Source organism: Oenanthe melanoleuca, chromosome 1A (assembly GCF_029582105.1).
Source record: "Oenanthe melanoleuca isolate GR-GAL-2019-014 chromosome 1A, OMel1.0, whole genome shotgun sequence".
Taxonomy (NCBI): domain Eukaryota; kingdom Metazoa; phylum Chordata; class Aves; order Passeriformes; family Muscicapidae; genus Oenanthe; species Oenanthe melanoleuca.
Window position 1 is genome coordinate 51,340,134 of NC_079334.1, and position 72,089 is coordinate 51,412,222.

The 72,089-nt window shown below is 38.3% G+C and overlaps 1 protein-coding gene across 1 annotated transcript; it reads left to right on the plus strand.

The window, feature by feature from the left end:
* The first annotated feature begins 6,447 nt into the window (after positions 1–6,447).
* Positions 6,448–48,942, plus strand: IL17REL (interleukin 17 receptor E like). Its single transcript, XM_056515935.1, has 17 exons — positions 6,448–6,549; positions 24,684–24,711; positions 29,938–30,087; positions 30,820–30,929; positions 32,317–32,431; positions 33,974–34,018; positions 34,880–35,019; positions 35,277–35,348; positions 37,540–37,594; positions 38,265–38,428; positions 40,686–40,733; positions 41,405–41,462; positions 41,792–41,937; positions 44,413–44,472; positions 45,499–45,556; positions 47,047–47,101; positions 48,033–48,942. The coding sequence occupies exons 1-17, from the start codon at positions 6,448–6,450 to the stop codon at positions 48,058–48,060; spliced, it is 1,434 nt and encodes a 477-aa protein (XP_056371910.1). The 3' UTR covers positions 48,061–48,942.
* The last annotated feature ends 23,147 nt before the right edge of the window (positions 48,943–72,089 follow it).

Here is a 72,089-nt window from a genome sequence, read left to right on the forward strand (position 1 = left end):
CCAGGGGATAGCTGGTGACAAGGTGGTGAGGTTATTTTTTCTCTGTTTTTATTATTTTATTGTTGGGTTTTGAGAGGTTATAAACTTTGAAGTCCATTTTTTTTTTAATCTGAAATAACTCAGATCATTTGTTCAGTGCATGCTGTAAAACTTTAATCTTTGCTTTTGAGAAGGGGAAGGAAAGAGAAAAAGTGTGTAGTATGTGGAGCCTTTCAGGTACACTAGCATGTTTCTTTTCATTTTGGGAAAGCTGACAGTTATTATGGGATTTAAATACATAGAGGGTACTCTTTCAAGTTTAGAGCAGTGCTTTTTAAGAGCATGTATACAGAGCCTTCCTGTCCAGCTAAAAAAATAGGGTGTGCTTTTAGTCCAGACTACTACATCAACAACCACAGGTTGCAGCTGCTGTTTCTTAAATATTGCAAGATTTCATGCCTGTACTAGTGAACATTTTCTGAATGTCACAAATAATTAATTGTATATCTGCTACAATCCTACCAGTTTTACAAGTGGGAAAAGTTAGGGTTTGATGGTACACTATTTTTTTGAAAGTTGCAAAGAAATAGTGACAGTTCTACCTAAAAATAAACATTTAACTTTCTAAATCTCATGCATGAAACTGGAAAAAGACTGTAGACAGTGCAGAAGTTCTTTATGAATCATTTAAAGTAAAAAGATACTAATATGCAGAACAGTGTGAAGGTAACTTAACTGTTTCCTTACTGGCTTGTTTTACTTTATTTGGTAAAACACTTTGCCTTTGTTTGACTGAATCTGTATCTTTGAGAGATTATGTCTCTTATTTCCTGTCAAGTGAAGAATGGCTTTGTTATCCAGGTTAGATATAAGTAGATATTACTTTTTTTTATTATTTGGGTGGGAAAAGAAATTAAGGGAAGTTGCACAGGTGATGGAATTTCCTTTCCACAAAATGCTTATATTAACAAAGCAGACAAAGGCACTTATACCTCCTTTAGAGTCAAATGGCTTGAGGCGTTCTCTTCTAAAGAGTGAGAGCCTTTGATTTTTTATTTCCCTGCTGTCAGGAGTAAGTATGAAGAAACTAAGGCTATATAATAGGATATATTTGCATTTCTCTTGGGGAACTAAAGTGTTTTAATAAGAAGTGAAGAAAAAAAGCATTCATTAAAAAAAAAACCAAAAAAACCTAAACAGGCTAAACAGGATGATTGAGTTAAAATTTGGATTGACCCTGAGTAATGGTTGAGATATATGACTGTATCTGAGGTTTTTTTAGTCAGAATAATTAAGGGTAAGGAATAGATGGGAATAAAAAAGAGGTTGTAATAGAGCTGCCAGCCATAGATTCTGCTTTCCAGTGAAGATGAACATCCCAGGGCTCCCTGCCTGGCCATGGCTCCCTTCCTGCTCTGTTCAGCACAGTGGAGACTGGACAATCTGCCAGGTGCAGGACTTCTCTCTGCATGCCTGGTAAGCTAGGAGACCCACCATGGATACCTCTCTGGAGGCTGAATTTTCTCATTCCCTGAATGAAGGAAAATCATGGAGGTAAGAGGCAGGCTTTTAAAATCATGATTAATGTGGGGCTAAATGCTGATATGGAAAGCATTTCTCAGGCAGAGAAAGTTTCAACTGTAAATCTCACTGTGTCATTGTTTTTGTAACTCAAAACAACACAACCCCCTTATATGCCCTTCTTTTCCAAAGGATTTTTTGCATTGATGTTTGACACACAGTAAATCTTGATAGCTTGAAGCTTTAATTGGGGTCTGCTGGTAGATGACTGTTTCCACAGCACAGCTAGAAAGGCTGTTAAAAGGACAAAAATCATATCCCTGTCTGAGGTCAGCCTGGTGAGGTGAATGTGTATGTGCCTTGTTAGAAAGGTTTCTGCTTGGAAATGGCCATTTCCTTCCTTGCTGGGTATCACAAGAATTAATGCCATGGCCTACTGCTTAACTTATACCAGGAGTTAGGTTCCTAGCTTAAAAAAAAATAGGCCTGGGTAAAATAAAGCAGACTGAAGCATCTCCTGAAAACAAAATTGTGTGCACATGGTGGATGGATGATTTGCTTTTAGTTGCAACCCCTCCACATGTGCTAATAATTTCAGTTTCTCTGATTTAAGTTTATAAAAGTATAGATTGTCTACAAAAATTTTGGAGAATTGTGAATGTGCTTGATTTTTTATTATTATTTTACTTTAGGCTGATTTTTTTGAACACTCAAGTTTTTAGCTCTCTTCTTTAATAATTTTATTAACAATTGCATGGAGGTCTAAAATTATTTTCTTTAATAATTTAAAAAGACATTTTCTTTATTTTATTTTTTTAATAATGCATGGGATTTTCATAAACCTAATTTGGAACTAGATTATCTTTAAAATTCCCTTCTAGCCCAAACCACTTTATGATTGTAGGATTCTAATCTCAGGAAAGTCCTCAGCATCTGTGGAGTGTGTGTAGGTAGTGAGCAGTGCACCTGAGGTCATTGCTGAATACTTGTGACTTGAAGGAAAGGGGCGGGGTGGGGGAGGAGAGTGAGAGCCCCTTGAGTCACACAGATGAAATGAGTACTGGCAGTGACTCAGTGATTGTTGAATACAGAAGCACTGGGCAGCTTTTGTTTCACCAGCCTGTCTTGTGTTTCTCTGGTGCCCTGCTGGTACCTCTGCTGTGTACCTGCCCTGGCTGCAGGCTCACTCTGGGCAGGAGATACAGGCATGATCCCAGAAAAGTGCAGTTCCCAAGCAGTTCTGAATCCCTTGTCAGTGTTGTAATGACAGTAGCACTCACACTGCTCCACTCCAGAACATGCCTGACATGACAAGAAGCTGTTAAGGTATAAACAGCAGTCGTGTGGTTGATGTGAGTTGTCCTGATGCAAGATGTCTGTTACCTGGACCGGGCAATACAACTGCACACAGAGTTAAAATAATAGCCAGGGGACTGTTATAATATGGTATGTGTGCCTGTGTTGGTGAAACTGGGAAGTTTGTAGTGATATGTCTCAGAATCCTCTTGCAAAATGTAGTGTGAATGTGGCTATTGTGCTCCAAAGACAGCTGGGACTTCTCCAGCATGGATATGACAGGGACATGCCTTCCAGCAAAGACATTGACGTTAATTTAACAAAGTCAAAAAATAATGTAGCCAAAGCAGAAATCTCTTTGGAGTTCTGTGCTCAAGCTCCAGCACATCAGGTCACAAAATCAATTTCTGGCTGCTTAGGTATGTCTGGTAATACATCTGTCCTAACTTTCATTTTCAAATGTTTCCTGTACACACTTGACCAGTGGTAGAATTATGTTCTCTTTTGAAGTGGGCCAAGTATGTATCCAAGCATGCAAAATTTGTGAAGACAGAGAGTAATTAAGAAAAACATTCTGAGCTGATGGTCCAGAGATCAAACTCGATCCAAGAGAAAATGGGGAAAGCAAAATACTGAATTTCTCTCTGTACTCTGCAGGTCTACCTGCATTTTAGTAAAAACACCTTGAACAACCAACCCACCATCCTGAAATGTGCAAGATTAGGACTCAAACCATCTTCAACAGTGAAATGTTTAGAAACTTGCTTTTCTGTGTTTTTGACCAGTGCTCTGAAAAAGATTTAGAGTGAAAAATATCTATATTACCAAAGTGCAAAACGAGGCGCTTCCTATTAAGGATTTTTTGAGAGGTTTTTTTCTGAAGATGGAGGGAACCTATGTAGAAACAGAACTGTATTTTTTGCTATCATTTGTTCTTCAGGGATTAAGTAATGAAAGCACGAAACTAAAGACAAATGTGTATTAAAATACAGGTAAGATATAGTAAGTAAAAAGAACTAAAAGAAATCTGTTAAAAAAAAATATTTTCAAGACTTAGAGTCCCATTTGAGCAGGGAGCCTAAGAGATACTGTCCTGTAAATTTCAAATGCATTAATGCTTCTACATAACTGATTGTTTTAAGAAAATATGGCATGGGTCAATTATAGTGCCCATCTTTTACTAAGAATCTTGATAGGGGTTCTGAAACCTGGTGTAATCTAAACAGTAGATCAACACAGTAATTCCAGGGTACAAATTATGCAGGAACAGTAAAGTAGCTAGTTTAGACATAATTTTGCAAAAAGGTTCATATGAAGCAAATGACAATAAGGTTGCTGTCTGTTGAACTTAATACCAGCTTCAGTCCACACAGAAACTGTCTTGACTGTTATGCTCCTGCAAAGAAAGAGTACAATGTTAGAGCTGTGCTATGATCAGCTTTATTCAGAATGTGACAGAGGTGCACTGAGAAATACCAGTACAGTAAGAGAATAAAATTTCATAAGGTGAATTACACCATTAATTTCTGTGGAAACTGGAGGTAAATGATACACTAAGGAGAGTCAAAATGGCCTTTGCTAGAGCATAAAACGTCCTTGAACTGCTCACTCCTGAATATTGTCTGCAGGAACCCCATCTTACAAAAGGGTATAGTAAAAATGAAGAGATATATTACTTATTGTAGAAAATGTAGGGGAGGTGTGCTGGAAAACAATACAGCTCTGACTGTTTTGGCAAAGGTGAGATGAAAATGGATATTCTGTATTTTTTAAAGCAACAAGGGGGAGCCCAAATGAACTATTTGGAAGCAGTTTTAAAATCCAAACAAAGCAAATAAAATAGTTTAATCGTACAACTCATTGCTCCAAGAAGTTTTGAAAGCTGAAAGGATAAATAGATGCAAAGAGTTGTTTTACAAATACATTTAAGAAAGTTCTAGAAGTGGCTATTAAAACCAGTGATGTGCACATGGCTTTTGGTTCAGTAAATCTGTAACATCTAGGTCATTGGAACTTGTCAGCATGCATGTTAAAATAATCCATGGAAGTAGGATATCTAACTTCTCTCTTATTTCTTCTAAGCATCTGTTGCTGATCCTCTTAGGCACAGGAGAATGGACTGAGCACATTTTTGACAAGTATTTTTGTGCATAGATGTGTAACATCCCACTCCTGTGAGTACTCAGGATTCATTGATGCCTGTGGTCAAAGTTTTTCTGGACCTATTTGATAATGGGCCAGAGGGCTTTGGTGGTATTTTGGTTGTCTCAATCCACTGGATTGCTGGATTGACCCTTCCTCAATAGCTCCTGGCTCCTTGTCATCACTGTGCTTTATGTGGTCACCTGAACAGGGAAGTGGGCCCAGAAAGACTGCCCTACCTCCATAGGGCCTCCCTTTCCAGCCACAACCTGTTCTAGCTTGCCTGCTTGAGTGGCCATCAGTGTTTGAGGCATAGCAATGCATTAACTCCTTAACGTCCAAGCTTCTATAAGATGACAACATTTAATGGTTGTTTTTTAACCAAAAATTTAAATTACATTTTGTTCAGTATGATAGTTGATGCTGCTTATCTAAAAAATAAAGTCTTCTTGGAAAACTGGCAAACTGGACTCACATGAAGTATCTAAAATACAAGTACAGTAGATACATTGGCAGAGTAGGCATTGTATTTTATGTATAAAGCCAGATCCAAGTGGATGCTGTTAGTTGTATATTCCCCACTGTAACTGATGTAAAGGTTTTGTGAGGGCACTGAGTAATTGGGTCCTGGCACTGTACTACTGAAAGATATCTCACTGGTGAGCAAGCACTCTCTGTGGAGGAAAACTCCCTATTCCCCTAAGGCATATCACATGTAGCCTCCATATGAACCAGAGCATGTTTTTGAAATACTTGTTCCTTACAAAGGGAAGTGGGACTATGTGAAACACAGCACCCAGAGAGGCATTCCTGGGCATTCTGTTATGCTAACAGGTATTGAGGTATTGTGACTCACTCCTACTCTGCTTTCAGAGTTGGTGGTGTTGAGCTATGAAAAAACATTTATATTTCTCAAAGCTAGAGATAGGCTATAGAACAATCTGCTTCTATTGATACAATTAGATAATAGTGGAAAAAAATGTCAAGGCTCAGATTTCTAGGCTGAAAGAATCTAGTATTCCTGCTGATGAAAAGAAGAAACTAGTCTTCCAAGACCACCCACCTCGGCAAGGCTGGTTTTCTTTTCATTGAAAGCACTAGAAAACCAGGAAAATAAGAATGCATTTTAATACCCATGAACTTGTCTGTTACATCACTCTAGAAACAAAATTCCCATTTATATATGGGAATATGCAGAAGAGAAATCTCTTTAAACTGATCTAATGCTGAAGTGATGAAATCCAGAGGGAAGAGGTTTTGACTGATTGTCAGAAATCACTGTTTCCTATTTTTCAGTTTGGAACATACGAAATGAGTTGAGCATGCTTTATATTTCCCAGAACTAGCAATTTTCTGTCTTTGGAAAGTTTTAGAGGGAGGAGCTCAGAGGTGCTGTGGGAGGGACTGAAATTCATATTAAAGTTTTCGCATGAGAGGGAGAATTGTCAGAGTAGAAGGTTTCTTCTGAGGTTTCATTTTTTGTATTTTTTTTTTTTTTTTTAATTTAGGATGATAAGTATTTATGTTCAGATTCTTCTAATAATTCTCTTTTGGAATACTGATTGTCAGATTATTCCCAGGATTGAAGAATGTGGGCTTTCATGTTCTCAGGTAATCTCTCACTTGTTCTAATTTGCTGTCTATTAATATAGTAATTATATGCTGCCAAAATAATTGTAGGAAAATCAAGAAAGCAAAAAGGGAAAAATGTTTCAGCTGTCCTGAACATTCACTTTATATTCCTGTCATTCTGAATTAAGTAACCAAAGTGGCAAAAATTACTCTGAAAGGGGGTAGGAAAATGCATCTTTACACTGTTTGCAACTGCTGCTGTTAGTTTAAAATCTGTCTTTTGTATTTGAAAAAAATAATTTTGTTCATATTCATTAATTTTCCACAGTTTTTACAACCACTGTGGTGCCAAAGAAATGTGAGAGGGAGAAATGAGAGGTTTCAGAAATTGCTAATTATGTCAGGAATATATGAAACACTGATTTTGCTGTGAATAAATGAATTAAGCATGAGAAAGAGTAAAACATGTTTTTCATTTCATTTCATTACTAAATGTAACTTATTAAACTTAATGACTTCTGTATGTGCATGAAAGGAGTGTAAACCATACCATCTCTTTAATAGCTTTGGATTTTGTATGATTCCAAATATCCCCGCAAAGGGGCAGTATGGAGACACTCTGCTCTTGGCATGCTGAAGTTGTAAGCACAGATAGAGTACAATGGAAGATAAATTAAAAAAAAAAGGGATTAAATAATAGACTCTCAGTCTTACTGGAGGAGAATAACCGTGAACTGGCTACAGGGAAGTGAAATTGATAGTATGAAAGAATTTGGCTGTCTGTAAAAACTTCTGCTTGAAGATGTCAATATTTAGGGCAAGCAGTGAGGCATTCTAAAGATTATTTAGATGTGGTGGTACTACCCAGATATTAAGTCCGTGTTAAAGCAATTTATTCTATATTTAATATGTGTATCCTAGAAAAGCAATAGGAATAAAGATGCTTGTAATATACTAGATAGAGCAAAAAAAGCCCTCTCTATATTTAAATATTCATGCAGTATAGTTAAAGTTCCTATATTCAAGTTCTGTAGTCTGTATCTTCTTAGATGTTTCCAGAATAATAAAATATAGCCATAAGAGATTAGTCTCTTGATGTACATGAATACTTTTCAAGAATTTTTATGTACTTATGTTCATGAATGCAAATACACATGTATTTTAAATAATTTATGTTCCTTGATCTGCTGCAATGAGAATTTAAAATAGAAATGATTTACCATTCTAATTTATACCTCCAAAGAGTATAGGACTATTAGATTCAGCATGTAAAAATCAATATCAACCTTTTTTGATGGGTTTCAGTCTAGGGCATAGGATTTACCTCTGGGGACCTTGAAGGGTATCTTTCTCTGTCAAACCATTGGTATGTATGTTTCAAAGGTTGATTCACTAATTGCCAGTAGACACAGCCCTGAGGTTTGGCAGACTGGATCCCTTTATTTACCTTCAAGAGTGTGTTTTCCAGTACTGAAGATTGATTAACAGAAAACATGTTCTATTTTTCTTATTTACAGGGAAAATACATTGTTTCCAGTGCAGCAGAATCAATCAATCAATCAATCAATCAATCAATCAATCAACCAACCAACCAACCAACCAATCATTTGTGATATTAGGGACAGGATTCAGTTCATGTTCTGTATGTGATGTTTCTGCTAGTTGTATTCAGTAGAGTCTTGAATGCATTAATGACTTTTTAAGACAAAAATGTTTTCTCAGAGGGAACAATAATGACCTCAACAGGCTAAATTACTGCCAGCATTGCATTTTCAATCTAGTGCAATGTACTTTAGCAGCATGAACTTTAGAATCTCCTGACTGGCTTGTTAGAGGAAACTTCTTCCTTTTCCTTTGAAAATAACTTCAATTTCTCTGCATAACTGACCATAATTTGTGGGCTCAATCCAGCTCATAAGTTATTCTAAAAGGGAGCAGTGAATCTTCCCCATGATGTGTAACTCAGTATTCTTCACAGGGGCACTAGTCAGGGGTTACAGTTTGCCTTTGTCTGTATGAAATATGTGTGTGCTCTCTTCTGCTGGAGCACACCAGATTACAAAGTAGAAACACAAATTGTTTCTAGCAATTTCCTTAATGTGCTAATGAAATATTGTAGATTTAAAACTATCAGCGATTTCTGCAGCTGCTGTTGTTACAAGTGAATATTGTAGAAAATAAGTTTTTCCAGAAGTTTGTACAGTAAATTTCTCTCTTGCATTCAAACTTGAGGCTGTGTGGTTCTTCCTAAGGCAATAGGGATATGAAAAGCAATTAATTTGAATTTTTCTTCATTTTTCAAACTATGGGTATTGTCAGAAGTTTTTTAGCAGGTTTCAGAAACTGAAACTGTTGAGTTTGACCAGTAGACTAGAGTTTAGTGTGGCTGTGTCCACTAGATATTTGTGAACAGTTTTGACCCCACTGGGTACTCCTTATCAGAGTAAAGCTCTGGCTGTACTTAGAAGGGAAATAGTGACATAACTATTTGGAGGCATATGACATGCAAAACGTCTGCATTGAATTTCTATCACAACTTTATGAATCATTCTTAGTTTACCATAGGTATTCAGCAAGATATCCTTACATTGCCTCGTGTAAGGCAATATTCAGGTTTCATTACTGTAACACAAACAGTGCATCTGTTCAGTACAGGAAAGGAACAAAAAGAGAACATTGGATATTTATCCCAGTATTATGTGAAATTTGAAACAGCATGAAAAATATACAGTTATGGGTTGAATGATGGCAAATAAACAACTAAGCTTTTATGTGTTATGCTTTATTTCTCCTTTATTTTAACAGCTTGGCTTTAGAGCTCATGTGATATTCTAGTATTCAAAGATTAAATGCTATGGACATGGTGTCCATGCCCCACCCAATAGGAAACACAGTTATCAAGCAAGTTTCCCCATAAAAGCATAGGGGAATCCCAGCCTGCAATTGAAACTGGGTTTGTGCCCTACTCATTTTACAATCCACATTGTTTGCAGGCTGTACACAAAGAAATGGGCTTATGCCAAATTTGATTCAACAGCTGGTAAAGATCAAGAGCACTACATTTAAAAAACACTCCCCAGAATACTATGAAATATTATTTGTATTGTCTGCCATTAAATGCAGTAATGTTTTCAAAGCCTATGGATAAAGAAGGAAACACTAAACTGAAGCTGGGATTTCCCTCTAATTGTAAAGGTTATTGGCAGCAAATCCTTGATATAACTGCTGTTTGTTCCTGCTATTCATAATCAAAATACGTGGTGTTTCCTTACTGGATATTTATACCATGGATCACTCCATTTTTGCTGAATACTACATACTACTGCAGAACCATTGATATAGTATGGCCCTTAGTCCACAAAGTCAACTGACATAAATTGGAATTCTTTGTTCATTATTAAGCAATCCATGTTTTAAAAGTGACCCCCAAGCTTCTAGAAAATGGACATGATAATATAGGTGGCATAATTCAGTTGTTATCTAAAATTTGAATGAAAATATGATTTTAGATGGGAAATGTCTAAAGAGACTTATCAGAGACCTGGCTTCCTCAGGGTGAGTGAGGGAGATAGAGCATGAAATCCCATAATACGAATACAATTTAACACAGAATGTTTTGGGTATGGATTGATATATCTGATGACTGAAGGAGATACATAAAAATATAAAACATATCCTTTACTAATATTTGCTGAGGTGCAGTACAATCCATGAGAGCATGCCCTAGACAGAAAGCCTGGGGTCTACTTCTCTGCCTGTCATCAAATTACTTGTGTGGCTCTCTTCAAGTAATTTAATTTTTCTGGTTTTCACAAGTACAAAAGAGTTCTGACCTTCCTGTGTGGTGTGTCTTAATTATATGTTTTCATTAACTGCTTTGAATATTATGAGTTAAGTGCTCATTAGATAAACAGTTAAGGTGCTCAATCATATTGAGTCATTGTATTAGAATGATATTAACCCATTTGCTTGTATATCCTTTCTTGTCTTCCCTGCTGATACTTAGAAGAGAAATTTAGCATTTTTGGGTGGCTTATCTCTTGGACTGCTTTTCATATTTGCTCTTTGGTTCAAAAATAGCTTGGCAACGATATAAGACAGCTTCCTGTTGTGTCCTATGCCACTGGTTGGTGCTGTCACATTTCCTCTCTCCCTGAGAAGGAAACAGCCAGTGACAGGTACAAACAGGGACTTATTACAGTCTCCTCAGTGTTACAGCATGTACCACCAACTCCTATAAGAGAGGTGGAGATGGAGAAAGCTCTGCAATTCAGAAATTGCAAAAAATGCAATGGTAGCTTTTGGGCTTTTTCCTTTCTTTCTTCCTCAGGAACTCTAGAAAAAGGTTGCAAGGAACCTCTCTGGAAAGATACTAACCACTGGAATAGCAGGCCCAGAATACAAGCAGTCATGAAAGTTGGGGACACAGACTTAATAGGTGTTGGAACTGGTCCTGATGGAGTGTCTTGGAACTGAAACACAAGGCAGTGCTAGAAGCTTCACCATGAGACATCAGCATCAGTTATGTGCAATCAGTACCCATGGCAGGAGACACATATTTAATAAACCCAAAGAGGTATATATAAGCAAGCTCAGCAGAAGATGGGAGCAGCTGGCCTTTATTATTGACAGTAAATTTTAGCTTACAAATCTTTCTCAGCCCTAATCTTAGGGATCTGACCTATCCTTATCTCCATTTGGACCCAAAACTAAGAGTGGGTATTGAGACTTGGAAGCAGGTGCTTTCCACAGCCATCTGACTGCTTTGCAGCTGGAAAACTACATGTAATTTGATCAAATCTGGGTGTGACAGGTTTTCTAGGAGTGGTAATAACTTTAATGAGACCACGTGGTGTGACCTAGCTGGAATTCATGCAGTAAGGTCTAGGAATAGTTTAACTTGTACTTTTGTGTAGCTGGCAGTGCTGTACCTGTTACATTGTCATGTCTGTTTATACTATTCCATTCTTCCACTCCTGCCAGAATGCCTGTGCATAGGAGAGAACCAGGGATGATCAAAAATGAGAAGGACCAAAAGAGGTCTGAAAGACTTCTTTCTAAGGATGGGTTTAGTTACTCTCCTGGCTTTTTGGCTCAGCATTGAAATGCTGGGCTTTGCTGATGGATGGATGGATGGATGGATGGATGGATGGATGGATGGATGGATGGATAAATTTGCACTAAGAAAGGAGTTTCCTCCTATCTCTGTCTAAAAGTAATTGGTTTCTGGGAGCCATAAGTTTCTGTGTGCTGTGTTGTGGCTTGGTGGTTGTTCAAACCAGAATCCCACATTTGAAGTTCTATGAGTTTTGTCACCATTATCCCTGCAAGGGATCCCTAGGTCTTATATCAGCCTTCTACAGATGTTCTCCTAGTAGTTTTCATACTGTCAGAAAAATATATGTCCTTATAATTTTTTTCCTGATTTTGTTAACATTAATTGGCTATTTTTTGATAACCAGAAAATTATGTGCCATCTTAAAAATATAAACCAGCAAGTATGCCCCAAACTGCTGTGTGTTGCTGAGGAAATTCCAGACCAACTCTGAACTATTTGTCTGGGAATGATCATGAAACCAGTAAATTCATGTATACTCAGTTGTGATATAGACATATCAAAGCACTACCCCTGCATTCACAACCATAGGAATTCACTGGGCCAGAGTTTTCTGAGGTCATGAATAAACTGGAACATCACAGTAACTAGTGATGCTGAGCACTGGGATAGGTTGCCTGTGGAGCTTATAGAGATCTGCACACACACTAAGAAAATATAGCCAAGATATGTCTAATCTAGTTCACAAATGTCCCAGATAAAGGTCATTCTTTCTGAGCAGAAATGTGGAGTAGATGAACATCTTGAGTTTTTTTCTAAGACAAGTATCTTTGCTTTCATTCATTCATCCTCTTCTCTTTTGTGGGATCTACAGATGGTCCTTCAAGTAAAATTTGACTTAATCCTTTGTAACAGTCAGCAGAGACAAAGAACTGTTTTGCTCTATGGCATGCACTGTCCTTCTGGCATGCAAAATATAGCATTTGCCATGAAAACTGTACAGGCCATGCAGTGTCATTCAGGAAGTGCCTATGCAAAAATGAAGAGAGTTTTAGTTTTAATTTGCAAATTACCTGTGGGTCTTCCTCTTGCAAGGAAATGTTTCAACATAGTTGCTTTGAATAAGTGTGGTAAATTTCAATAATTTCTGGAAAACTGTTTGTCTTGCTATTGCCTCTACTTGTCTGCATATTTTCAGAGAATATGAATCACATAAACAACACTGTACAGTGCTACATGTGCATTCAATGTCTTTTCTTGGAAAAACTTTGAGGAAATGGAATTTATTGCAGTTTTGATTTTTCACTGTATCTAGTTTTATTTTTTCCCTTCATCCCTACATATGCAAACTTCCTTCATCTTTTTCCCACTTCCTCATCCTCCTGACCTGCTGTTCTTTTTCCTATGACTGCAATGATTTTTCTCCTTTGCTCTTTGAATTTTGATATCTTTGTTGTAATTTTTCATAATTGCAGTTATCATTATAGTGTGATGCTTCATGCTTAGTTTTGATAAGTGATATCTGTTGTTTGGGATTTTGCCTCCCTCATTTTCAACATATAACATTTATATATGATACAATATTTAGAGCATGGTCAGATCTGTGTTACCATTCAGTCTGCCTTTGTAGCTTATTTTCTCTTCCACTTAGAGGTCAAAAATCATATACAGTTTTTAAGCAAATGTATGGCATAGGTGGTTTTTAGTAAGTGCAGTCATTAAAAATGAGGCATAGTGTGAAACACCATATAAAAGTAGTGTACACTAATGGGTTTATTTAGCTGATGTAAGATTTGTAGGATCCTACTTCTTTGGAAGCCCTTCTCTTGGACCTCTGCCTCTTTTAACTGCCTCTGCTAAGTTTAGCAACTACAGTACAAGGAGGATACATTATATAAAGGTAAGCTATCTGATTATTCCACAGTTTGTTCCCCCTTCCCCATGCCCCCACAAAATTATGATTAACAGTAAAAATTTTGAGAAATAGACATATGTAATGACATTTCAAATAATTAATTTGTATTGGATATGTTTTATTTCTCTTCAATTTTTTTTCAAATTTACATATAACTAGCCTCTATAAATTATCTCAAACTGCAAATATTTCAGCTACAATACACACTAGATATTTTCAGTCGGTTTCTCTACATGGTGAATTTTGAATTTTTAAAATTTCTCATGTACTCACACAGCTAGTTCTTTCAGGGAAAGGTGTTTTTGGCTTTTGTTGCTCATGTTAGCAGGCAAAGGCATGTATGTAGAGCTTCTGGTGTAGGGTTTCTGGTGCAGAATTCAGACTTTCAGACATCATGATAATGCAAATATGAATAGCCAGGAAATAGTCCCCTCTCAAAAATTTTCAAGAATTCAGCTGCAAAAACTTTAACGTACTAAGATTTCCTTCATTTAGTTGTGGCTAGAATGTTTCTGTAACTCAAGCAAGCACTGTTAGAGCAAATCAGGCATGTTTAGCATTGTCTTTAATAGAAGCATTTCCTTAACTGATACTGTGGCACCAGGCAGGAATGCAGAAACCTCCCAGGACGGTCATCCGAGACTACCATGGCTTCTACCATGTCCTGTGGGATCATTTGTATGGCCTTACATCCTTACACAGCAGAACAAGCTAAGGCTAGAATAAAACCAAAGTCAACACTAAAAATTACTTCTCATCTGGAAGAGTTATAATCAGGGGTAGTTCCAGGATTATTTAGATTTGAAATTATCGTCTGTTTAAGGAGAAAAGGGAGAAACATCATTTTAATTGAAGCTACAAAACCCAGAAACTTGTGCTCCTGCTTTGTAGGGACACTCAACCCTGAAATGTGGCCTCCAAAGTCTTGGAACTGTTATAAGAAATTTTTGCCAAGTGTGCTACGTTATTCTAAAGTTTAGTATGAGTCTGTGATCCATGATGGCAGGGTTAGCAAGTTCTTTTTTGTTTTTAAGTTCTGCATCTCCAACATTTCAGGGTACAACATTCATCCATTTTGTGATGCTGCTGTGTTCCTGTGGTTCAAGGTTATTAAATACAGATTCAGTGGAGATCATGAGAAAGCATTAGAGACTTGTCAAGGCAGTATGAGAAACCTGCATGCTCAGCATGGTGCTGCAGCAGGAAAGGCAAGGGAAAAAGTTAAGCACCTGGTTAGTCTGATCTCCACTCTCTAGAGCCCAAAAAACTGAGTTATGAGCCTGAGTTTGATGTTCTCTTTGTGGAGCAGCAGCTGAGAGCTATCTTCCAAAGTTTCAGTTTCTGGTTTGTTTTGTGCTGACTACTTAGAATAAAATATAAGTAGGAAACAGATCTCCCATGTGAATGTTGAAAGCATTCAATAAACTCAGCGTAAAAATTCCGCTGTGTCTTCCCTGTCCTTCTCTCAGACCAGCATTCTTCCATTTCCCCTCTGTATATTCTGACTGCTTTGACAGGAGGCCTGGGAAACCCTCTCATTTACCAGGCTGTGTGGCAAAAGGCAACTCACAACTGCTTCTGTTTAAAGAGGATGTTGAACTGGTGGTCCCTTGAGATAAGAACTTGAAAACTGGAGTATAAAAGCTGGAAAATCCCCATATTCTGCTTTCCTCTTCTAGTATTTACAGTTTGAAGGAGGCTTGAACTTTGTTTTAATCTGTTACTCTGAAATCTCCAGCCACCTGCTATGCTAGGTGATGTGGTTGTGTCTCACTGTGAGTGTCTGCTACCCCTGCCATGAGCTAGAGGTCATTCCAGTGTCATTCTAAACACCAAATTGCATGTATCCGGGGATATTTCAGATCAGAAAAGGAAGTGTCTAATAAGCTTAGGTGCCTCTAGTGTTGTGTGGCAATTCATATTATGGGTCATTGTGCTGTGCTGAGATTACCACAGTTTGCTTAAATTATATTTCAGGTACCTAAGCCCTCTTTTAGATTTGGCTGATTTAATCCTTTTGAAAATGACTGAAAACTTTGGCTTTATTTCACCACCCACTAATGCAAAATCCTCACAGAGAAATTGCCTTACTTGGGGATGATGTGACCCTTTTCTCACGGGCAAAGCTGATGCTTGCATAGCTGTGCTGGGTTTGTGAAGTTTTGGTAGCTCCTTCTGTAAGGAGCTGCCAGCCAGTTCCAAGACAGACCCACTGCTGGCAAAAGTCAAGACCATCAGTGATGATGGTATCCTCTGGGATAAGCTTTCTGTTGTGCCCTGATGGAGCAGATGGATGCCTTAAGGAGGTTGGGACCCTGTGGTGGAGCAGGCTCCTGGCAGGACCTGCGGCTGTGGAGAGAGGAGCCAGACTGGAGCAGGTTTGCTGGTAGGATTTGTGACCCTCTGGGGACCTGCACTGCAGCAGTCTGTTCCTGAAGGACTGCACCTTGTGGAAGGGATCCACTCTGGAAAAGTTCATAAAGAACAGCAGCCCATGGGAAGGAATCACTTTGGAGAAGTTCGTGGGGTTCTGTCTCCTGTGGGAGGTCCCCTTGCTGGAGCAGGGCAAGGATCAATAGTGTAAGGAGTCCTCTCCCTGAGGAGGAAGGAGCAGCAGACAATGATGATGTGATGTGTGATGAACTGACTGCAGCCCCCCTTCCTTGTTCCCCTGCACTGCTGAGGGGGAGGAAGTGAACAAATCAGGAGTGAAATAAAGAAGGGAGGGGTGGGAGGAAGGTGCTTTAAGGTTTGTTTTTTATTTTCTCGTTAACTTACTCTGATTTTAATTGGGAATAAATTAAACTAATTTCCCAAGCTGAGTCTATTTTGCCTGTGATGGCAACTGCTGGATGATCTCTCCCTGCTCTTATCTCAAAGCAGAAGCCTTTTGTTATATTTTTTATTCCCTATCCAGTGGTGGAGGGGAGTGACAGAATGTCTATGGTGGGCACCGGGCATGCAGCCAGGGGCAGCCCACCACAGTAGCCAAAAAAATTTACCCCCACTTGCATCAGATTCAAAGATCATTCAAATCAGTGGAATGTGTCCCTCCCAACCAGGGTCTTCCACAATTTCTGAATGTGAGCAGTGTGGCATTTTTCATTTATAAATTTCACAGTGTACAGCTCAGCACTGAGCTCTGCTCCTGGGACTGATTCTAGACATATATTAAAAGAACAGTTGCCTAGAGCAAAACAGTGAGGGCTTTGCTGTGTATGCCAGAGCACTGGAAAACCAGGCCTGCAGTATATCTCCTCCTTTTGCTGAGCAATAGTGTTAGGATGTATGAGAAGACACTAGCTGGAATAGAAAAGTATCTTCAGGCAAAAATAAAAATACATTGAAATAATTACTGTCTTCAGCAGCAGGAGGAGCAATTCTGTCCTGGAGAGTATCTTCTCACAATCTTCACTTGAATTATTACTTTTTTTCTTTTTTTTTCCCTGTTTCTCTGTAATTTCTTTTCTATGGGAATCTCACTGCCCACTGATTCCAGTCCCCTCTGAGACTGCTAGTCTCAGTTATCAGTGTTGCTGAGGGATCTTTTTTCTTGTAGCCCGTGCTACAAAGATCATTATAACATCCTAATCTCAAAGCACAGGATATCCATGGATGTCTGGAGTGCTTGTGGAATCTGTGTCCTCCAGTTTTTCAAGAAATGACCAAAATAACTGCTGACTTGATCTGGTGTTGGTGACAGTACTGCTTCTAGCAGGAGGCTGGACTTGGTGACCTTCAGAGACCCCTTCCAGACTACATTTCTTTGATTCCATTTTATCATCCCTAGTATGAGATCTCCAGTAAGTAACTGAAATATTTAATGCTGTCTCAGAGTGTCCCTGTCTCATTGTTATACTAGAAGTGCTGATTTGGTAGATTAGTTCTCCTTTCATGTAACTGAGTGGTCTGAAATTTTTGACACTCTGTGTATGGGATGGTGCTGATTTATACCAGCTGAGAGTATGGCAGTCAAAGTACATTTTAATTTTACTGTGTCTATTGTATGCTATTCTGTTTTGTTAACAACTTGTATTAATATTGTAGGAAACATGACATCAAAATGATTGACAAATTTTGTTTGGTTTTTTTTGTTTGGTTCTTTTAATTTGTAAAAGAAAGAAGTTAACGCATACTGTTGCTTCAAGCAAATTCTGCTTCTCATCCTGGAGCTGAAGCATACAATAGAACAGGCAGCTTTTATTTCAGGCAGTTATAGCTCCCTTTGGTCCAATAAATTTAAAAGCAAGTGGGTTATATGTAGGTCCTTTTTTGTTTCTCAACATTACTTTTAAATAAAATTAATTCGAAAAAATTAGAAGCAGGGAATATTCTTCCCAGTTGAGAGACCTCAAAGCAACATAGTTTTGTCTGGCTATTCACTTATATGATGAATGTATGTCACTGCCAAGAGTTCTGAGAAATTACTGGGCTTCTAAACTCTTCCAGTTCTGCTCTGTGAAAGGGATTCAGTCATGTAGGCACTGTAAGGAACAGAAGATATTACATGCCACATGCAGTACTGATAACATATGGAACAGTGCAGTTACAATATAGGAACAGGATTCCTCTGCATCAGTAGAGTGCAGGAGGAAATGCATACTGCCTGGAGGACAGCAATCTGTTATACCTGACTAGCAGCAGGTAAACAGGAGGGTGCCCCTGCACTCCTGAAGTGCTGCTAGGCTGTGATGGAGGTGTTGGCTTTGTGAGAAGGAGCTGGTTGAGGAAGACAGGGTCTGTACCAGGTGAAATGGAAGGTGGTGCAATGACAATTGATAACACTCTCTGCTTGAGATCCCTGTGAAATCTTACTGGAGAGTGTCCAGGAATCTTCAGCAAACACAATCATGCCTTCCCTGTTTGTTAATGGCTGTTTCACTGATGAGCTCAGAACATATCCACAGAGTGTTAACACAGACAGATGTTACCTGCTCTGCTGGACTCAAGCCAGCTCTCATCCAAAAAGTGCATGACCTCATTAGCACTGTACTGGGCTTGAGCTTGATATCCCACTTCTCAGTAGCAATTATTCTTTCAGATTCAATACTGCACGAATGTGATAGGATGTTTTTTATTCTGCTTGGAACACACAGGGACAAGACCTAGAGATGGATAGTGTGTAGACATGACTCAGATGTCTTGCTTTTAGCATTCTGTAAAACAATCTAGCAGCATCCAGGTGTTTTTATAGTTTAAAGTAGTCCAAAATAATGCTTGGCCATAAGTTTTTTTGCCTTTTTCTTTTCTGCATGGATAACAGTCCAAATGTTTCCATCTATAAAATCCTGGTAATCCCACTGCACGCTGCTCACATGTATCAGATCACCCACATTGTTAGTAAAAGCTGAAGAACAACCTCGTGATTTGCCAAAAATTGAAAACTATCATTAGTAAAATAGTTTTACCTTGGCAATGAGAATATTTATATGTTATGTCAAAACAAATACAGATGATCCTTTAGAGAAAAGGTCTTTTGAGGGCACTGTATCAGCAGTACTAACCACGAATTTTTAACAGTTCTAAATTTTCATATTAAGTGTATTAGTCATTGCAATTTCTCTGGTTCTTGGTAAATACAACCACAATTTTATTCACTTGCCAAGTGTGTTTTGGAGGTCTATTATTTTTCCTTTTCACTCATTTCTAATAACAAGCTTTCTTGTATAAATACTTGACCATTATATAGTTAAGTCTTCTTTCAGTGGGACAAGAATCATTATGTTATCATAATATGCTTTCTTTTACTGTAAAGAATTCTGTTTCCTTACATTTGCTGAGATAACTACAGCAGTGACCTTTCTAAGAACATAATGAGAAAAGTTCTGAGATTCCAGTTCCCACTACCATCAATGATGTGTAAATTGCAAAGGCATTACGGCCTTTACCTAGGAAAGGAAAGGTAAAACATACTCAGTTGTTTCCCTCCATGAAATAATCCCTAGGTAGTTTCTGGGGCTGAATGTCTCTGTGAAAGGAATTGCAGTGATTTGTTGATGGTCTGTGGAACTTTTGATACAGATAGAGTGCTGAATCCTCTCTGTTTCCATACAAAATTCTTTAAATGGTGGGGATGTATAAAATTTTGACTGTGGCTGTCCACTGCTCAAAGAACTTTTCCTTATGGAGGTGATTGAGGTCACATTGGCATGCCAGATTTTTTACTAGAGGCCATGAGAAATCATTGAGACTCTAATGGACCAGCATCTGTGGGCTCCTCCCTCTGCACTGAATGGGCAAAGAGCTGAAGAAAGGAAAGCTGCTGTTGGATTGTTTACACAGACATGGGTCAGTAGCTTCCCCTCTGTGGGAGAGGACATGGAATGGTTGTGTTTTCAGCTGAGACAAAGATTAGGATGACTTTACATGGCACAAAATAAACCCCAATGTTTTCACTGCTATGGATGGTTCTGGTCACTCCATTTGGACAGATACATTAAAGTAAAAGCTGCTGAGAAAGGTGTTTGTAAGAAGGAAGATCTGGTTTATTAGAGAGGAGTAAAAGAGCTTGGCTTTTACAGTCTCACAAAAAAAGCTAAGAAAAGGTGTATTACTGGTTACAGATAAATGAAAAGTAAATTCCAGTGTGGAAAGCATCTATTTAAGTGAAAAGATAATGAGCACAACCAGAAGTTAGTGGAAGCTAACCCTTATTGTATTCATGTAAGAAGTTAAAAGGTTTGCTGTTAGTAGACAACAGGTCTTCTGGAATAGCCTTGGCTCTCACAGCAGTGCACATGAAACCCTGACATTTTAAAATAATGCTTCAGCAGTTTTTGAAAGGGATTAGATTATATGGAACCTATGGTTATCAGATGACTTTACCCAGTGATCTGGCACATGCTTCCTATTTGTGTGCAGAATACGATGGATTTTTGCAGAGCATCTCCTCTCTATTGGAAATAAAAAAAAGAATGTTCAGACTAATCATCTTTATTTAGCCTTTTGGCTAAAATTTGAACAGCAGTGATTGCAAGCCCACCATTTCCCTGTTGTAAAAGTACATTGAATCCCATGCTTGCTTTAATGGTAGTTAAATAATAGAAATTGTTGGAATAGAGAGAAACATCAGAATATAGTCATGTTCTTTTCTCTCTGCTTCTCTGCCAACTGAACCTAAAGTAGAAATGTAGCTAACAGTGAGCATTGCTCAAAAGGGAGAAAAACTCTTCATTCTACATTCACTGAGTAATGTAGGTATCTTAATGAATGAATGTTAAATGTCTGACAGCCTGGTCCCAACTAAAGCATACATCTTAAGGCATTTTCAGTCTTCTTACTATTCCTTGCAGAGTTGTGGAAGAGCTGCCACCACCTCTTCTATGAACTAACAGGTGGACTGTGAACCCAAATTTTCCTCAGACTTTTTCCTGCCTGACAGAACATCCAGGGAAGAATTTTCACAATTCTGCACTTGATTTAGTGCCTGAAGATATGAGAGGAAATGGGAAGCAGATTTGATCTTGTTTCTTTTTCTTGGCAATTTTAATTCATGAAAACACTCTCTGTGCCTCCTAATCCAAGTCTTCCTCTACTGAGCTCACTCTCTTCTCTACAGTCATTAGAACAATGGGATATACAATTGTCTTAGATCAAGGAGAAGTTGCTGTGCTAGCTAAAAAGTTGGCACCACATCTTCTATTCAGAATGCTGCATGCTGGTGGTGTCTGTTCAGATAACCTCTAGCTACAGTTGAGTAATACCACAAATGGGGAAAACCCCAGAGAAATAGGAAAATCCCTAACTGTTTGTGCATTGTGTAAGTATATTTTGCTTAGGCTCTTTGCCAAAGAAGATATGAATCAAAGATTCTCCCTGTACAGGAGTAAAATGTGCTGTCATGTTCAGGATCTTATTTTTGCATGAAAGATGCCCTCGGCGTTTGTGAAAGGGGAAGAAAATTTCCATTCTGGTTTTGGTGTTATGTTTTTCTATTGCACTCATCACTGAAAATTCCTGAAAACAAAAGATATAGAAAGTGGGAGAGGAACTTGGTTAATCCGTTTGAGTTATTCTTTCAGACAAATGGTCTCCTTGGACTGTTTTGCAAAATGATTGTAAAAGAAAATACCACCCCCACCCACTTGGTATTGTACAATAAAAAGAAACACTTCTTAAAAAGAAATTGGGCTGTGAGCAGATGTTGCTGTAACTGGCAAGTGTTTGTGCAAATACTTGATAATTTATGTAAACCTTCCCAACAACTCCTCGCCCGTAACACAACTGAGTGCCCAAGAAGGACAAAACATCTCCCAACCAGAACAAAAGTCACAGAAGGATATTTCTTTCCTGTGAAAAAGACAAGAAAATGAATGTAAGAGTTCAGATAATAGGATTCCTCTATGCAATAGTGAAAACCAGTAATTAATTAGGATAGACTAAAAGGTATAAGAGGATTTCTTCATCATGCCACAGCCTGCAGAAGTGGGTGTTTTGGTTCCCCCCTGCAATATATGTAATTTAATTATTTTACATTCAGTTTTCATTTTTCAGGTGTCATAACAGGGGGATGACCTTCTCTAATTAAAAGGCTGAATGCTCTGATTTTTGTGAGATTTTTTTGTTGTTTAATTCAGAGTGATCTTGATTTTTTAATGTAACTTTTGCACTAAGGTTGTAACCAGAAAGAATGGTTAGAGAAGTTAAAGATGCTGTTCTAAGAAGTTTTGACTGGCAATTAGGAACTCTGTCAAGCCACCTAACCAAAATATTTTCAACAGTTTGGATACAAAATGGGAAGTTAAAAATATGGAAGTAATTTGCTGAATGATAAGCCTCATGAGAGATTAATTTCTTCCAGTAAATGACTGAGAAATTAGTTGATCCAGTGGTTGGGTTTTTCTCAACAAAAAAGTGAGGTCCCTAACTCACTCACTTGATTTTTCAGTCATTTTGTATATTTGGCTATTCTAGTTCCTAGGGCCATAGACAACCTCAAGTAAAGTGACTCAATTCAACTTTTCTTGCAGCACACTTCTGCAGGATTTAAGAAGAAATAATTTAAAATTAGGACTTTGAAACAGCAGTTAAAATCTGGTAGTTTTATATGAGCTGGCATGTTCCACTTCCATTGGCTTAGTGTCACACTGTGAATAATTCAGAAAACTGTAGTCTTCTTTTTACTGATGGGTGTGCACTGGGAGCATCTCCAAACTACCAGTGAAGCTTATTTTGGGGGGAAGGGGACAGACATAGTTAATAAATAACAAGTATTTCTTTGATACAGCAGAAATTAGGTCTTATCAGTTACCATTTTCAATTCTTCATGGGGATTTGAGGAAATTATAAAACCATTTAAATAGAAGTATCCCAGTTTTAGAACAGTTTTGTAAAGAAGTTTAGTATACTTTATAGAATCATAAAATGGTGTGGGCTGGAATGGAACTTTAAGATCATCTAGTGTCCTGCAGTGAGCAGGGATAGCTCCAACTGGATCAGGGCGCTCTAAGTCCCATCCACCCTGGCCTTGAACGTTTCCCCCACCCTCACTGTAAAACATTTTTTTTACTTATCTCTGATCTAAACCTACTCTCTTCTAATTTAAAACCATCACCCATTGTCTGCTTGCAACAGACACTAATTTGAGTGTCAATGAATTATTCTGTAGAAGCAGCCAAAACGATCTCTCTAACAATGTCATAAATAATTTTTCTAATCTTCAGTCTATGGCAGTAACCACATCTGTCTTATTACAAAATGTAGTTTAAAATATCATCTTTTATACATTTGCACTTTTTTTAACTCATAGTAGCAAATAGTAAAAGATGACAACTCATGTCCAAAACTGATTGCTAAAAAAAAAGTTCCAAAAGGACAGAAGAATGAGAACTGATACAGGTTAGACAGTGGTCACTGGTTTTCTAAAAGCCTCCTTTAGGAAGGAGCTAATTTAGCTCAAATGAGAAGCTGTCATGAAGGAGAGGACACACTTCTCAGGTACCCCAGGTAGCTGCCACAGGGGAGTGAATATGCTGCCATTTTCCCCCTGCAGCAATAATAATGTTTTGCTCTACAGCTTTGTGAGGAGAACAGGATTCCCAGTGGATGAAAGCCTCCTGGAAAACCAAGCAATAATTATTTTATGATGTGCTAATGGCTTGCCCAGGCTGTAGCCTCTGTGTTTCAATTCAAGAACTTCTAAATGTCCACCAGAAAACTTTTGCTGGGTCTAAAACTCATGGATTGTTGGCTTGTTGACAAGATCCTAAAATGTTTTAAAAGTCTGAAAGCTGCCATCCCATCTGAGAGCAGAGGAGACAAGGCAGTGCCTGCTACTCTTGTGGGTGTGATAAAAATATCTCTGTCAACAGGATGCTGCTTTTAAAGGAAAGAAAATGGGAACATATATTCTAAATGCAAAAGAATACTGGTACAAGGGTTATGCCAGAAACTTGAATGCCAGAACAGCAGCAAACAGAATTTGCTGGCTAAGGAACAGCCTTTCTTTAGAATGTCATGCTTAGCAGTCAAAGTAAGATTTGTTATTTTTGTACTCTACAAAATTTTAGTGTGTGGTTACATGTTTATTTTACTGGGAAAATAGATGTAGTCTGTCTGAAAGATGGCTGGAAGCTTGTTAAAAATCTCAGTGCCAGGTTCACTTTGCCTCTTAAAAAGACACTTTCCCTTGAACACAATAAGAACTGTGGCTGAGTAATTTAATTTTCAGTCTTCTAAGCCAGATGTCAGAAATAAGTCTTATTTCTAGACTTCATTTGCAATTGCCATTATGCTTCCTTTCTAGTGGGATCTTCTAAAAATCATATAATATTCAATAATGTTCTAGATATCTTCCATTATGAAATCATGGGTTTCTTTGCTGTGGTATGAACAAATCCATTGTAGAGTTTAATGAAGTAATGCATAAACTCTTGGTCAGTAGGAATGGCATTACCTGATAAAATTATGTCTTTATTTGCTGGACCTCTTATACTTGTTAGAACAATTGCACAACTCACTAGAAATATGTGAAAATGAGGATAATGCTGATATTGTGTCCCCATGCATATCAGGCTGTCATATGCAGGCCTGATGTGCTTTTCCACTGTATTGGAAAAACATTTTTTAACCTTAAAAATTATTTCTGTTGTGGACTATGAATATATTTACCTGTTTAAGGTATGTTTACTTATGTACAATGATTGAGCAATATTTATTTTTATTATTACCTCAGCTCTTAAAATATCTTGTTTCTGTTTCCAGGGAATTCACTGTAAAAGCAAACCTTCTGGTGAGTATACATAATTCACATTTTTACTATGTTTTTTTTAAAGATAATGTGTATTATTAAAGATATTAAATCTATTATCCTAGTGACATCAGATCACTGTCATGACAGGGTATTTACCACCAGTTCTTTTGTAAAAACCATTCGAAATTGGTAGGTTTTGATAAATAATTGTCATTAATAATGACAATTGCTTTATAATTTTCCTTACCATAGTGAAGGAAAGAGATTTTACTAAGTCATTTTACGTTTTTATTGCTTTTACTTATTACTGATATTGCATATAGTAATAATACAGGGGTTTGAATTACCTGAACCCTGAAGCCTCCATCGCTCACTCCTCCAGTGCACACAGCCATCTGCAGTGAAGTAAGAGGCAGCTGCCTCTCAAATAGTCCCCCCTGAGAGGACAGGCACAGTCTCTCCTGAGAGGACAGTCACAGTCCCTTCTGAGAGGACAGTCACAGTCCCTTCTGAGTGGACCATGCTAGCTGGAGGTTTAGCTCTGAGTCCTGCTGATGCCTTCCTGAATGCAGGTGGCGGTGAGTACATAGACAGGGAGAAGATGTGATGCTGAGCTCAGACATGTGAGATGCTGATGCTATGGCATGGGGCACGACCTGAATGTCAGCTGGCACGAGCTCCTTACTCAGAATGCATGGCATTTATAGAATTGTGCTGAGGTGAGAGAAAGAATATGTGTATGGAAGTGATGCAGTTAAAAGTCCCACCAGAAAAAAATCTCTAGTCTTCTGCTGGTCAGCCCAGGGAACATTTGGTGGCTGGTTCAAGGGTTGTGAATGAATCTTGTTTGGATTAGGCAGCTGAGCTAGTACTTGCACAAACTGTGTGGAAGGTAGAAGAAGAAACAGGGGTGTTGACCTGTGCTCTGCTAGCTGAAGCATGCCTTTACATCCTTGAGCAGTACAGGCTGAGAAAATCAAGCCCTTCTGCCTGTTCTCAAAGGGAAGGACACCTGTAATTCTGTTGTTTATGAGTTAAAATCTGCGCTGGGTGTTACACAAATGCAGATCTAGATTAGTGGACACTCACAGGTACCACGAGGTGGTGATTCATTCCATCCATTTTAGGACAAGGGGATTTGTATGCTGGGAGAGAGGCAAGAGGGGTTGTCATTCTTCATTGACTGCCAGAGTTGCACAGATCACAGCCTGGGAGTCATCTGGTCCAGCCCCTGATGCAGGGGCATGCAGATGATGTATGTCAGATAAACTAGATGTTTCACTCTTAACTGGAAGGGCACTGAAGGATTTGTATACTAAAGATCTGTATCTTTGAAGACAAAATGCATAAAGGTGGTTGTAGGTTTTTCAGTGCTGTCTGAAAAAATCTTAATCAGCTATCTTTAACATAAGAAACATGTAGGATGACTCAGCCTTAGAGGTGATGAAAAAGCATTTTTTGTCTTCATCCTAATTCACTTGTGAAACAGTGGGTGTATACTTCTTTGCATATCTCCTTTTCTATATTATTTTTAAAAATTATTTGTTATTTGAGGTAAAATTACCTTAAAAGACCTTAACTCTATAGCTGAGGACCTTTACAGTAGTAATTTCTTTTAGCTGCAACAAAAAGATATTTCCTAAAATTTGCAGCCACCACCTCAGTGGTATTTGGCAGTGTGGCTTTGACTCTGCCTTCCTCCTGCTCTTCTAGGCTGTTAGGTAGCACATAAGAACTACTGTAGTATTTGAAATTCACTGTAATATATCCATACATTGATATCAAAGTATTGATGGTTTAAAAAAATTACATTTTCAGAAAATATATTTGGCACAGTATATCACCATATTGTTCAATATCCCTGGAAGTTTGAAATGTTTTCTGAACACACAACCATGAAGCCCTTTAATTTACTGTGCATTGCAATCTATTGTGAGAGAGAGGCTGTCAGTCTGAAATTTAATCAATTTCTTAATTGCAGTAAGTACTTTCAAGTAGTGAATTTTGGTACTTATTAACTGAAGTGCACCATGTGGTTACTGTAGGAGAACATATCTACTTTGTTGATGAATTTTGTTGAATCATCCTAATGAACAGATGCAGCAGATACTATGGTAAATCATATGCAAATAGGTTTGAAATACTACTGTAATTTTTACTCATGGAATGATGTGCCAGTGAAGCAATTCTAGTAGGCTTTAGAGAAGCTCACAGATTTAGCACTGTCAGTATCCTTAAGTAGTTCAGATTCTTACAATACTTGTAGGGAAGGCATATCAGATAAAAAAACAGTAAGGATTTTCTACTGGGTGTTGTCCCAGTCTTGATATTAATAGGTTTTCTCTGCCTTTTTTTTTTTTTTCTTCATGCTCTTCTCCAATTTCATCTTCTTACCTGAGGCTTCTAATTATCCATCTATTCATTTCTATTGCGTATTCATTTCTCAGCTCTGGTTTCTATTATCTAACTGTACATAAGGTGTGATTTGCTGTCATGACAGTTCTAGGTTGATTGCTGCATCATCAGATTAAAAAAAATTATCTGCTGTGGTTGAGCTGATGGCAAAAGTACAAGGAAATGTCTACATACTGAATAATAAGCCTTGGTTTCTTTATGCCTGGGCTTATATGTGCCCATAATTAAGGAACCTTTTATTAAAGCAACAATCCCTCTCTCATGTAGGGCTAATTACAGGTATTATTCATAAACACAAAATTTAGGTAAGATTTACTCAACAGATGGTTTGTGTAGCAAAATGCATCTTTATGTCTTCTGGGGTATAGATAAAACTACTTGTGTGAAAAGGAAAATGGGGTGTATTCCAGAAGAAAATACCTTAAGGGGGGATTAAAAGATGATAAAGAAGGAATTTAGTGAAGAATTAGTCAGAAATGAGTCTCATACTGTGATGATTTATGCAATGAAAATTATTTTCTGTCAGGTCATCCTTGTATCATGTATTTACTGTAATCCAATTCTAGTATCCTCATGCATGATATGATCTATTTAAATTATTATTAATGAGTTTTGCAGCATGTTTTGCAATTCTCAAAATCTATCATAAAATTCATGGAAAAAAAATCCAAAGTGAAAGTGTAATTTAATTTTATTCAGTGCACTACATATTCTCAGTTTTAAAGTAGAAACTGTGATCAAGGAGAATAGTGTCTCTGCAGACACACAGGACAGCAGAGTGTGTATCTGTCTGATGCTGATCCAATGTCAGTAATGCACCCAGGTTGACTTAGAATTCTCACGAATTAGTTCCAACCCTGTGACATCTGAAGATATCATACCTCAGGCTGTAATAACCAAGGAGAAAATTCAACTAAGTCATGACAGTTTCCCCCTAAAAAATACAGTCAAATAATATGGTCAAATACACCCAAACAGAATGGTTTGTGAAGAACTGTCCACAATATCTATCTATCTATCTATCTATCTATCTATCTATCTATCTATCTATCTATCTATCTATCTATCTGTCTATCTGTCTATCTGTCTATCTATCTATCATCTATCTATCTATCTATCTATTTATTTATCTACATATGTCTACAGACATTGCCCTCCCCTTAAATAATTTCTGTGCTGACATAGGAATGAGCTAGTTTGTAAGCCTGGATCAAGAAATTTACACCAATAACCAAAACTTAAGCAGGAGCAGTTGCTCCCAGATACCCTTGGGTATCCACAACTGTATCTCACATGATGCAGTCAGGAAACTATCTTCTTGAGCAGAGACAGAACTCAAACTAATCATCACTTAACACATTATTAGTAATAGTTATCAAGTAGTTCTGCAACATGATAAACTTCCAGTTAATAGTGGGTGGATTAATTGAGGGTTGTACAATAACTTTCCATCCTGAGACACCTTCAGAATTTTTACACCACCCATTCTTGGAACATGGAATATAGTGTTCATATCCAGCTGCTTTGCACTGTACTTCTGAGGGTTGACTCATCTCTGTGAAAATGTTTATAAATTCTTCAAAAGTCAATGTACTCCAACTACTCTTAAAGCCTTATGTATATATTTTGAGTGATCTGTGTTTTTTCATCAGTTTGCATAAATTGTCTTCTCTAGTTGCCAGTATTTCTTTGGATAATCCAGAGTTGACCAACTGCCAGTTGAGGTAAAGTGTCCTTGTTTTCCCATGCTTTTCCACTTGGTTCATATCAGCATATCCTGTTGCCTCCAAAATAAGCTCAATGACACAAAACCAGGCTAACAGAGTGTGAAGGGTTTGTCTCTTCTGACTGTATGTACGTGGTATGTATCACACAGGACTTATTTCTCCTGATACCAGGTGTGAAGGCACTTAAGGCCTAACAGATTTAAGCAAAGCTGCCACATTTATGTCAGCCTGTCTTCACATCCTGCAGTATCTTTGACAATGGGATTCAGCTGCAACTGGACACTGGGAAAATGAGAAGCCCAAGGAACTCATTGGGGATTAAATCCACTGTACCAATATAAATTCATAAATAAAGAACTGGTTTCTGTGTAGGGCAGCCTGAGAAGTAGAAAGAGATGAAACATGCTAACTGATGAGATTTGAGGCCTTAAGACTATTTTTTCCTTTTATACTAGCTTACAGTTTTAGCTCTGCAAACCCATTTTCTAAGGCTTTGGAATACCTAAATTCACACAGGGGAATGAACAGAAGAAGACATAGTAGCTGTGTTCTGTGCCTACTGATGACTCTGTTCTGTAGCAGAAGGCCTGGATAATATTTATTCTGCTCTTGTTGTTCTGGTCTAAAGCAGAAGGAAATCCTGTAGGTGTAAGGTACTCTTCCAGGACTAGGAATGCAATGGTGCCCTCTTGTGTGAAAGTGAAATTTTAACAGCAATGGAGACCGTCAGAAAGTCCTAAAATTAAAGTACTATTATGAGAATGCTCACAGTATACAGGTAATGGTTTTGAAAATTTTATATAAACTCTTAGTTTAGCCATGATCTAGCAGATCTAATTAACTGAAAACAGTGTTAGTCTAGGTGTGTTCTGCTAATCTTAGTTGTTAGAGGTATGATTGATTCCTCTTGTGGGTTAATATTTTCCTAAGCCTAGAATTTATTCCAACCCCTTACACTGCCAGTGAAGCCAACTAGCTATGCTGACTGTGTGAAAGTCTTTGCTGGTCAGTGGTGACTTTCTTACTGATTTCAGGAGAGCTGGAACTTCCCCTGTAGTGCTTGCTCTCCCCCAGACATCCTGTGTGCAATGAGTTTTTTCTGTCCTTGTGTTTGCATTTGCAGGTGGCATTTTTAACAGCTTCTGCCATGATGCTCCTGCATCTTTATCTTCTATGGTACTGAAAAGCATGAAGATCTCAACAGTGATGAAATGTGTCCAAGGAAGCCCATGCACTCTTCATTTAAACATTAAAGGAACACTGAGTTTGGATGGTAGGAATCAGCTTTGCTACTGAGCCCTTTCTGTTCACTTTTTGTTTATGGCTGCTCAGCTAAAATTTGTTCCATATTTGGGTCCAAGCTCTTTTCATGTAATGTTATCAGAAAAATATTTTTGTGAAAGCATTTTACTGTAAGACAGGATGAAGTCGTGACCGTTCTCAAGTGTATGAGAACTGAGATAATGAATTTTTTCTTCCATTATACCACATGTAACTTGTCCTCTGCCAGTGCCCCAAGCACACAACTGCCCTTTTCTTTCTTGCTCTCACACCCATGCAGGCACACACACTAATTCTGTCTGCTCTGATAATCTGGACATGAGTGACTGCCCCTACAGAAGGAGAAACAGTTTATTCATCTGAACTTACAGTTCTGCACTAAAATAAAATGGAAGTACATGAATTTCCTGTGGATAGTCTCTTTTTTACTAATATCTTGCAATGCATGTGCTTCAAATGTTACCATTTAGATATTTCCTAGTTGCTTCACTCAGAGTTAATAGGTTTTTTTTTTAAATTTGCATAATTAAAACTTCATTTATAGCAATCTGTATTAAATCCTTGTTCCTACTTCCATGTGTGAGTTATATTTAATGTCCCTTTTTTAGTAGAGATAAAATACATGTGCCTTTCACTTATGATATGGTGTATTTTAATTTTTGTTTTTGATCTTCTTAAAGATGCTTAAATTATATTTTTGCAATCTGTTCCTAACTAATTTCAGAGAATGTCCGTGGGCTGGAAATATGTTCTTTTTCAATGGACACACAGCAATCTCAGTGCATAAATGTGAGATTCACTAGGAAAAAAAGCAAGATGCTTAATGGAAAGAAGGTAAACTCCCTTTTGGGGGGAGTAATTCTTCCTTTAAACGTTTACAAATCTTGGAAAAAAATAACTTTTGTATCTCATTTTTTTTCTTATTGACTTTGTGGAAAACTACAATGAAACATATGCTTCAGCATAGCCAAATGAAACTCCACAACAAAATTCCCTTTTACAACATATAAATTAAATTTCCACTTTCTTTGTACTTCTGCTTACCTTTTGACAAGGGAACCTGTCTCTGCAGAGCCTAATTTTCATATCAGTCTTGCTAGCTTTCTTTTTGTGCCCTCCAAATTGTGTGGAAGCTTTTCTGACTCCAGTGTCTAGGAAGAGCAATGCTAGATTTTAAGTGTATATTACTTCAGTCTAACCATGTTGATGGAATTTACACATCTAGAAGACAGACAGTGCCTAAGCACTTGTACCCCTCTGTTCTAACCCTTGTAAGGGCAGGATTTGTTAAGGGGAAGTGTTTGTTATTAAAATTTGCAACCGAGACAAAAAAGAACCACCCTTGACCAACTGTTTGAAAGGCATGATTTTTTTTTGCAGTTACTGGTGGATAATAGTTGCTAATCCTGTACACAATGTGTTGCTTCATGTGCTTTGTACACATTGCACTGATTGCACATGAGGAACACAATTCTCCCAAACTGCAGTTTCAGTTTGCAGTTGGTGTCACTTGGTGATGGAACACCCATCCCTATGGGCAATGCAGGGTCACCAGCCAGCAACCATCAGCTTTCAGAGTAAGGCAAGTTTGTAGGCAGGAGTCAACAAACATATTTAATGAAACTTTCCTAGTTTCAGTTCAGTGACTAAAATGGTGACATAAGACATCTTTTACCCTCCAAATGCCTTTTACCAAATAGGAGAGTATCCAACATGAAAACCTATATGGAATTTAATAGTTAACTGATAGCAGTGAGGGAATGACCTGCTATAACTGGACCTCAGCTTTTGTTTCTTAAATTACTTTCTGCCTCATAAACTGTTATTGTATTTAATACATTTCTTGAAGTTGCCATTAAATATTTAAACAGACTTTTTTTCCATTCTGCAATTCTCTGTGCTTGTAAAATGCCTATAGACTATGGCTTTTGATATTTTTATGCTTTTAGGATTATTTGATGTCTTGTAGATATTTGGATATCCAAAAGTGAAGGTGATTGCAATCCAGCAATCCTGGATTAGAAATAATAATAATCTTTGAAATCCTGTTATCAAGTTGTATCTGCTTCTTTTACATTCCTAATTCTATTGACTGCTTAATGCTGTTTTCATATGTAAATGTATCTGAACAAAGAATATTTATTTCTTAAATATCTTAACCAAAGGTTTTTCTGTATTTGGAAGTCATGTATGAACTCAGTTTTATAAATGTTTTAAACAGGTACAGGTAGAGTTCAATTGCATTGAAGTCAATGTAGCACAACACATCTATGTGACCATGAAAACTGTACCACATTACTGTGAAGTCAAGCTGAGCCAGCAATATTATGTTGAAGGTAGGAAAACATCTTAAATCAGATGCTTTTCAAGAAATATCTTGTAAAACAAAAAACCCAAACCAAACAACAACAAAAAAAACCCTCAAAGGAAAAAGCACGTCCATATCAGGTTCTGGGATACACTGACCTAAGTGATGGCAGATCACATATGCCAGGACCAGTCTTAGTTTACTTTTCAGTGACTTTTTTTTTTTTGTTAGCAAGTAAAGGTCTCAATTTGCTATAAAACCAATAGTTTATATATAAAAATATGTAGAAAACTGAATTTACACTGTGCACTTGTCTGTTGCCCTTGTGATTGGCACGTGCTCTTTCTCTGCCTGCACACTCAGCTCTGCCTGCTCTCTTTGCCCCAGATGGAGTTTCTGCTTCTCTGCATGGGTGGCCCAGGGGTGGCTTCAGAAGCTTAATAAGAAAGTCTATAGAAATTTATTTTTACTTTAATTAGCTAGCTGTTCTATAGCCTGTTTACATGTAACTGGAAAAGATTAGGTAGCATTTTTCCATGTTTTTGGGGTGAAGTGCCCACACATTTTTTACAAATTAGGCCATGTGCATACAAAAATAGATTCAGCACTGTGGTCCAACCATGATACAGTGTGGCCAAAGAAGGAAAAAGCAAAAAATGAAGTGAGACCCCTTGTTTGATGGGATTGTCCTTCCTTTCTCTAGAGCCCACGGATGGGTGGTTCTTGCTCTTGCCCATGGTACAGTGTCATCCCTGCTATATGGTTAGACACTTTGGTACAAGCAAGGCCTTTTTATGCTTAAAAAGCCTTTAATTTCCTTATAAATCCTGATTCACTATTGAAGTATATAAGTACTTTGTGAACAAAGAAGGAAGGAAACAAGGTTTTATGAAGCCCAGTATTAAGACACATTACCAGGGTGAGTGAACAAATGAAAATAGGAACTCTTTCTTGGTGAAAATGTGGGCAAATTAAAGTGCTTCTCCAATACTGTGTTATGCAAGGAGAAGTGAAAGTAACACGTGAAAAGTTGTTTTAATGTTCTTAAGAGTTAAGTTTTAGATATAAAAATATCAGATGTTCTGAAAGCGTTGCCTGGCTTCTAATTCTGGTAAGCTCTCTAGGAGCTACAGAGGGTGTTTCTTTCAAGGCTGGAGTCAGAACAGCAAAAACACAGAATTATTCATAACAGAGAAATGAGCCTGGTAAACAAAGGGAGTTGTTTGAGGAAAAATAACCAAAATTAATATTATTACTCAAATTAGTGTTAGGTTCTGGGTAAAGAAGTGTGGTGCTATATCTCAACTGCAGCCTTAACTGCTGCTGAGGTTTCCCAGTAGGAGCTCCAGATTGGGGAGATAGATCCTTAGGGCATATTGTGATATGATCTCTGTGTGTGGGAAGAGTACTTACCTTTTTTGCTGTTTATCTTAAAATGAATGTATTAATCCTTTAAAAAGAGGGATGAGAGAGGTTTCCTGTTGGGAATCTATTGGATAAGTTGGCAGTTTGTTTACACAGTTATATGAATAAAGCAGCACTGAGACAAACTCTGCCTTCTACTTTGCAGATTGCAGAAACAGTGATGTGGGAAAATATATTCCAGCTTGTTCAGGTGAGCTGATCTTCTATGCAACTTAGAGCTGTGAGGTATTTCCAGTGACCTATACAATGCTATGTTGTCATACTTAAATGAGCAGGGAAAAAAAAAATTATTATTTCCAACTACCACTACTTATAATTACCATGTAGTTGATAGGCAATGTTCTGGAAATGTATTTCTATGTATTTCTATTGAAATGGTACATGCTAATGTTCTGGAAATACATTTCTATTGGAAATGCTACATGGGAGGTAAAGGTTTTGATAGTCTATTTGATTTCTAAACTTTTGGAAGTAGATTTGTATTCTTTTAATCCACTTTGGATTGCTGGTTTTATGTTCTGTCTATTGACAGACCTCATAAATAGATTGAAATTAATTTGCAAAACTGCTATACTGCTTTTGGCATACCTGTGAATATATGTATAAAAATATTCCTTCCACATATTGCATTTGTCTATCATAGTTGCGCATATTCTCTATGTAAGAAAATTACAATCTTGGGATAATCAGCCCTTATAGGAGTATAGTGTGTATCTTTCAAGTATTTGTACATAAACTACATAAGATCCCCAGTACTAAGGTTGAGGTAAAATTGGTAGGTGTCTTGGCCTCTCAATATTACAAGTGCTAAGCTAAATAATGTTGAATGAAAATTATATCTCATAAAAAAGAACATGAGTACTATCAGGGTATAAAAGTAATAATAGTTTCAAATATTCTAGGTAAGAATCTATAGATGTTGAGTTTCAGCTCCATCAAGTTGTGAAATATATTCTGTACGTTTTATAAATAGACAAAATAGATATAATAAAGCTATAAAGAAACAGATACAGATGTAATAACTTCATGCTTGATTTTACTTTTTTTTCAGCTGGAAAGTTAGATTATAATTTAGACAGGGCAAGGAAAATTGTAACAGTGAATGTATCCAACTTTCCCCGAGATCAGGATTATTACGTTCGCCTGTGCCACAAATGGTTTACCTGTGAAGATGTTGGGGCATTTGCTGTGGTGAGTCTGTCTCTCTGTCTCTATCTATCTATCTATCTATCTATCTATCTATCTATCTATCTATCTATCTATCTATCTACTATATAATCTATATCTATCTATATCTTATATATATCTATATATAATCTATATATATACCTATATATATCTATATCTATAATATCTATATCTATCTATATAATCTATCTATATCTATCCTTTAGCTTTATTAAAAGTCATTTACTGTCCTGGAGTTATGACCCTCTTTTCCATTTCAGATAAAAGGAAAGGAATCTTTTAAGTCCGTTTCTCTGAAGTATTCTCAGCTACTCCCTTGTCTTTGCATTGAGGTAATACAGTCTGGAATTTGGTATATATTTGTGTTTCTGATTAAAGAAATTTTATCAGGCACTGTTCTAAGAAAGGAGGAAAAACCTGAAGAAAAGAGGTCTAGACCAAGTTTTTGACTGAGGCTATTTTTGAATATAGGATTTTGTAAATGTAAGGAAGAGACTTTTTAGGAAATGCTAATTAAAACACAGCAATCAGAAGAAAATGGGATAATATTTACAATCATTTATTGAATGTGTAATATTATTTTGACTGATTTTTTATAAAGCATGAAAAGACAGAAGACTTAATCTGACTGAATGTCAGCAGCATTTGATATAGTATTGCATGAGAAACTAAAAGAGGAATTGAGGAAACTGAGAATGAGAACAAGATTTGAGTAGTAGGTAAGACCTGGCTGCAGCAACTGCTCTTGAATGGGCCTGTGCTGGTAGGGAGGTGATTTAAGGACAACACTTAGAGTCATTCTCATATAAATGTTTTCATCAATGACATGGGCACAACATGTAAAAATGTGTAATGGGATTCGCTGGAACAGAGTTGGGATGTGCAATCAAAATGCAGGAGGATGAGGGTGATTGGAAGAGACCAGAGATTTTTGTATGTGACATAATTGAAGGATGATGATGGGTGAAGTACAAAGTACAAGTTCATGCACTTGCTCTAATACAAAGAATTCTTGATGTACAATGAGAGTCCCCATATTGAAATAACAGTGGAAGAAAAAAGATCTGGGTGAAATAGTTGATTACAGGGTTATTAACTAGCTTGCTTCCATGATGTAAAAATGAACAAGTCTAGTGATTTAGATTATTCCAAGCTAACAGGAAAATATGGGCAATGCCTACTTTGAAATACTGTAAGCAATTATTGTATCCATATTCAAGAAAGAATAATTCAAAAGGAAGATGTACATTAAACATTTGCAGTGTTTGGGGAATGAGGAGACTGTTTTACAAAGAAGATTCAAAGGCCATGTTTCCATTAGCCTCATATAACACATGCAAAGAGAAAATATGCTTGCTGTGTAAATACAGACCAGAAGGGTCATTTATAGGAAAAATAAGATATCTTTTAGAGAGAAGTCATTCTTGCAGTGAGAATGAAGGGGGATAAACTTAATTCCATGACTATTCAGGTTAGTAACAGATTTTTCTCATAACCTGAGAATTGAGATTTTGGAATGTCCTTCATACAAGGATTAAAAGGTCTCAAACAAATTAAAAATTATCTTGAAAACATAGAAAAATAATATGTGAACATAGTTTTCTCACTGAATTTTGGGATTGGATTTATGTTGCAGATTAAGATACCTAAATGCAGATATCCAAGTATAGATATCTACATTTGAATTAGGTGTCCAAACTCTTAAAGTCAATGGAGATCTAATTAATGCAGTCAGTTGCTCAACTGATAAGGTAGATGGCCCTTTTGGGATGTGCTGGACTGCACTGTAGATTCCACTGGCTGCACTTCATAAGGCTGCTGTGATAGTAATTTAGGCACTTTAGTCACACCTAGATATGTACATTATGGGACCTAAAATCACATACCTGAAGCTGAACCACAAAGTCTTGTCCAAGCCTAGGGAATTTTTTAATTCCTCTCTGAAAATATGAGGTCACTAGAAAAATTTTATTCCTCTCAGTGTGTACACAGAAAATTCTGCAATAAGATTGCTGAGCAAACAGATGGGAACTCCAAATAACAGAAACATTTGCACACGAATCTTAGTAACTAGGGCATAGCAGCAGCCATGCACATATACTTGAATACTGAGTTAAATGTTAGTCTTCAGATTTTAAGGATGGATTCTTCAGCATTGTAGAGGCCAGGAGATCTTATGTTATAATTATTGCATGTTTTGATTCCCCTAGAAAATAATGACACTATAAGAAACTCAATGAAAATCAAACTGGAAGACTTTCTAAATGCAAATGGACCAAATATGTGACTTAGAAATAGTAGGAGTATAGTGTTAGAAGGGATCACCTTAGTTCAATGCCCCTAATGATGAACAACAAAATGAAAAAATAGTGCAAAGCTTATTTTAAAAATTTACTTCCAAAGCTTTCTAAGAAACATGGCATCCTTATCTTTGGTGGGAAAAATTCCTGTCACATTCTACCCAAAATGCTAAAAACATGTGTGTCTGACAACCTCTAACTGATGTCCACTGTTTGGTTGTAGGGTTGGCTGGCACTTCCAGATGCACGGAGAATACAACTCTGCCCCTTTGAAAATGGCAAGTACTGCATGATTACTCTTTATAGGAGTGACTTTCAGCAGCTCCATTAGTATGTCACAATTTAAATTAATCTGCAATGAAAATCATGTATTGCAAAACTTCAAGGAAATAATCTTATTGGTTTGTTTAACTGTGGGAAGATGAAATAACTTACTTTCAGACCAAATAGCTCACCAAGTTTATGCCAACATAAACAGTAACTTTCTAGTCATTTCCCACATTTTCTTAAGTGACATGCAAACTGTCCAGAAGGAATAAAAGGTCAGCTTAGAAGTGGTGTGAGAAGAGGACTTCAAGGAGACATTTGAAGATGTCCAATATCCAACTTAAAGGAGGGAGCAAGGAGTTGAAAAAGGACAGTTAACGATATATGAGTTCCATCCTTAACAGGAAATTATTCACACAAATATTCTAGCAGTGTCAGAATTTGGTTTGAGATGATAGCTCCGAAAGAAACAGAAAAACAGAAAAAGAAATTGTCTTATTTACACACATATGAAAGGAAATCTTTTACCAGGCAAATAGAAAAAAGCATGGCCTAAAAAGTGTTTTATTGTGTTGTCCAAGACTTTGATTTAATGCACGTGTAGAGGTACCAGACTCATTAATTGTGTTGATTCCTGTCTGGATGTTTGGAATAATGTTTTTCCTCTCTCTTTGTGCACAGATACACAGGTGCTGTGGGACAATATTGTTTATAACCCATCGACACAAACCCTTGCTTGGGAGCCAGCCTGTCCTGTCCTTGCCACGGTTAACCTGTGCAGGTTCACCAGGTCAAATGACCATTGTGAAGATATTGAGAACTCTTTCAAAAATTCTCCTGAGAAAGTAAGAGCTGTGTGGATTAATTCTGTAAAACTGTAAGATTGAAAGGCATCACCAAAGGCATAATGTGAAGAGCTAGACTTTGGAATAAGTGTAGTTGCAAATTCCTCTCTTCTTCTCTGATACTTAAAACTAGTCACAGTCATAGTCTTTTCTTGCACATTAATCACATGATTTATTCAAAATAGTCACTGACTCGTTATAAAGAAATAAGAAGTGGAGATGACTGGGCAGCTTGTAATGTTTGCTAAATTCTTTGGGGTAAATAGGATCTGCTTTTTATTTATAGTTCATGTCAGATTCCCTTTAAAGTAAGGGAGACAGACACATTGAGGGGACAACCCTTCTCATCTGTAGATAGGCATAATAGGTTGGAGAGATTTCTGTCTGATGGTACCGCCTTCTTTTTACTGTCACAATAGTCTATTGTGATTAGATCAGATTTAGATATTTAACATTTAGACACCAAAAATATAAATCAGATGAAGATAAATACCTTTAAATATTTCTCGAGACATAACAGTTCTTTGGTAGGGCACATTTGTTTTGTAATGAAGATCTTTCTGAAGTGCCTTCCTCAGCCTAGTCCAATGTCTTGAAATGGTGGGTACTGAAATATTGTGTCCCTTAGTTCTTCCAGGTTGAGAAGGGTTTTCAAATGCATATGTCTTGAATGGCTTAACAGTTCAATCTGAAATCTGTTGATACTGAATGCTCTGGTTTGGAGGTTCATTAGAATTCGTTTCATCATGGAAAGTAAGTTTCAGGCTTGCCTGATTGTGGAGAGAAAGCAGTAATCTTAAAGTAACAATTGAAAAGGCAAATAAAATAAAACACAAGATAGTAATTATGAAACCTTTGGATTAATATTATTATTCTGATGACATGTTTGGGGAGAGGGTAGGGCTGACTCAAGACTATCAAATGCTTTTGTGATTAGGAACTCCTGGCCAAGCCTTTAGTGATTGTTCAGATTCATCATTTATGAGTTCCAACAAAGCTTTGATCTTGGAAACCAGATTAATTTTATTCTAGATGTGACTGATCCCTGTGGGATTATTCATCTGCTGGCAACAAATACAATTCATTGCTTGCAGGGGAGAAAAACAAAAAAAAAGAAAATAAGACTAAAGTGGGGTCTGGCTGGTAATGGTTGTATCTGTTACCAGAATCCAAATTTACTAGAGAGTATGAGGGTTTTTCTATATTTGCTGGTTACATTTAATGATTGAACATTAATGTTAATCATAGAACCATAGAGTATCCTGAGCTGGAAGGTACCCACAAGGATAATCAACATTAATGGATTAAATGAATTCTCTTTTTTTTCCTCATTAATTCTAACAAGTTTGATCTTGAATTTGGTCCATTTATTGTACTGAAACCCTGAAAACCATTGCTGTAGTATGCTGGAAACTACAGCAGATTCCTCAGATGGGGCCAGCTGTCCCTGTAAATCCACACAAGGTGCCACACTCTAGCACTATGCACATGTACTGACTTAGGTACAAAAGCTGCATCCCTCCTCTTTACTAAGGCTGGGGCTTTCTCTGTCGATGACAACGCTGTCTCCAGGCTCAAGTAGACTCCTACAGAACTATCTCCTGGGACACTGTTGTTATGTTCTCAAAAGAAGTTACAGGAAGGAAGTGTTTAGCTGTGTACTGTGCTCAGTCACTTGAGTAACTGGGTTTATTTAGGTAGGATCACTTATATATGTGGCAATTGTTTATATAAGACAAGGCTTTTCGTGGTGAAGCCCTTGGTGGGTAAACAGTTGTTAATCAAGAAAACAACATTTTTTGGATTGCTTAAATGATTTCTAAACTTAAGCCTATGTTTCACTGTTCTGAAATATGAGTATGGAAAATGGAAAGATTTCTCAACTGGTGGTAGAATACTTTTGGATGTATGTTTAAGTGTTCTGCCCAGTTGTTCATGAGCGGCAGATAAGGGGTTGATACAAGATGACTTGTGTAATCAACATTTTGTCCAAGCCACCACTGAATCAATTAATTTTGCTCAAATGGGCCAGGCTGACCATAAAAAAGGCTACATGTTGCAGATAAAAAGAAGCAAACTATTCAGTAATCCAAAGCAGCAGTTGTTTGTAACCATTTAATGGGATTAACTCCGTGGGATGCTTATGAAGTAAACAAGCCAGCTTCTTTCTCAGTAATCACACCATGATAATTTTCAGTAGTAGATTTTGTGAAACTAGTTAATAAAACTACCTAATGCTGAGTGCTCTGTCTTCCAGCAGGTTAAATATTCTCGTGTGGACACTCACCCAAGACTCTGCATGAAGGTACAGGAATTTCTTTGTAAAACACCTATTAACTGCCCTTCTGTCTCTAAAATAAATGAGCTACTGATGTTCTTTATGATCAATATTTTGTTTCATATCTCTGATGAATGGAAACTGACAATGAAGGAAAAGATTAGATTAGATTAGATTAGATTAGATTAGATTAGATTAGATTAGATTAGATTAGATTAGATGGTGATTGTTTTGAAGTGCAACAGCAGTAATAGATAGGACACAGGTCAGATTGTTCCCTTTCTTTTTTCTGTTTAAGAAAAGCAGGAAAAACTGTTTTTGGTCAGTGCAAATTCTGAAGAACTCTGAAGTGCTGAATTTAACATATAAAGTTTTTCATAGTAAATGTTTGAAATGTAAATGATCAATACATTACATTTAATGTAGAATCTCTTACTATAGAAAAAAAAAGCCAAATAAGGCTAATACAGGTGTATTATTGTTTTCTTTTAGATTACTTTAAAGTCAGTGGAACCAGGTATTTCTGTACAATATGCATGATTATAAATACCTGAAGAGTTAGGGAATCTAATTTAAGTCAAGGGTTGTGAATTAATCTTCTGCAACTTTCTGGAATGCCCTGATCACCACTAGTTGAATATTTTGTCACAGATTGAAATGGAAAATTTGTTTTTCCTAACAGATTTCTCTGCTTTCAGTTTACAACCAAACGAGGATCCTGGATTAAGTGTCCATTTGCACATGGAGAATTTCCAGGTATATACATATTTTTAAAATTGCATAACATTATATTGTGGAAAAATTTAAATCACTAGATATGAGCTGTCTCTTTTATGTGAGAAGTGTTCACAACACTGTAAATTATAAACTAAGTCAAAGAGATTTGACAGCTTATTACTTCTATATATCCTCAGTAGATCTAGTGTTCATCAGTATAAAAAGTAACTTGTAGAAATCAAAATAATTACTTGCATATCATTTGATAGCAGTTAAAAATACAAAAGCTTTTTATTTTAGGTATAAATTTTAGAATATAATGTATGGTCCTTGTATATCTAAAAGTAAGTATTTTTCCCTAATATCAGCCTGGAAAATGAGGACTGTTGCAGTTGCAGAACAAATACAAATTTTCTTCACATCCCAAACCAAGGCACAGTTCTCAGTGCTTGTGTGTAACAGGACGCAGATGGCTTCATGTGAATCTCTTGGGATGCACCAGTCAGTCTCTGTGGTTTGTATATATTATTTCTTAAACATTGTAAGACTTTTAAACATACCTAACTTCATTCATTTGTTATTCCATATATTGTTCTGCAGCTTGAATTCATTAATAAACCATGAACATATTGGAACAATTACTGGAACATTTTAAAAGCGTGTAGTTCTAAATCTGATCTCACACTGAAACAAGAAATAAATAAAGATTGTGAAGTCAAATGAGTCACATCAAAGGATGTGACTATTGAGTGGAACCTTAATATTATTTTAATGTCGTTTTTGTATTGTGGTATTTGTGTTACGTATATAGCAAATGTTACTGTTAATATTTCATATATGGGTCACTGATATAGCTGACCTGACAAATCACACATCATGAAATGTAAGACTTGAGGCATCAATCCTTGATGAACTCTAAATGTTACAGCTGCCAGTACAAACTCAACATGCAAAAAGGGTTAATTTTCAGCCAAATTATGCTTTTAAGCCAGCTGATTGTGTGCCTAAACAACTGCTTCTTCCAACAAAGTGGGGACAAAGTGTGATTATGGGAGGGTGAGATTTCAGTTTCTGGCAGCAGCTAGCCATGAGAGCCTCATTCCTCTCTTGCAACTTAGTCTACACATTTTCAGAGCAGCACTCTGGTTTGCCCTTTAAACCTGCCTATTAGTTACCTTTTTGACCCAAAGTGTGATCTACTGAGAGACACATCTGGAAAGTGAGGTCAAAGAACACAAGAATGGCCAGAGCATTATTTTTCAAACAGAAGAATATTAGCAGGATAGATTCTGGTAGCTACTAGGACCACCATGTTAAAAGACATCCATCTGGTTCAGCAGCCAGCTCCTCAGTAGTCTCATGTCCACTGCTAAATATGTGCTCCTGCTGTCTGCTTCCCTGACCAGGTACATGAGATGGCATATGATGAATTTTGAGAAATCTAGATGTTGTGATTTGAATTGTTACTCCTGACTTGCCTGTTGACTTCACTCTGCTGTAGGGAGATGCATAGCTGCTACATCTGTCCTCCCTTTAAGGTATATTCCAGCTGCATTTATTTGCCACTCTGCAGGGACACAATGCAACTGTGCCTTTTTCAGGTACTTGTGATTCTTCGAGTGAGAAGGGTGCACATACTAGAGCTTTGCTGATGGCCAGGCAGTTATGAACAAGGATTTCTTAAACATAATGGGCTGGATACTGAATGCTGAATTTATTTTCTAATGAATTGGTTTTGATCATTATTGCATCTCTGATGCTGAATGTAACAGCATAGCTGTTAAAAGCAGAATTTTCCAACTCAGCTTAGTCTGAGGACATGCATAACTTGCTTCTCTAGGAGATCCCAGAGCTGAATAATCATGGGGAAATGCCTGGGAAAAAGCAGCTATCCTAATTAACTCAGACCACAGTGGGCAGGCATTGGTGGTAATATCAAGAGCCTGTCCTAATGGGAAAAACTCTCTGGAAAATGCTGCATTACTGGCAGAGATGGAGATCTGTACCATAGAATAGTTGTCAACACTCAGGGAACTTTCAGTAGCACTTCCCTTAAACTGGTCTATTTCACATGAAATCTGTGGAGTTTATACTTTCTGGTTTTAAAGGTTCCCTGTGTGGATTGCTAAGTGAAAGGGATAATGGTGGAGCAGCAATAAATCACAGCTAGATATTGAAGTGTTTGTTTCATGTAGGCACTGATGCCTTTAAAAATGCTGTTTTCTTCCCTGTGGTAGAAGGCTGTTATATCCTCTGCTGTGACAGAATGGGACCTCACATAAGTTACATAAACTCCTATCCCAACACCATGAGCAGTATAGATAAAGTTCTCATCAAGACCTAACTCTGTGTTCCCAGCAACCAATGTTCATCCCCAAACTACTGATTCATCTTCAGTCATTCTTGAAAAAAATTATATTCACCTAATTTCCCCCAGATTACTTTAGGAGTTTGCCACGCTGAGGAGAGTAGTGTGGGATTCATAGCTATTGGTGGAATAATAAACATTATTTTGAGGACAAACCATAATCAATCAAATATTAAATGTCAAGCCAGTCATTTAGGACAATTTTACCCTGAGGCTCAGCTTGTTCTCTGCATACAATGGGATGGGAAGTCCAGAAGAACTGTAAAGACAGGGTCATTCCTTCAGCTCATACACCAGGGAAAAGAAATTAAGATGGTGGGAAGAATCAAACAGTGGGGGTGACTGTCCTTTTTATGATCTCCATAAAATGCAGTAACATTAGTCCTCTTTCTGTGCTGCCACAATGTGCTTGTCAAAACTACACCAGCTGCTGATGGTCCTTGAGATTTGGGGTTACCTCTGAAAATAAATAACCTTCCATTAATTTTCTAACATAGTAGAACCCATAGCATTATTGGAAGCCAAAGCAAAGAGCTCCAGAGACACAGTATGTTTTCATTGTTCCAGGGAATGAAAAATAGTGATTTTCAACTTCTTCTTCTTTTTTTTTTTATTCATTAGGGAGATTCTGTTTCAATCACTGTGTCAAGGGAAATGTGTGGGTCAACAATTTGCATTCAGGTATGTGTCTTGCTTTTGCCACGTACTCTGTGCAAAAAACCTAATAAACAAATCATTGAAAAGCCAAGCAAACCAGCAGGTACTCTCACTGCTTTCTCCTCCCAGCTAAATCTCTTTATTCTGCAAATTGATTTGGCAAAGAGCATTATTTATAGCTTGGTATGCTGCCACCACCTCTCTTTGAGGTGACATTAATTAACTGAGAAGTTGCTCTCCATGATCTTGCTCCTTTGTCAGTGGCAGATAAAAGGATATCATCAGGATATTGCTAATTCTGTCTTTACATGTTCCTTCATAAAAAAAAAAAAAGTTCCAAGCTACCAAAAGATTCAAGTAAATAATAGATGAATTTTCAAAAATTGACATTGACTAGAAAAGGTAAGGCATACAGTAAACATCACAGCAAATGCACGGCACTCAGGAAAGTAGAACTGAGCAAATTATTTCTGACATTTCTGCACACTATTTCCATAGGTGAAGTTTATTAAGAAACTTTATTCATAGAAAATGAGCATGAAGCTTATAGGTTTATTCCTCTCTGGAGTTAGTTTTCTGAGACGCTGAGAGAAATGAAAGTGAGAGTGGAGCTCTGAGGCTCCAGTAGCTGCCCTGGAAGGCCCTTCTCAGCTTCACTTTCTGCTGCTGGGAAGAAAGAGGCAAGATGAAAATGAGATTGGCAAGAGTCTTTGAGTAATGAGAGTAATAGTGCTTTCCTGATTGAGAAATGAAAATTCTCAGTGGGGAGACTGATAATTTCCTGCATAATTATTTATTTTGCAAATAAGATATTGTCTGTCAGACAACAATAACAAAAAAATTATTATTAACTCCATCATTTAGAGACCTAAAAGTGATTGCAACTCACTAATATACACTAGACCAGCAATCTCCATGTGTTTATTTAAAAACAGATTTAAAATGCAGTCACTTGAGTAAACTAATAAAGCAATCTCATTTTGTCAACACAAGTGCTTAGTAACAGTTCTGCTGAAAGGGGGAATAAGCCTCAATTCTTTCTTTTAAAAGGGCTGGAGAACAGATGTAGATTATTCAGTTCCACTGCAGATCTGCGATACCTACTGTGGTAAGTAGGCATGTTGACAAAAGCAGCATTGGGTCTTGATTCTGTGGAAGAGAACATTTCAGGTGAAGTGTGTTTTCACTGGGAAACTGAGGTGGGATTCACCTGACTGAATTCCTTTATAGACAGTGGATTCATCTACCTCATGAGCTACTTTAATTAGCTCTGCTAGGGCAACTTGTGTGGCTGGCTGCTGCCTCTGCTTCCTGGGTGAATTTCCCACCCTGTGCCAGGTTCTGTGTGGCACACCTATATTTATTTACCTTGCTGTCAGTACATGAGGTGATTAGTTAAAAACACACCTTGGCAAGAGGCACACACTGCTGCCATTGCAGTGGCTGCAGCACAGCCCTGTTGTCACTTCTTCCCCTCTGCAAATGGGACAGCAGGATTTCTCTCCACTTCCTAGCTAGCAGAAATTTGCTTCTGGATATGTTATTACTATGATCTGAGGCACACTCAGATACACTGTGGAGTCAGAATATTCTAAAATCTCCAAGCCCTGAAAGCAAGCTATTGTAGAAGTCAGTGAGTTCAGAGTAAACTAAGGCTGTGGGGTTTATGGTGAGCAGTACAGCAGCGAATTGGCTAATTTAGAACTAAAAAGTCTAAAAGGAATCATGCTGAGAGAAGCCTCAATCTGAGCATTGCCAAAAACACTTCCCCAAATTCACACAACCAACCAACCAACCAACCAACCAACCAACCAACAAACCAACCAACCAAACAGCCCCTTCTCGTTCACTGCAAATATAGTAAGTCCTGTGACAGATTTTCCCTATTCTCTAAAAACACCTGTCAATTAACTACAGCTTTAGATTTGGAAGCCTGACCATATGATTTATACAAAGTCAAAGCAAATGACAAATAATCTTGTAATGGCACAGTGAAATAGTGAAAATAAATACTGTGTCCATCTTTGTAAAATAGGAATGTTCATGTTAAGTGTTACTATTAAGGATACCAAGCACTGTCAGAATGTCCAGAAAACTCATGATGTTATTAAAAAACAAGATTCCAGTCATAAAAACATCTAAACATAACAACATATAAAAAAGTCAGTCTAACCATCACGAAGGCTGCTCTTTACCCAGGCTTCAAGAAAAGCTTTCTAGCATGTAGAATTTATTATTCTACAATGGACTGCATTTTTCTATAAGTAGTGGTGCTTTGGGAATTACAATGGCTTGGTCTTGTTTACTCTACAAAGAATGGAGATGGGAAAATAATGTGGTAGTTTCTTTTTTAAATTTGCATTTAATAGCATTGACTTGGAGGCAAAACTTTGTGTTCTTTTTAAATTTTCTATTTCCTTTGACCACTTTTCTGGATTCTATTTAATAAAGCCAAGCATTTTGAGACATTATTTCACCTATAAAATAAGAAACTTATGTTTTGTATGAAACAGTAACCCATATCAGTTACTCTGAGAATAAATATGTGAATCATAATGCAAACAAAATGGAAACCTATATTTGAACTTTTCCCCTCAGGTTTTCATGGTCAGTCACACAGTGATGGAAACCCAGCAAAGGCCATGACACACAGGTATCCATCTAAAGTAAAGTTTAAAACATCTGTGGGAATGGATGGAGTTTTTAATCTTGAAACCATATCTCTGGCCTTGCTACAGGCACAGAAGGAATATCTGAATGAATTTTGTATATAGCTAGAAGGAATATCAGGTTAACTCTCCCACTAAAGACATTCCTTGCTTCTGTGCTCTTTCTTCTCCTGCTTTCTCTCTTAGCAGTTTAGTCTGGAATCAGAGGTAGCTGCTGTGCTGCCAAAGTGAAGATAAAGGGAGGCAACTGGTGGAAGTGAGAAAGAACAACACAACCTTCAAGGGCCCTGAAACAATCTCAGATGTGCTGTGCAAGATATTCACATTATTAGTACCTGTCCCCTGCTTTCTCACTGATGTTTGCATGCAGATCAGATCCCTCTGTGCTCTCACTGATTAGACATCTGCTCAGTTATTCTTATTGCCACAGTCCTTTACAAAACACCTGTCCTAGCTATAGAAAAATCAGTAAATAATGCAGCCCATGGAGTTATAATTTGGTAGACCCTGAGCCCTTAAAAATTCTCATCCTTTAAGGATACCTTTCAGAGCCTACCTAGAAGAGTGGGAGATACCTAGAATTTCAGAGAAAATAGAGATGGTCTGAAAAAGCCTTGTTCAAAGATGGGGAAAAGATGTAGCCTTACAAAAGCTCTATGGTTGAGAAGGTGCTACCATCCTTGCTTTAAGGCAGTCTTTGGCTTTTCCCTTGTCAGAAAATACCATTCAGAATAAAGTGTCCTGGTTTTGTTTATTTGTTCATATAAACACTGTTTGAACTATTACAGTCAAGTACATAAGCTGCTGACAAATGGTTAGATTTGTTATTTTACACTATGTATGAATGCAATGAACTTTTTCACACTTTGGAGAAAATAAGCTCACAACAATCTTTCCTCTTCTGTTTTTTTCTAGGATGAAGAGTGTGCAGTCATTGCTTTGAATTTAACAACATGTTTTCAAGGTCTTCAGTATCTTCTCAACATTGTATTTTGATGCAACTTGGAAATCTTGTCTAACTGGTCATCTCTCATGATTGTAGTTTCTAATTCCTATGAGATTATTCTCATAAGTGAAGAATTTAGCAAGTTGAGCCTACTCTAATATGACAAATTCAGATTATGATTCCTTATTTTCCAGTATTTTTAAAAAAAGATGTCTTAAATCATTTAGAAAATCAGGTCCACATTTCCCATTTAAAGTAGTATTTTATACAAAACATGCTCTGAGTACTTTCATAGTACTTTGTGTACCTACAGAACAAGTATTTCAGATTTTCTTGTTTGTAACCTTCATTTTTAAACCATAAGCAATAATTTTTGAGAAATGAAGAAGGAGGAAGTTTTCTCAGCTTTGATGCATTATTCTTTGCAATTTCCTGTCTTGATTTTCTCATGCCATTCTGATGATCTCACCATGACAGACCATGTTCTTTAAGTATGTCTAACAACTGCTTTCTGTGTTTGCATTTGTGCTTGCCTTGGAGATAATTTTCCTGTTTGTCTGAGGTGGTACATGTCTTTGGTTTGATGGCTATTTAAAACTGTCTTCTGGAACTCTGGTCTAGAAGGAAACAGTTTAATGGAAATAATGGAAATATTTTTCCTCATTATAACAGTATTTGTATGCAATTGTTTGGGATAATATTACACACTGTACTGATTATCAAATATTTGGCTTTTATTTCACTGAATAGTCCTGTCAAACATCCTTCCTGTTGTGTAACATTGGAATAAAGTCAAATAAAAGATGATTAATAGGATATCCTGAAACCATGTGGAATTGATCATGTGAGATCAGGAATATGGGTGAGGAGTACAGGTCTGGAACCAGAAGTTGATCAATAAAAAATATTTTCTGTCTGAATGTGTGGGGTTTTAAAATTTGTTTGTTTTGTTTTGTTTCAAGACATTCATTGACACAGAATATGGCATAAGAGACGAGTCCACTGCATTGAAACAGGAATTTTTGAGGTATCCTGGAGAGGTCCAGTTCTGCTTGACTCCTTTGATATAAAAGCTTTATTGTTTAGACTGCACGTCTGTTAGATCTATTCTCATTCCTAGCAGTGCTGCAGCTCCAAAAGCAGAGGTGGCAGGGCAGCATTCCTAAAGCAGTTAGTTACTTCCTTTGTCTGTGAAGCTGAAGCTCTGACCTATCCAGACACACCTGCTTTTCCTCTAATACCTTTCAGGCTGCAGCCAGAAACAAGACACTCAGCCATCCAGCTGAGAGAGCATCATTACAGTACTCTGTTCACCTCCTTCCAGTGGAAAAGTCTTTCCTACAGGAAAGATTGATTTGTACAGAGTGATTTTTATTGCCATATCTTAAGATTACCTTTATGCATATGTTCTCAGACTAAAAATGAATTAAAATGACACAGATGCATCTAAGGCTAAAGCAAAACACCACCTCCAATGACAAGCTCATTGAGATCCTGAAGTAAAACCAGCTGTACTAAGCTCTATGCTTTCAGTGAGAAAGTCCTGTTTCAGCTGCACAGACACTGACTCTCTTGTAGTATATTATCTCCTGTTGGCTGCAGTGCTTAAAATACCAAAGAGAATATGACCAAGCATGGTCCTGTTTTACTGGAAAATTTGGATGGTGGACATAGCACACGTCACTTAAACTGAAAGCAAAGAGTTCATCCAAAGATAGTAGTCTAAGTTTCCTGTGGCTACTGTGGAGAGACAGGTAGTTTCCAGGCATATCTCATTCATATTTCATTCTTGGATACTTGTTTTAAAGGGAGCCTAGGCAACTTGACCTAAATGCTTTCCATTCCAACATTCCTGCTTACTCAAATTTTTGCAAATAATCCTTAATAGTATTTCAGTACTTTGGCTTAGGTCTGCCTGTTTTCATTTGTGTAGTGAGAAAATTGCTGGTAGCTATTCTGACTGTATCCTGAGCAGATCTGTATGAGTCCTTTTCTAATACTCTGCTTCAGGCAAACGTTGTCTCCTTTAATTACAAAATTCTTGCTCCCCCTGGGACCAGCTTTCCTGCTCTCCCAGATGGTGACTGTACCACCCCATATAGGTAACACATTTGGAAGATGTTCCACTCAGGCACAGTATATTCTAGAGAAGTTACAGCCTCTTCTGTTCTTGTGACTTCATAGCTGCAAAAGTAAAGGTGCTTACATTTTTTCACAAGACATTTTAAACACTGGTAGGTCAGCCCTGAAAGAAGGTAGAACTAAAATCTTTCCTAACCCTAAAAGTATTCATTACACTCTGCTGACCACCGAAATGTTTTCTTTCTCTCACCCAAAATATGCAACAATTTTGCAATATTGACCAACGCACAAGTAAATGCACTGTAGCAATAGTCAAATGCAAAAATCCCCTATGTGTTGCTTATAGACTGGGCTAATTGTCTAGATGCTCCACTCCTTTGTTGAAGGAAATTCCCTTCTTGCTTATTGTGGGCCCAGTACAAACACCCTATTTTGAGATAACCTACATGTATTAGTTTTTCATTTAGTATCTACATTCTTAGTATTATCACAGTGCATCAATGTCACAGTTCTTCTGAGATCTTAGCATGTATCAGAATATCATTGAGATATAGCAAAAACACTGATAAGATGCTTTTCAGCAATCTTTCTAAGACTTTCTATTATGTCTAGACATTGCACAAACCTGAAACTAACTTTTAAGGTTAACACATAAATTAAAGCAAGTTTGTTCTGCTTTCTTAGGGACTTATTTTCTTGCTATGCTGACATGTGGTCTTGTATGGGAAACCAACCTGGCACTGCTTCAGTATTCTTTTTTTGCAGTAATGTGTATAATTCCTTGATATCAGCAAGGTACAGTTGAGTGCCATGCTTGAATTGCCACATCCCTTATTAGAGTAGCTGTGTATTCACCAAGCTGTAACAACAGCCACAGCAGAACTAGTCCTGCTCTGCAGGCTGTGTTCCTGACCTGTCTCTTTTTTGGACTTCTGATAAGGTACTTCAAGGAAATAAATGGGAAGAGAAATTATGATTACTTTTGTAGGGTTATTTTACTGCTGATTTCACTTCCTGGGCTAAAAAACAAGGCCTCTGTGAGCCAGCAGAAGGGAAGTAGCCCAGTTCTAGGGGAGGGCAAACAGTTCTGACTGACTGAATTGTCTACCTGACAATAGACTTCAACCCGAAGTCTAACACACCTGTGCTTAACAAACAGAAGTAAATGTACTTGCTTCAATTTAGTGTGAAAAGTTCCCCTTACTCATATCCTGTAATAGCTGGCTGCAAAAATGGTGACTTTATCTTATATCTCATATCCCCTGTAAGTTTCTTTATTGTACACAGAAATATCTTTCCTGGATTAAGAAAACAAATTCTCTCTCTTATCCAGAAAGCCCTTTAGTGCAAACATGCAAAGCTGCTATATTCAGTGAACAAATCCAGAAGCAATGATGGGAGCTATTGCTCCCATCCCCCTGCTGGCTTTTTACCACTTCAAGCCCCTGCCAATATCACTGACTCATATTTTGCAGGAATAGGCCCTTTCATGTGGCACTAAGTGCCATTTTTTAATAACATTAACTAAATGAAAAGGGTCACTTCTGGCATTTGATTCACAAGCACTCTAGAAATTATTATTTTCTAGGAACCATCAGACTGATTAATTCTCCAGTTTACATAGATCTAAATGACTTCTTAATATGTAGCTGATACAGTAAAACCAGGACATCTTATCTACTGAGAAACAGATGATAATTTCTATAGATTACTTTTTTTAATATGTGAATTTTGTCAGATATATTTTCTGTCATTGACTACATTCTAAGGAATGACACCTAAACCATCCTCTTTTACAGCTACCTAAGTTCCCATTTAACTTCTAAAAGTCAGTTCTCAAAATCAGCCATGCATAGGATTGAGCACCACACTGCTGTCTCCACGAGTGCACTAAGGTTTTGTACCTTTTCACATCATAGCCAATAGAATAAAAGAACTCTTGCCTTTGAGTTGATAGCCACTACTCTCATATATTTCATAGGTTCTAGTGTCTGACCACACACTGCAGAGCTTTCCAAGCTTTGCTTACATTGCTTATATGCATTCAGAAGCTGAATTTGTGCTTGATGAACAATTTTGTCATGAGAGATTCACTGAAAAGATGTGTTTGGAATTAGAAAGGATGAAAAGCAACAAGAATGCTCAGACAGGATGCCTAGATAAAAGATGGGAGAATGTACTTAGAGTCATCTATGGGCACAGGTAGGGAGATGCACTCAGAAGGAAATGCTGTATATGGAGCCTGCAGAAGGAAGCCCATAAAGGATAAAGAATGATGTGGACATGTGGGAAGTGAGGCAGATGAAAGAGGATTCTGTGATTCCTGAATGGATGCTGTACTCCAGCTTACCAATGCTCTCTTTCCAATACAAGAGAAAAGTAGAGACTGTGTGTTTCTGATATTTTAAAAGACCCAAACACTACAAGTTAATTTGTTTTGGATTCTCACAAGGCTCCATTCTCTTTCTCCAGAAAATACTCCAATATATTCTTTCCAGTTCACAGAAATGAAGAACCATTTCATCAAGTGTTGAATGGAGATAATTTGTGTATGACTCAGCATACAGGGTAGCAGCATTCCCTTTTCTATTTCTTAAGGTTTGTAAAGAAATGGCTTTTAAATGTAATAGGCAAGTTAATGGAATTCTGAAAAACTATAGCAAAGGGGGAGTGTCACTAAAAGAATGTTCATTGTAATATAATTCATAACCACAATTCCCTATGTCTAATATGATAGTTGTGAATTTTTGTAAAGGGTGTGTGCTGCTCATGTGTGAGAAGCTTGAGACAAAGGGAGACAAAGAAAGAACATTGCAAGAAACTTTCTCTTGAATATCATCTGCCCTGTGAACCACTGTCTGACAGCAACAATTTCTATGCCTGCCAGAAAAAATATTGTTTGTTCCCTGCCCACTTAGTATTGTCACGAAAATACAGATACTGTCCTGCTCTAGGAAAGTATGCCTCGGATCTGTAAGTCTGTAGTAATTAGTAGTAAATCTCAGGCAACTACGAATTCCATTTTTCTTTTACATTACTTGTTGCTTGGCACTACTGAGTTTCATTTCCCAGAAGCACAAACCCTCTTAATTCTTCTATGAACTCCAGTGATTCATTTCCAGGTAAATGGAAACCAAGTTTTTAGACTATGAGGCATATGGAACAGCTTTTGAAATGTGGGTAATTATAGGTTTATTTCAGAGAGAACAAATCATATGCATGAGGAATCAAATCTATTTCTCACTAGGCAAATTTTAATTGGCTTTGGATCAGAACATTATAAGCTTCCGTGCTTCTGCTGTCATCCTTGCTAGTTCCTCTCAAGACTAAAATTTATGTCTCCATCTATACTAGTCAGGGCAAGATGCTGTTTGGATATTTTGTGGGGTTAGCTACCTTTTCATCATGTCCTGTGACAAAGATGCTCCTCCTTTAGCAATGTTGCATCTCATGATGAGACAAGCTACTTCCCCCTATGCCATCTCCAAATCAAGTGTTTAGTATCTCTGGAAGGGTTTTTTTATACAAATTTACCTAAGTTTTTTGTTGAACTCATATAAATTTTGTATTTTCTATTCCTCATTTCATTAAACTCCACAGTTTAAGCAGGTGATGTGTGAAGCATCTGTCCTTGCTTTAAACCTGTCACCAGCCCCTATGACATTCACTGAGCTCTAACGTCCCCTAGTTTATGTCAAAAAGAACAATGAACTGTTTCTCTGTACTTTCCCCCACATTCCTTATTTTTTATTGACTTCTGTGTTATCTTCTCTTGACCTTCTTGTCAGTTTGAAGAATTTAGGTCTATTTAGTCATTCTTTATATGGCAGCCACTTGAACTGTATACAGTATTCAAGCTATGAGAACTTATGATTTTATACAGCAGCATAGAGATGTTCTATCCTCTTCTCTCTTCCCTTCTAATAATGCTGACAACTACCTGCCTGTTTGTAACAATTCTAAGTGCTGAACTGTTGACAACATGGAAAATTAGAAATCCAAGATCTCAATCCTTATGACTAAATCAGAATGTAGCACTATATTACAAAAAAAAATGCAGCTTTATGCTTTCTTCATACCCTGCTTCTTGTAGACTGAAGAGTCAGATGCTTCATTAATATTCTTTTAACTAAGCAAACTCACAAGGAAAAACAGACAACTGCTCACACTTCCCTTGCATTAGACAGTTTCTAGTAACACTTCCATTAAAGCTAGTATGCTCTGTGCCAATCTGGAGGGAAAACCCAGCCACAGGATGTTCACTCTTTACTGGGATGTTTGTACAGTAAGTAGGTGGCTACATATGGTATATATGGTCTGGCCATGCAGTCTCTTCATAGCTGGGTTTGAAGGGAAAACAGTCCTGATCCTCTAGTCCAAATCACTTCAGTCCAGAGCAGCAGGCTGTATCTGACAGTATCAGATATGGACTATAATATTTTTCTAGAAGACAAGCAGTTTTAGGAAAGTTTTGCAAATTTCTCATTATGGTAGGTTTTCTTCCATGACTCTACCAAGGCACTGTGAGCCAGCACAGGACCCATTCTGCATTAGTTAAGGTTCGTGGTAGGAGTGGTGATGAAGGTGGTAGTGTTGATGGTGTTTTCTGCAGCTGCAGAGATAGGATTTTTTTTTTCCCCACACACATCACTTTATTTATCAGTATTGTGGGCCACCTACCATTTTATCATCAACTGCTCACTGTTGCAAAACCCATTTGTAATTTTTCATGTTCAGCTTGAATACCTTAGGCTCATTGGAAAATACTATTAGCTGGATATTTTACAAGCATGTTGAGGAGTTGAGAAACCAACATGTGCTTCCTCTGCAGCAGTAAAAAATGTACATCAATATTTCTTCTTTAACTGCCGGATACATTTTCCACGCCCTTTATCTCATCCTCATATTTTTCTCACTAGAGACATCATTGTCTTCAGATAGATTGTTAATAGCACAGCTGGGGACAAAAGTGAAAACTGTGGAATAGCATTGCACTTACTTGCAATTAGTCATGGAGTGCTCCAAAGGGAAGTGGTCCAAAGGGAAGTGCGCTGCAGTGAATGATACATCTCCCTGCATTAATCTCTTAATTTATGCAAAGTAGTGTTTGCTTTGGATTAGTCTTTCTCCTTCACCTTCTCAGCTGTGATTTTTATCAAGTGTTTCTTAACAGCTGCGTAGGTTTAGCATTAATTTGATCAATTGTGAAAAACAACACAGCTTTTATACCATAACGACTGGCAAGGAAAGAATAGACTACCCATTGGGTCTAGGCTCAAGTCTTGCTGAATTTGGGAGTCTGATGGGGAAATTTCAACCTGTGTTGAAAAGTACTTCCTCAATTGCATGGTTCCTCTGAAACTGCATCACAAAATTCTCCACACAAGATCCAGGACACTTAGTCTGCTTGTTTGTTTATCCTTTAGTTTGTTTATTCATTCCTTGGCATTCTTGACAAATCTCTGATTTTTCAGTCACCCCATTTGGAAAACCTTCTGAATGCTATTGCTCTGTATGTTTTCAAAGCCTTGCAAAACTCTTCAGCAACAATTCAGTTTCTCTTTCTCTTAAAAGTAACAAAGAAAAGAGGAAACAGAGGCCTTCCCTCTCTTGGTGCACTGGAGAACTGAAGGCTAAGATGTGAAGGTTTGGAAATTACCTTATCCAGAAGCTTAGTCAGTAGGAGGTGAAACCAGGTGATTGCCAATGCCAGCATGTGTCTGAGCTCTGCTATTGACTTTTTATACTGCCCTCTCTCCACAGTTTGGGAATTATGCAAATTACCTATTGGATCTGAGAGAAAAGAGGAGAGGAAAGATGGACTCCCATCCAACTGTGCAATAATAAATGCAAAGCAGGGTCTTCTTGAGGAACAGTGAGGAGAACAAACAAGGTTGGAATCCCCCTCTGGGGACTGGTGAAGCTGAACTTTAGTTCAAACTTGTGATGATCAACACCCCAAGACTGATGTGTTTGAGCTGCCTTTGGCTGGTGTGTGGGTAACTCACGGGAAGGAGCAGGATTCCTTGGTCAGAGCCCAGGAACTGCCCCCGGAGCACACGGCTGTGTTGGGATATTTGCAAAGGCAGCACTGCAGCTCTGCGGCAGTGACTCTGGGGCAAGTGGGGAATGCAACAGTGAGGCCAAGTGTGCTGGAAACAGACTTCAAAACCTGGAGGGAGCCAGACTGTAGATTGAGAGAACCAGCTGTGTGCCAGGAAAACACCTCTGAAGCATTTATTTGGAAAAGATACATATAATAGGTAGATGGAATGCTCTGCCTTCCTGTCCTAACATGCATTTCATGAAACACTCACATGCACATTCAGTGTTGGTTAACAGATGAGGTACAGGGGGCAGGACCAGGTGTGGCTCTGTCTTGGCTGCTGCTCATTCCAGAGGAGAGCTGCTCATCCTGAGGTGCAAGGATTACTCTGGGGGTGACCTCCCTGCTGCTTCACAGGAAAAGAAATGTGGGTTCATAAAAGAAAATGAAAACCAATTACAGATTAATCTGTTATAGTCTATTGTCTCATGGTATTTGTTCCTCAGAATGATTTTCCTCATGAAAAGCAGTGCTAGCTCTGCCATGATGGCTGGGAGGCTTTCTGGCACTTTCCATAGATTTGGCTTTTCTGATTTCCCTAGCATCACTCCATGTACAGCTTCCAGAGGAAAAATGGGCACTAGGCTGTGAATTGTCACAGAGGTTTTTGCAAAGCTTGAAATCCACAGTTCCCTATTTTTTTTTTTTTTTTTTTTTTTTTTGATAAGGCAGCTAAGCAACTTTTTCACATCCCTTTTGTTTCTCACATCTCTTCAGACACCCATTTCCCACCCACCTCTATCCACAGCAGTTTCCTCTTCATGATGCTTCTGTTTCAGCTTCAGGGCTCAAACAACTTTTTTTCAAACTGAACGCTTAACCGCAGTCAAAACAGCAAGCACTGCCATTTTTTTACCTCACAGATCTCTCACTCTTGACTTCTGACTAACTTTATTTACTAATATAGCAGCATGAGACCTTGCAGGAGGTCCTTCCACTTTGCAAAGGCAAGCATGGCAAGCAAATGTGAGTTTGCAAATTTTTTCCCTATAAAAATCTCAATTCCACTTAGATGCAAAGGGAAAAAAAAAAGAAGGTTGAAAGGATATGTATGAGAGGAATGCACAACATATGACTAATGCAGTACCTTTTGAAACAATATATAAAGGATATATCTGCTGTCAAATTATCTCTTCTTATGAGGTTATGACTGAGATATGGATTGCAGAGCCAAGTCATCAGGGACCACACATGCACACAATAAGACACAGTTTCTAAGGAGAGGAAATTGCTTGACTGTGAAGCCTGGCTTCTTATATTACAGAAGTATAACTTATTAGTTCATCTTAATATGTCTCCCATTATTGCATAAAGAATTATCTCTGTCTGTTTATAGCATCCTTGGTTTCAGCCATGCAGATCCAAGATTGGCTTCCAGCTTTGTATTCTCACTAGCCCTTCTTTTCTCTTAGTTTTCATTTAGTTAAAAAAAAAAAAAACAAAAACAAACAACAAAACAGCTCATATACATAATATTACTTTATTGCATTGTGATGATACACTCTCTTTCCTACTCTGTTTTCCCAGAGATATAAAAATATTTATTTTTCCCTATTTGTTCCTTGTGCTGAAAAACTGGCTTCAGATGTAGGTTTTTTGTTTTCTTCTTATCTCAACCATTTTACTTTAGCAATTTGTTTTCTGCTTTACTTTAGTAATTTGCAGCCTCCAACTGTTTATGTGGGAAGACATAATCTGTCATTGGGTAGGAAAAGGTATATATTTTTCCTTTCAGGTGAATTTTAATTTATTGACTTGTCAGAATTGCTTCCCTTTTAGGTAAAAATCTAAAAGCTGCAATCAATCATATTTTCTTATCTCTTTCATTATCTCTTTCCTATTTTTTTTTTTTGTAGACCTCCCTGAAAATTGTTCCAGTTCTTAAACTTTTTTTTCCTTCAGGCTGAATTAGTGGACTGATTTTTAACTGGATCTTCACTATCAATGACAACCATTTCAATGTAAATTCTCATTCCAGATTTTTTTTTTTTTTTTTAGCTTTAGCTGATTGCTGAAGAGAAAGCTTTAAGGTGAATTCAAGGTACTCTTTTAAGCAGATAATATAACAAGAGAATGATGCCAGATAATTCAGTGGGAAAATTTGTGGAATCAATACCTGTGCCATGGTGGCTTTGCCATTGCAGCTGATTGCAGTGTCCAGATAATGATGTTACTTTCTTGGCTCTGATGGCTGCATGCAATGTTGGATAGTTAAGCCTTAGTACAGAAACAGCAATAACCAAGATTATCAGCTGACAAACAACCCATTATAAAACTGGTTATCATTTCCAGTTACAACACAGCTTCTTTTCATTTTCAGAGGATGGTAACTCAGGGAAAATAAACCAGATAATTGTAAAAGCACAACCTGTTCCCAGTTTCCTATAAGAAAACTAGGCAAATACACTATAGCCTGTAATCTGTGTAAATTTGTTCAAAGTTGGGAATTTCCACTCAACAAGCACTTCTTAGTGCAATGATAATGCTGCAATTAAAAAAAATGATGAATTCTGTGAAGAATAACAGTGGGAACAACAGTTTCCAGTAAGGCTGTCATGATAAGTCCAAGACAGCCAGTGCTGGGAACTGCTGACACAACTACAGAGCAGCACAGTGACAAAGGGAGAAACTACCACAATGCAGCAAATGCCATTACTGTCAATCTTCTTTCATGTGGCTGTGTGAGGAAGTGTGACTTCCTCTTTGCTGGTTATGGGTTATTTCATATGGGTAAACCCCTTTAAATTTGCATAGATAACACCAAATTCTGGCCTTTGCATACTGGGATCTTTCTGGGCTCCCCAATGGACTGCATTGCTCAGGGTATGCTCATCTGAATGACCTTTACTGGTTTGTTGTAGAACTGAACAAAAGTCACTTGTCCTATGAAGGGCAAAGGTCAGTCTGGAAGATCTGAGTCACTGTTTTTTCTTTTGCCATGCTAACCCATCTTGTTCTTTTTCAGTTGCCAACTACTCAAATTGCAAGATGAATGACATTAAATTGAAAAACACCCAAACATTAAAAACCTCTACAGATTTTAATTTTCTTAGTGCTATCCCATGAAGGGAGCAAGACAAGGAACCTTCAGAGGAGGAAAAGCGATATGGTACACCAACTCCCTGGATATTTGGAACATCTGTAAGGAGAAGAGGAGGCTTGAAGTGTAGCTTTATCTAGCCTGTACCTTGCTGTTGGAAACTACCCCTTCCAGTTGGGTGCTTTCTGCAGAAGATAGGTGGAAGGCTTTGCAGTGGTTTAGCTGATGGTTACCCACACACATTTTACACTGCTGGGATTTTGAAGTGGATGTTTGGGGTTTGCCAGAGCATCACATATGGAGTTCCTGCTTTTAATCTGCAGCAGTCAGAAGACACTGTAATAGGTCCATTTTCCACAGAGCTCCAGCTGTCTCAGGGATCTGGGCATCTGAGGACACTCATGGTGAACAGACTCCAAGCTGTGTGGTTTGTAATCACTCCTCTCCACTGGGAGGACTCAGTTGTGGGAATGAACCACCATTTCCACTTTCAATGAGGCATATTAAGTATGCAAGTTGAGAGAGGGATTGATTACAGGCAGATCTGCTCCATTTGCTGTGGATGTTTGCCCTTTTGCTGGCCAGCTCCTGCCAGGTTTCTGGATGATGACACACCAATCTGAATTATAGAAATACTTAGCAGGAATTTATTGCTGATATGCAGTAAGCCACAGGAATGTAAGCAAGTCAAGAGTGATAAGAAATGTCTACTTCCCCTTTTGGGTGAACTTCTCAGCTTTCATGTGTAGGCTGAATTAATTAGTACCAGGTATTAAAATGTTGTTCCTTGGCTAATGTACTGTGTGATGACTTTTTGGAAAAATAATTACCTCTGAATACATCATTCTGATTAGATCTCTCCAAAATATCAGTGACAAATTCATGTTAAACTGGAAAGGACAGTAAGTTTTTTCCAGCTTTTGAATCATGATAGTTTTGATCACATTTATAACATGCAATTCAAATCCAGTATAGAATGAGAAAATTGGATATTTTTGCTCCTTAAAAACTCATTTGGGGTGTATTTTTGATCAGTTATTCTTGTCAAGAGTCCTCTGAGACAAAAAGATTGCCAGTGGGTACTTTCATAAAGGACTGTGTCCCCTAATGTAATTTCTTAAATAGAGTTAAGTAGGAAAGAATAAGTTTATTATGAGCTTCTTTTTTCAAGCAGGAGAAAACACAGCTAAGCAGCAGAAGAAATTTAAAAATTTCTGTGCAGGTGCAGGCAGTCAGAAGTTCTCAGGGGACTGTGAAGTAAAAATAGAGGATAAGGCAAATTCATTAAAGTTGCCAGGATTTTTAAGGCCTAAGTACAACCTGCTGGTTTTGTAGTATAGATAGAAGTGACAATGAAGCACATGGGATTTTACTTCAGGAGCTGAAGGTCTGGGAATTGGTATCACCAGTCTGTCACCATATGAACATTCCCTTCTGGCAATACCAGACACGTGCTGTCCAAAAGCTTTTTAAGGGGTGTCCTCAGGCAGCTGCTCCTTTTTTGGCATGCTGAATGTATGCTGTGTTCCTCTCTCTCTGTAGCTAATTCCAGCAAGGAGATGCTTTCTGCAGCTGCATCTTCACACAAAATGACAAGATTATTTATAGAAATTCTTCCTTCTCCCACAGAAGCCTAATATCTCCACTTGTTTTCTTTTACCATGGACATGGTTTAGTGGCAATATGGCAACACCAAGAAACTGCCTTTTTTTTTTTTTAAATGTGGACTCGGGGTGATAAAACTGAGTTACAGAGACACAGTGCTATTGGTGTTATGTTTGCCTGTACGTGGATTATGGGGATGAGGGAGAAGTGAAGTCAAGCTACTCCTTAGTATGCTTGTTATCTATATAATATAATAATTAAATATTGAAACTTGTTTTTGTCCATATGCCTTCTCATATTCTGTTTCCTGTAACTCACGGTTGTTTCCATGCCAGCAAAGCTACATCCTAATCTGTTGCTTTCCCTTCTTATTAGCTTTTTAAAAATGCTTAGATGAAATTCCTTTTCGGTAGTGTAGATGATTTGACTAATGACCTTGTTAGGGTGACTCCTCATTTTACATTAATCACAATTTTTTTTCAATTACCATTCTTCCTAGAAACCAAAGTACTTATGTGTTACTTAATTCCTAGCATGAACTTTTCCAAGCTAGTTTTTGGTTATATCATCAGGTCACTGCACCCCTTGAAGCTTCTTTTAATTTATTTCTGGTACTCGCTCTCTTCACCAAACCAAGTGAAAAGGAAACCTCACCCTACAGAGTGCAGTGCCCATGGCCAGTGGATCTGCTGGGGAGGCCTTGCTGCACAGCAGCTCGTGACTGCATTCCTGTGGCTCTGAAGCTAGCAATCACATGGCTTTGCAGATGAGCACCACAGATCTGCCAGCAGATAATGGAATTGCAGTGAGGAACTCCACATGGGACTGGGCATTGTGACACCTGATGACAGATGGGAGGCAGTGCCTGTGGTTCTAAGTGGAGAGGGCTAAGGATTAGATAAAGCTTTTGGGTGGTGCATAATTTTTTGGGTGGTGATGAATTGGTACACTGGCAATTTTGGAGGCCCTGCCCCACTACCTCCCAGCCCAAGAAAGTGGCTAGGTGCTGCTGTGCATGAAAAAAAGAACTCTTCATAGAATCACAGAATCATAAAATGGTTTGAGTTGGAAGAGATTCTAAAGGTCATCTAGTTTGGACAGGACACATTTCACTAGACCAGGTTGCTTACCCCTTCATCCAATCTGGTCTTGAACACTTTCAGGGATGGGGCATCCACAATTTCTCTGCACAACCTGTTCCAGTGCCTCACCACCCTCACAGTAAAGAATTTCTCCCCAGTATCTAACCTCATCCTACTCTCTTTCTGTTTGAGGCCATTCCCCCTTGTCCTGTCACCACATGCTCTTGTAAAAAGTCCCTCTCCATTTTTTTTATAGGCTCCCCTCAGTTACTGGAAGGGCACAATTAAGTCACTGAAACCTTTTCCAGGCTGAACAACCCAGGTTCTCCCAGGCTTTTCTCATAAGAGAAGTGCTCTAGCCATCTAACCATTGTAGTTGCCTCCTCTGGACTCGCTCCAACAGGTCAATGTCTCTGCAGAGCGGGATGCAGCACTGCACGTGAGATCTCACCAGAATGGATCAGAGGGGTAGAATCTCCTCCCTCAACCTGCTGGCCACACTGCTTTTGATGTAGCCCAGGATACAGTTGGCTTTCTGGACATAAAGTTGGCTTAACTGACATAAGATGATACCACACAGATCTAAATGATTTCACATTTATTAAATTGTTTATTGCTATTGCTCTGAAACATAGCTCTCTGCGAGGAGTCCCCGGTGAGTCTCTAAAAATAAAAATGTAAAAAAACCCCACTATGATTCCTCAGGCTGTCTTCCAGTATGACAAACCTGTGTCTACAAGATTTTGTAAAGAATCTTAGTTATAGTAATTAATATTTTTACAAAGACAGTAAAAACTATGTGCTTGCACAGAGCTGGAATTTGGCTGTGAAAAACTACTTCTTCTCACAGATTTATTGGTCCATAAAAATTACAGGCATAAAACCAGCCTTTGGATTTTTATGAAATCTGTTAAAAAATCTAGCAATATAAAAATGTGTTATAATTTGCGGCATCCCTTAAGTTACCAAAAAGGACTGAATCAGGGCAAACAAATTCAAATTTAAACATACTGTCTACAGTGCTGCCAAGAGATAAAATCATGCTTGAGTGCCACAGCCTTATTTTATAGCTCATGCCTGAAGATAAATTTTCTAGTTCAGATAAGGCCTTTTGAAAATAGAAAAATAGACATTTATGACTCTTATTAAAGAGGACTCTTCACTGGGCACCACTATAATAAAATTATAGTGGTGCAAAGCAGATGAGAGTGTCACTTTGACTTTTACCATGCAACAAAGTGCTGCTTCAAAACCTGGCCACAAACCATACACAAAAATGCTCCAGTTGGGATGGGCAAAAGTTTATGTTATTCTTTGTGTGGAAACTGCACATTCCCATTAAAGTCAGTTGTCCTAAAATTAAAAGTGAAATTTTGACATCAGAATGTTTTGGTTTTAGACAACTTAGGAGCTAAGCATGGTTTGACTAGATTTCAGTTCTCCAATCTATGAGGAGCTCCTAAAGCCAATGATGAACCATTGCTAAATATTTTATTACAATATAAAGGTACTACTGCTACTAAATGCACAAAGGCAGAGAGACTTTGAACATTCAGTTTGTTTAGCTGTAGCTTCATTGCATGGCTCTGGTTTATCTCCCTCCTATCTGCTTTAGCAAGGACAAAGCCCAGTCATAGCTCTGGGAACAGTTCACTCCGGGCTCTTTTCCCTAAAATATATGGAACTATCCTGTCTCTCTTCCCCTCTACAATCATTCCATAATACATCAGCACTTTTGCCCTACATTCACTGCTACAGTGTATCCCTGGGCATACAATACACACACTACATCTGTTGCTATCAGAACACCCTGATGGACTGAAAAATGCCCTTTACCTTATTTTGAACACTTCCAGCTGAAAGCAGCAGATCATGTACTAGCAGCATTTTAGAGGCAACAAGGTATGACTGAGGCACAAGGATATCTCCTCTGAAGGGACCTAACCTTTACTGGTGTGGCCACAAGCCGGTCTACACTGCTTAGAGGCTTTTACTCAGCTGTAGTGAGCTAAAAGCAAACTGCAAGTGAGCTAAACAGCACCAAGGCATCGGCTTGAGAAGTATCATCCATCAGTTGTAGAGTTGGGTGTGTGCTAACCCCCCACCTGCCCCACTTCTGCCAGGAGTGGTTTGAGGGACAGCACGAGGTCTGAGACTGGCTGCAATACAAGGTATAGTGAAGACCATACTGTGGAAAGGATCCAGCTGTGCTGCTGTAAGCAAGCCAGGCCATCCCATTCACTTGCACGGTCAGAAAACACACCCCAGTCATCCTGCTGTGGCCAGTATTTCATTGTAATCAACATCATGGTTTGGTACACAAATGTGAAAGGAAAACACAATAAAATGTTTAAATATGGTAGGTTCTCCTTTGCTGTAATGTCCTTTTGTAACTTGGTGACCTAATTGGCTGAATTCAATATGATTTTAGTGCTGCTAAACAGAGCCCAGTTTCAATCCCAAGCAAAGTTCCAACATTTCAATATTGTTTTTATTACACATGAAGAAAAAACATGAGCATGTAGTTCTCCAAGAAAACAAGATGTTCCCTCAAAAGTTTAATTAAAAATCTCAACGTTTTCCTGCTGTTTTAAAAATCTAAATGTAATGTTCTCATAGACCACAATCAGAAAATTCCACTTTGGGTTACTGAAGTGAGCTCAAATGATTCATTTTCAGGTCTTCACCTCCCATCATACACCCAGCATAATGAAGTAGTGTAACTATGCAGAGTTCTCAAAAGAAAACATGTATTCACAATGCAAAATGTACGAATTGAGAAGCCTCTAATCTAGTAGCTGGGGCAACAATTTTGCTGATGATGGATTCCATCTGATCAGGTATAGACATCTACTGCTGAGCTGGGTGTCTGTTCTCTTATTAGAGCCACTGGAAGGAAGCAGGCACTGTTTGGAAAGTGAACAAGGTTCAGTTTCTGAACCACAGACTAAGCTAATGATATAATTCTAGGTAATTTTAATGAGTAGAAACAAGCCTTTTTGGAATGAAATCCATTGCCAATATTAACTTCAGATTGAAACAGAAAATGACCCAGAGGCAGGCACAAAACATATTTAATTTCCATCTTATATTTTTCCATACTTGTGTTAATGTACTGCCCATATTGCCCAAGACACAGCCATTCTTTGCAAACTCCTCCAGCACTGGAGTCTGAAGCAGCTCAGAAAGCCTGTGAATGATCTCTGTAGCATCTCTCAAGTTAATCAGTGTCAGTAATGACAGACAATGACAAAGAAGTGAAAAACAGAAAGAGCTTTTCTGAATGCCAGGAGGTAATGAAGCTTTTGAACTCATGCATATGGCATCATATCACTCTGTACTGCAGTTATTAGAACAGTCTGGTGGATAACTTAATCAGGTACATCTTTAAACACCACAAGTGAACAGTCATAGATTCTGGACAACAAGGATTTTCTTTGTACTTGCTCTAGGTTTGACTTGTTTGCAGGACTCACCAAGAAGAAATGTAAATGTTTTCATGTCTGAAGACCTCAGAGTTAGGAATGCCTTGCCAATGTCTCCTGGACATGGATTCCTCCTGGACAACGGAGGAATCTCTCTAACCTTGCTCTCAGCTTCTGATTGCTACAGCTTCTTAGAAAATCAGAGGGTAAGCCCATCCCTCCACCCAACCCAAACTTTCTGTACCCTATTCTGTTATCCCAGAATGGAGGCAGGAGGAAGAGCACTCCACCACCCATCAGCCTACAGCTAGATGGTTGCTGTGACAAATGAAAATCCCTTCTCTACTAACCTTTGCTACCTTAACTGTCATCAGCAAAACCTTGATAGGCAGAACTAACCAGCTTTACAAAGAGCTTTTTATCTCTGAAAGACATTATCTAATACTTTGTGACATATTGCAACTCTTTAACTACTATCTAGAGATTTAAGAAGCACTGAAGCATCCTGCTCCTAAATGGCATCATGCTACGATAGCAGATCCTAACTAACTGGACAAGACATTTCTTAAAAATCCACTCTGTTGAAAGAGAATGGGAAACCTAAAAAAACCCCATATATATATATGTTTTTCCCCAGAACTATTTTTCCCCATATAGGAATAGTGACATCAAATTTATGTATCTCATGTTTTGACTGTTGGATTTTATGTTTTGGCTCTCTTTGTGAGTGTTGCTATTGGCCATGATGGAGGCAGAGGGTATGCCAAGCTCCAATGCTAATCTCCAACTATTTAGAAACTCTCCAAAGGGATCTTAGGTTGCATAAAGAACTCTTACACGATGGTCAAGATGGATTAAGTTGTAAATCTAAGTTGTAAATCTAGTAGTAAATATTTTTTTTGCATTTTTAATGGCCCATTTTCTGTTGATTTTACCATATTTACACCTTTTTTTGTATGCAACAAAACAGAGCATCAGGGATGTCAGAGCAGTGCCAGTGAAAAAAAGACATTTGAAAAAGAAAATCTAAATCTCTGATGATACTTTAATTTACAGAAGTGTCTGAATTTAATAGTTGGTAAAACACTCCCATACTTATTGTTCTCCTTTAGTTGTGCATATTATGAGTTTGGTGTTGCCCACAAGAGAAAATCCCTCAAAGGGCTTCCCTTTTGAGATTAAGGTAACTTCTGTTACAGTACTGGAGTTTTTCAGAGTGCACTGCCTACTCTTATGAGCCTTTTTTTCTTTTGCAAGGGAACTGAGATGTTGCAGGCACAGGGTGTTCTTTGTGTCCCCATCACGCAGCTTGAACCCCCACAGAGTACATGACCTCTGTGAGTTGATATAGTCAGGCACAGATAGTTAAATAGTCACATTGTTGTCTCTTGGGTATAGACAGCAAAGAGACCAGGTATGAGTAACATGCATATGCCAAAAGTTCTTGTACAGTTCCACACAAGTTAAAATGAACTCTCACTTCTAAACCTGCTTTCCTCTTACAGTCTCATTGCTGTCTTACATCCCAGTGTGATGGTAGCTCTGGTATCATCACTCATGTAACTTTTCTGCCAGGGACTGACTGGCAGAATGACATGACTCAGTTACTGGTCCAAGCTCAGGCCCAGGGGTCCCTCATAAATAAGCACAGGTACACAATGTTCAGCACTTTGTCAGAAAATTAAATTAAATTGAGTACAATAAACCAAAGTCTCTAGGCTTTGAAGAATAGGTTTTTTCCTCAGTCATAAGGAATGCACAGTACAAATGGGTGTGAAAAAAGGGAACATGGGAGGAGAGAAACAAAATACGTCATGAATATCCCCAAAGGCAAATTACCACCCCAGAACATACCAGTGCCAGGATAAGTCCAAGTTTCTCCCCTGTCAGGGTGGAAGCAAAACAGTGACTCACCTCAGACAACCACAACAACCATCACCCTGTTGCCTTGTGCTCTTGAAGCATATTTTGAAGGTCATGTCTGAAAATGTAGAGATGGATTTTCTTGAATAACTCTTTGAAATTCTTTTTTTCTAAGCCAGTTACCAGTGGATAAGTAAAGCCATTCTCACCTGTGATACAACACCTGAATGGAGGGCAAGCCACTTAATCAAATTGTTGGTATTTTATATGACAAAGAGTTTGAAAGAAAATAATGCAACAAGAAGAGCAAAAAGATACATTTGATGCATGAAACAGCTTCTCAACTCCACTTTTTCCATTGCAAATGACAAAAGATAATCCCCTTCACAGAAGCTATTGACCAGTATTTTTCCCATGGTAAAGGCTTTGTAGTATTGAATGGACTGTCTTTGCTGGGCTCCCAGGAACTGAGGATTAACTTTCACTGTGGCAGTCTTAGCTCATGTACAGGAATTTAAGTGGCAGTGGAACTCTGTTTTAAAGTTTTTAGCTTATTTTAAAGTTTTTAGCGTACATGGTGACTAGAAATTACCTGGCCAACTTCATAACCAACCCAGAAAGAATGTAAACTTGTGAGTTTCTTCTTTGCATTTCAGTGTCAATTTCTTTCTGTTCCTTCCTGCATAAGGGAAATTTTGAAATATCTTATGCACCACAAGGTGCTCATATGATTTGGAAATCCCACATCATATGAGAGGGGGCCAGTCTCAGCTGTCTCCCCCACTTCTCCCAGCCTCTCATATATACATATTCCAAACTCTGCTCAGAACAGCTATTTTTGGCTGTTTCAGAAAGCTATGTTGTTTATTCCAAGAACTCGTCTGAAAAATTTACACATCGAAGCCCACGTTGCCAAGAATATGGAAATTATAACTGCAATACAAAGGACAGTTAATAAAACCAAGACGTGATTCTAATGAAATAAAAGCTTATTTGTGTCCACTCTAGGAGATCTTTGTGTGTGTGAAGGTATAAGACAAAAATCCTTGCTTTTTAAAATGGTGGCATAATTATTTTAATAGGATAATAACTAGGTGGAGACACATCCAGAGTCAGATGATGTCCATCTTTTACAAGCAGAACTGCAGAAATGGCGCCTGAGAATGGGAAGATTGCTCTTGTGACTTGTCCATAAACTGCCAACATGGTCCTGCAGCAGCTGAAATGGCAGGAATTGGCTGTGTTGGAACTGTGGTTCTAGCTCTTTCTGTGGAAATTTGTTGAGATTGCACACGAGAATTAGTATCCCAAGCTGATAATAGCTCTTTTCCACTAATGCAAGGCATATTTTAGGATTGATATCTTGCCAGACTTGCTATGAAATTAAAGCTGTGGTAAAGTAGTACAGTGAGAAGCATCAAACGGTGATGATGTGAAAGGGTGTGAATCGCTGCAGCAGTATGGGGTGGGCTAGATTCAGAATTCTGGCCATTACTTAGTTTATGACCTAGAATGGGACACTCAATTCTTTTGCCTGTTACCGCGTGTACAAATGACATCAAATTGTTATTCACTTCTTGCTTGTACACCAAGGAATTTAAAAAGCCCACAGCCAAACCCGTATGCAAATGATGATTCGTGCAGTTCTGGGACCCAGGACGCTCCTGGAGCTCATCATGCCTTGGTGGAATGTCCTTTCCTGAGTCAGCTGCCAACCCGCGCCTACAAACACAGAAACCCCGAAACGCACAAACTCGTGCGGACTTTCGTCCCTGAGACGACCCTCGACTCCTGCAACCCATTGCGACTTGCTCAGTACAATCTGGGAACGATCTGAAATGGCATTCCCGGGATTCCGGCTGTTCTTGTCTAGGAAAAGGAGCACCAGGTCCCGGTATCGGGCAGCTCTGCCGCCTCTCCGCTCCAGCCGCCGCTTTCTGTGGGAAGCACGTGGCTCAGCAGAGCGGGCTCCTTTCCGCAGCGCCTGCCGGCTGTGGGGCCCGGACCAGCCGGGAAGGGAAGGCAAGGGAAGGGCCCTGCTGCGGGCGCGGGGCAGGAGCGCGGCCGGGAGCCGCCTCAGCCCAGCCCGGAGCCGCCTCGCCCCGGAGCCGCCTCAGCCCAGCCCGGAGCCGCCTCAGCCCGGCCCCGCCGAGCCGCGGCCTCCGCGCTCCCCCTGCCGGAGCTGAGCGTGTGCCGGGCCCGGCTGTGACACCATCCATCAGCCGAGACGGCTGAAGAGAAAGTGCTCTCACGTCTCTCGATGTCCATCCGGGAGTGAGGTTCCTTTTGGGCTGTTAAATAAAGCTGAGCTGTGTAACAGTAGCAGCGTTCCCTTCGCGTTCTGAGCGTTCTGACATTACAGGACAGGCCGGCAGTATCCAGGGGCGGCCCGTGAGATCTCTCAGGGCAGGGTCTCACTCCTGGAAAAAGCAGGAGTAGTTTCCATGCTGCTGGGCTTTCCAATGACTGCCAGCTACAGTGATCTGCCTCAGTGGGGGGCAGTGTGAACTCTAGCGAGGCCTTGCACTGGCTGTGGAATTATTGCCTGTGCTGTGGGCTAGGGCCAGGTGGGTCCCTCTGCACCTAGGGAACTGGGAGTGACTGGGTGGGTGACAGCACTGCCCACAGGACCTGCGATCCAATAAAAGTTATTGTCCAGAAATCCATCCTTTTACAAAGGCAGCCTGGGCTCTGCTGGGCAGGGATTGCTGCACTGCAGCAGATTGAGGGAGATGTTACTTCCCACCCTGGCCCAGCCCTGGCGAGACTGCAGTCACAGTGTTCTGTCCAGGCCAGGGCTCTCCAGGACAAGAAGGACATTGGCATACTGGGTTGAGTCTTGAAAAGGATCACTGAGATGGTTAGGAGATTAGATACAATCCTGATGTGTAAGGATAAGCTGAGAGAGATGGGACTGTTTAGACTACAGAAGAGAGAATTCAAAGGGTTGTTATCAACATGTGCAAATATCTGAGCAGGGACACTAAATGAGATGGAGCCTGCTAAGTGAGTTCAGTGAAAGAACAGGAGGGAACTGGCACAAACTGAAATATAAGAAATTCCGCTTAAATGTAAGGAAAATTTTTAAGGTGTGAGGGTGCCAAACACAGGCACATGTTGCCGAGAGACCCTGCAGAGTTTCTGTCCTTGTAGATGTTTGAAATGTGGCTGGACATTATCTGCAAGAACTCGCTGTAGGTGACTGGGCTTTGAGCAGAGAGATTGGACCACATCATCTCCAAAGGTCCCTGCCAACCTGTCAAGTGTTTTCTTTTTAAAAGAAATGTAAAGAAGAAAAAAGCAGTAGAAGAGGAGAGTATTTCCCTTGCTCTCTGTATGCTGAAGATTGAAACAGATAAGAGGGTTTGTTTTTTTTCTCTTTTGCTGTTGAACTGAGTTAGGTGAAAACATGACTAAGAATGGGAAGGGCACTGGTAAACAAAATACTTCTATTATTAATCAGTCAAAAGAATAGCAAACCTGAGAGGGGGATTTTTTTTTCCAAGCCTGTAAATCCATTTGGAGAAACCTTGTGTTTTGGCTGGCTGCCTTTTTCAGCAGGGAGATTAGCAATAAGTTTATTTGTCATCTTCAGGCAGGTATAAGCCACTTGCACCATTGAAGTGGTATGTATGAACTTGTTTAGCAACCTTTTAAAAATGAATTTTAACTATATATTTTAAGTGCCACAGAAATGAAAATTAAATTTTAAGATGTAGATCTGAACATGGATTTAGAACATCTAGCAATACAGAGTGCAGTCATTTGCTTCTGCAGTCCAATGTCCAATTGGATGCTCCCTGAGGTTAACTGGAACGTAGCAATCAGCCCCTCTTTGTTAAACTACACAGTGTAAGATCCTTACTCAAGGAAAGTCTCAGCTTCAGGCTTTGGGTAACATTAATCCTCTTTGTAGCTTTTCCATAAATTTTGTGTAGCTAGTAAAGGCACAGGCCTGACTTTTGATCATGTTTGTCTTGTAGGAGATGTCCTGAAACACCTATATATGTTCTATTTATAATATGATCTAGTTAGGAAATGCATTGGACACGTCTTGGTGTTAATCCCCATTCCTTAGTCAAAATGTCAGTGAGAGAAGCTGTGTCTCAGAGCTTGCTGTGGGCTAAGACTGTCTACTTATGAAACCATACTTTCTATACTCTTGCAGTCTGTAAAATGTGGCTCCATATTAGGCGACATGGCAGCAGAAGTGGCAGAGTTCCCATGCTGATACAAGAGGAAACATATGCTTCTTTTCTGGGCTGTGCACACTTGTGTTTCATAAAGTCAGTCTTCTGAAGATGTTGATTTCTTCTTGTACATGAAGATGAACTTGGCATGATGAGCCAGCTGATTGCTTATGAGCTGGGGTTAATGGGCAACCAACATGCACGTTAGAGTGTCTGCTGCAGACAGGAAGAGGAAGTAGATGAGGTCTCATGACTAAAATATATTGTAAGGGAACATAGAACAAGTAGAAAAGGAGGCTCACGTTATTCCTCCAAACCTTGAAGGAACAAAACACTGTCTTGGTGTGTAGGAAATCAATGAGGAAAGTGGAAGCTCACCTGAAGTTTGCCTCTTTCACTTTGTTAAAACAAGCCATAGAATGAAATAATTTTTAAATTTGAAAAGCTTAACATGTTACTGAAATGCACTGTTTGGAGGATTTTTCTGTATTTTCATCTACAGAGAACTATAGAGGAAAAACATAAAAGAGAAAAGCTGAGACTTAGCTTTTCCCTTGGGTGGACAGAAGATGGAAATGACTTTTGCCTGATTCTCCCTAAGCTGCTTCTTAGACTCAAACACTTTAAGAGTTT

Coding starts and splice junctions, on each gene's coding strand:
- IL17REL (XM_056515935.1), top strand. CDS start 6,448: ATGATAAGTATTTATGTTCAGATTCTTCTAATAATTCTCTTTTGGAAT. Junction 35,020..35,276: donor ATGTTGGGGCATTTGCTGTG/GTGAGTCTGTCT, acceptor TTTCCATTTCAG/ATAAAAGGAAAGGAATCTTT. Junction 44,473..45,498: donor GGTCAACAATTTGCATTCAG/GTATGTGTCTTG, acceptor TTCTTTTAAAAG/GGCTGGAGAACAGATGTAGA.